The sequence below is a fragment of the Dendrobates tinctorius genome, unplaced genomic scaffold (assembly GCF_039654945.1).
Source record: "Dendrobates tinctorius isolate UK_male_01 unplaced genomic scaffold, ASM3965494v1 ptg000282l, whole genome shotgun sequence".
Taxonomy (NCBI): Eukaryota; Metazoa; Chordata; class Amphibia; order Anura; family Dendrobatidae; genus Dendrobates; species Dendrobates tinctorius.
In genome coordinates, this window is record NW_027361949.1 from 946,666 (window position 1) to 1,018,564 (window position 71,899).

General features: G+C 49.6%; 1 protein-coding gene across 1 annotated transcript; it reads left to right on the forward strand.

Moving 5' to 3' along the window:
* Positions 1–35,058: 35,058 nt before the first annotated feature.
* SMYD5 (SMYD family member 5) lies at positions 35,059–54,786 on the forward strand. The gene is made up of 13 exons (XM_073559911.1): positions 35,059–35,214; positions 37,750–37,858; positions 38,498–38,637; positions 39,092–39,213; positions 39,440–39,509; positions 42,095–42,199; positions 42,560–42,622; positions 51,591–51,661; positions 52,533–52,639; positions 52,720–52,776; positions 52,853–52,947; positions 54,075–54,145; positions 54,379–54,786. The coding sequence occupies exons 1-13, from the start codon at positions 35,122–35,124 to the stop codon at positions 54,503–54,505; spliced, it is 1,230 nt and encodes a 409-aa protein (XP_073416012.1). The 5' UTR covers positions 35,059–35,121; the 3' UTR covers positions 54,506–54,786.
* Positions 54,787–71,899: the final 17,113 nt, after the last annotated feature.

Below are 71,899 nucleotides of genomic sequence, written 5' to 3' on the forward strand. Positions count from 1 at the left end.
GTGCCCCTGAGGCTCAGTCGCCACAGAGGTACTGCACCTTCTCCTAAGGTGTAGTGCCCCACCAACTAGGTAAGTTGGGAACTCCTTTCCACACTCCAACACCTGCACGCACACACAGGATAGTTCAGCAAAGGACCAGATTGCAGCTCCATGCTTAGAGGTTAGCAGAGCACCTTTCGTGGGTCCTTGCTTCGTAAAACGAGATGTGCTGGGAGGTGCGTGGAGTTAGATATAAAAGAGTGGGAAAGTTTAGAATTACAGGACAGTCTGGCGGGAGGTCGGGCGAGAGCAGAGAGCAGGCTGACAGGAGGTCAGCCTGACGGGAGGTCAAGGCGGAGGAAGACAGTCAGTCAGGAGAGGCTGAGGACTGGTCTTAGTGGAACGAACTCCCTAGGAGAGGAGAGAAGAAGGAGTGCTGCAGCTGCCTCAGTGATCTGAGCCAGCTGGCACGGGAAAGGAACAGAAGGAGAAAGACGTAGAACTGCAACCTAAGCTTCCATAAGAGAGAGAAGGAACAGCGCGGAACAAAGGAGTAGGAGAACAGAGAGGAGTTGTGGGTTGGAAGAGGAACCCTGCCTATAGGTTCTTAGCGCAAGGTCGGGGCCCGGTCCTCGAGGTTGTATGGACACTTATGGTTCTGCAGCAGACACCGGTGGAGTAGTTGGCTGTAAATGCATTACTCCCATCCAAGACTTGGGGCACAACAGCATCTGTATAGGGAGCCAGGACTCAGGAGAAAGGGAGTCCCCGAAGTAGGCTACAGCTGTCTGCCGTACAAGGAAGAGTTGTTAGGAACATCTGACAGGAGGAACTTCAGAGCACCACGGTACTGGAGCTCTTCACACCAAAAGCGCAATATAGGAGTCGTTCAGGACAGGTACATGTTGGCGGAGTGTTGGAGAGGAGAAGCCTGACTTGCCCGGGAGGTTGATTGAGTCTCTGCCCCAGAGGACACGGCACGGAGGCAGGCACCTGTGTGTACCACGAACTGTGAGTAAAGCTTTGGAACTACAAGCCCTGGTGTCTTCCAGCCATTGTGCGCCAACACCATCAGCACCGCTACATCTGGGTATCATCCTTTACACTACCTGCACCTACACACTGCCCTGGGGTTACAGCTTCACCTGTGGGGAGCTATACCATCTATGCTGCAACACACCATCAGCCCCAGAGGATCTGCACGCAGCGTTGGCTTATCATCTTGCTTGCCAAACACCACAGGTGGCGTCACAAACTATTCCATTCCATTAACTACATCCCCCATTACTTGGGCGCCCAGGGCCATGGACCGGGTCACTGCTGCTGTGACACATCCCCCTGACACCGGCCCGGTGCCGAGTACCCCACAGCCCTGGGAGGGCGACCCATTTTTATATATATATTTAAAAGAACAATGGTTTCAATGCGGTGGACTCCGGGAAAATGGCTGCTGGACTCCGTGCAAGTCCAGACTGAGATCTCGGCATCAGTCCACTACATTGAATCCATGGAATTGCGGGGCTCTGGGGTTACACAAAATGTCGGTGGAGCCCCCTGTACCACTGAGTACCACCAAGCACCCCCTTCTAGCAGCCTGTAATAGGACTCATGCCTCTGAAAACGTCCTTGGCCCCCTCTCCACCACCCCTGCTGGTAAGCTGAATTCGAACTGTAAGACAGACCCCCGTTTGACGCATTACATATTTGTTCTCTAATTCTCTCCTGAAAATTTGGGGTGTGTCTTATGGTCTGAAAAATGTGGTGATTACAATCTCCTCTGAATCTCGAGAATTAGAGCCAATCAGCAAATTTAAGTATCAGATTCGTTTTTCAGCACAACAAAATTAGTTACGTTCAACTGTTTTCGTTTCTGAACCAATTTGGCCGTAGAAACGGTGAGAATAAGAATTCTATTCTATGTTCTCCAGTGCGACGCAGATTTACAAATTGTGATTTACAATTATTATAAATCTTTTCAGAGATGAAGCTTCTCCTTGGGGAATTACTGTACGAGAAGATGAAATTAAGGAGCCAGGGGAGATCCGAGTAAGAGCAGAGAGAGAAGCAGAGCAAAGGGACCGCTATAATGATCTGATCTTCTGGGGATCGGGAATCAGGAGCTGAAGCTCACAATCTGGGATTTACCTTTAGTGGAAGAAGTTCAAAATTATTTCATGAGCTGAGTTATCGTTGCTAATTGAGCATAAAATCTTTGTATATCGTTTTCCTTTTCTCCTTCCTCCACATTCTAATATTTATTATCATGGTTTTGCAATTACGATTTTAATCGTCATGATTAGAAGCCTATCATGTCTCACCATAATGTGGAGACACGGGTAGTTGGTGGGCGCCCAGGTCCACAAGCCAAAACCTCATGGACCAGGGATCGTACCATCGAACGCCCGCTCTCATAATGTGGGCATAACACTACTCAGACAACACACGGTGAGGGTAAAACAGTGTGGCAATGTTTTATTGAACCACAAAACAAGCAGATAACACATAGAACAGTCCCAGCACAGTACCCAAGATGGTGTCCATGACAGAGTCTCACCCTTCCACTGACTTCCCGGGATAATGGCAGATGTTACATCAGAGCTCCCAGGGTCGGCTACTCCACCTGTGGTATGTAGAGGATTGAGCAGAATATCCCTTTAATGCCACCTCCCCTTTATGGAATTTTAATAGTAATATATACTGTATGATATTGTATTTTTTATATCGTATATTGATGCTTAGATTAGGGTAAGTGTGGCGCCCCTGAGGGTTCAGTCGCCACAGAGGTACTGCACCTCCTCCTGAGGTGTGGTACCCCACCATTCAGGTAAGGCCTCTTTCACACTTCCGTTTTTGACAATCAGTCAAGATCCGCCTCTCTCTCTCTCTCTCTCTCCCCGGCCAACGATTCCTTTAAATTTCCTCATTTTCAGGATCCGTCCAAAAACGGATCCTGTGCCATCCGTTCACATCAGTTGAGAACGGATCCGCTTGTCTGCCTTTTTGGCGGATTATAACTGATGCAAATAACTGAAGTGTGAAAGAGGCCTAAGGTGGAGACCCCTGACCACGCTCCAACACCTGCATCCCACACAACATAGTGTAGCAAAGCACCCTTTGGTGGCTCCCTGCTTGGAACACGAAGCGTGCTGGGAGGCGGGTGGAGTTTAGTCTGCACTAAAGAGCGGGAAGAGGATAGGATAAAGGGAGTTTGTCACAGGAGTCTGACGAGGTCGGACCTGTGTAAGGAGATCCCCTGAGAGCGATGAAGGAGGGAAAGTGCTGCAGCCAACCTCAGTGATCTGGGTCCGCTGGCACAGGAAAGGAACACTGAAAGAAAGCCTGACTCTCCATAAGAAGGAAAGTTTTAGTACGGAACGTGAGGAAAGGAAGAGAACAGAGGATTGAGGGTTAGAGGAGAACCCCACTCAAGTTCTAGGCGCAAGGCCGGGGTCCGGTCCCCGAGGTTGTTTGGATACTTATGGTCCCGCAACAGACACCGGAGGAATAGAAGTTTGTCATCACTTTATTCCCACACAAGACTTGGGGGCACAACAGCAACGAGATAGAGAGCCGGGACTTGGAAGCAGAGATTCCCCGAAGCAGGCTACAGCTGTCTGCCATACAAGTAGAGTTCTTAGGAACATCGGACAGGAGGAACTCCAGTGTACCTCAGTACTAGGAGTACTTCACTTAAAGGCGCTAAGAGGGAGACGTTCAGAAAAGGCACATATGTTGGCGGAGTGTTGGAAAGGAGCACTTCATCTTGCCTGGAAGTTGACTGAGCTCCTGACCCGGAGGACACGGCACCGATGCGGGCTCTGGAGCCACCACAGACTGTGAGTAAAGCTTTGGAACTACATGCCCTGGTGTCCTCCACTTATTCCTGTGTCAAGTTGCCCAGCACTTTTACTTCCCTTGCGCCCGACACTACACCATCTAAATGTCGCTACATTCACTCTGCCCTGGGACTACAGACCTGCCTGTGGAGGGCTATACCATCACTGCTGCACCACACCATCTGTCCCAGAGGAATTGTCTGCAGCGTTGGCTTAACATCTACCTTGCCGAACACCACAGGTGGCGTCACGACTTACACATTGACACTGAACATTTACAATGGGCGCCCAGGGCCACGGGCTGGGTTCCAGCTACTGTGACATCTCCCATTGAGGACCATTGGGCCCGGTACGGAGTACCCCACAGCCCTGGGTGTGAGGGCGTCCCATAAGCCAGTATATCCTTCGGGTTCAATAGTGGAGGGCACTGTTAGTATATAGATCCATAGACTGGGTAAGCATAGTTCTGTTGTGGGCCACTAGATGGTGATATACTAGTGGGCCTTGTTAGGTATAATTGATAGGTAGTTCACATAAGGTTTAACTGTAGGAGAAGCTGCTATGGGTTAAGCAAGCGTACGTTACAGGAATAAGTCAGAAGGACGAGCACGCCCAACAAGTCCACAAGGGCTCTAAGCCCAGGACACAATAGCAGCTACGCAACGTTGTGGAAAAGCAGAAAAGCATGGACACAGTCAGACGGGTGCAGGATAAAAACAGAGCACCCGGGGAAATTACAGTTTATGGCAGCAGCAAGAATGGAAAGGAAGAAGTGGTCCAAGAGTCGTGCAGGGCGCAGAGCATTCACCATGTGACAGATCTTAAATAGGGCTGGTGCCTGTAAGTCTAAGGCGAAGCAGATGAACGGGATCCCCTATGTCTTGAGGTGTCACAGGAGTGATACTGCGGTACCACCAAGGGCACTACTACCCCAGAATGTGTGTGAGGATACAGAAAGTAAGAAAGGGAAAGTGCAGGAGGAAGGCTGTGTGAACTATAATGTAACTGATGCGTTTGGGACCGTTGAAGAATAAAGTAAAATCATTAATTTGGCATCAGACCTGGTATCTGTGTCCGTTATTTCAACCCTGACCACTGGAACCAAGTGTGCAAGAGCTGGGTCGCACTGCAGTGGAATCCCTGTCCATGGACCAGCACCCCAAACAGGTACGCCAGTAGAAGCTGATGGTTTTTCTGCGGGAGGAGGTCAGGACACCAGAGCCCCGGTGTCCTCGGCTGCTACTACCGTCCTGGGCCCCTCTTACAAGTACATACACAGAGAGGAGGTAGTGACAAGTGTAGGAAGATGACAGTCCATAGACAAGGTCCAAGGCCAGATGACACGAGTGTCACAACCTGGCTGCCAGGCGACCAGCAGGATCTGTGTCCTTCCAACCGGAGCCGATAACCCCTAGGTTGTTTCCTGTAGCATGATAGATCCCTGTCCCTTGTGATGGAGCATGATGTAAAATGGCTGCTGTCCTGTCTCTAGTCCTTTAGATGCATAAGTCTTGGCAGAATCTGTAGCTGACTCTCTTCCCCTCTCTCTGTCTCTGAGCCTCTTTACACCAGAGGCATGTAACCTATGTCCTTCAGTCCAGCATCACAGATAAGGGAAACAATGGTGATAAGGTCAAGCAGCATTACTTGATAATTTAATCTATTTGCATAGTTTTTCTCTCTCTGCTTTCAAATTCAAAAAACTGGCTCCATAACACAATGCATACTTAGCGTTTCAACAAACATCACTAGTCACACTATGTTATATGAAATATCAGCTTACAGTCACTATTACAGGCTTACACAAGCAAAAGTATAGATAACAGCCTATTCATCATCTGGGTAATTAAGATATAATCCGGTTTCTTCACATTCCAAATTAAAAGTCATGTTTTAATTTTACATACTAAAGCGGATGCTGGAACCTCCCTCTCCCCTTTTTTGTCATTACTTCTTCATTAATGTTCTGTCGGCAATCGGCAATAGATTTATCTCCAAACTTTTGTTTTTTATCAGCTGTAACAATGATCTTATGTAAACCTAAGGCCAGACAGGAGATTGCCAAAGGTGAATGTAAGGGTATGTGCACACGCTGCGGATTCTGCTGCGTTTCCGCAGCGTTTTTGGCTCTGCAGAAACGCAGCAGATTTTGCTGCGTTGTACAGTACCTTTATTTCCTATGGAAATAAAAAAAAGCTGTGCACATGCTGCGTTTTTTTCCGCGCGGTTTTGCTGTGGTTTACAATCCGCAGCATGTCAATTGTTTGGTGCAGAAACGCTGCGGTTTTACACCTCATCCATTATGAGGTGTAAAACCACAGGGCAAAACCGCAGAAAAAACGCAGGTAATCCGCAGAAAAACCGCAGCACTTTGTCCTGCGGATTTCCTGCGGTTTTCTCTACAAAATCCGCAGAGACTAAAAACTACGTGGGAACATACCCACTATCAATCTTATCTGTATCTCAGGGTCTCACACCATTGTACTCCCACTCCTGGGCCCATTGTGTGGATAGGGATTGTGGCCCAGGGGAGCCATCACTACAGGGGGGTCTCACATGTAGTCTCAGGTGAGGGGCTGCTGGGATATTATTCATTATTTGAGCTAAAAGCAAATGTTTAAGGGGAAAGCCACTTCTGCCCATTCAGCGGCGCTATTCCAGAGAGGAGGGAAGGAGCTACATGTTAGTCAAGGAGGGGAAAGTGAAATTGAAGGGAGAGGATCAAGGGGCACATGGATGAATAGCCTTTGTAGTTTGGAGATCGGTTGTTCACTGGAGGGAATCCATGAGCTATGGTTGTGTTATTCATCGTTTGGAGGAACATAGGCTGTGACTTCACACTATACCGGCTGGAGATACCAAAAGCTGTGGGCCAACCAAAAGTTGGGAGACAGTGAGTATCTTCTGGTACATGGGCAGTGGAACTACCAATCCCAGGTTGAGAACTTGTGGACTGAGGACATTGTATTTTGGCTATCTACCTGGATTTGTTGTACAACCATGGATGTAAGGAATAAAAAATAGTTGCATCAATAACCTGTCTAGGTGATTATTACAACCCACAACCTCAAATCTTCACAAGTGTTGGCAGCAGGTGGGATCACCTATCTCTGGACAGCATACCAGGGACAGTTACTGATAGGTGACTTGGCAGAAGAGATGACAGACTCCATCTACAAGATGCTCAAGACGGAGGAGCTGAGAGCGCTTTACTCTGAGAGAGAGCTAGAGGTGGTTGCTGGAGGACAACTGGGCAACCCAATACAACATTTGGACAACTGGGACCATGAACATCCACAGGAGGAGAGCAGCTCCAGCCCAGGCTCATCATCCAGATGTCAGAGGATTAACCAACTGAACTGAGGCAGATGCTGGACGCGCTAGGAGAGCGAGCCATGGAGATAGAGCAGGCGGCAGTGTTAACCAAATATCTGGGTGTGCATGTGCCAGTACCCCACCAGCCCCAGCGCAGAGGACAATGGATTACAGGAGAGATGGGCCCTCATCTTTAAGGTACCGGGATTTACCACAGTTCACTGAAGACACCTCGAATATTGAGCATCTCCGGTTATTTGAGAACCTCTGCCTGCTACATGAGCTGTCAGTCAGTGACTGGCCCAGATTTTTGAGCATTGGCCTGACTGGAAAAGCAAGAGAAGCTTTTAATAACTTGTCTTCTGGGGATCAGAGATGTTACTCTACCATTCGCGGCGCATTACTAGAGAGGTATGTCGTCACACCTGAAACCTACCAGAGGAAGTTTCGAGAGACTGACAAGCCCGGTGCACTCACACATCGGGAATTTGCTAACACACTATGTACGGCATGCACTTGATGAATAGAAGGACTCGGGGCTCAGGAAGCAGAACATGTCTTGGATATCTTCATGCTGGAACAGTTTATGTCCAAGCTCCCAGGTGACATAAAAGAATGGGTGGCGGATAGAAAACCACTCAACCTGGATGAGGTTCCAAGATTGGTGGATGACTGGTCTGTTAGTCGACCAGGGCTACGTGGAAGTACAGTCCCTGCAAGTCGCAAACAGGAGCTTACAAGTGTAAGAAGATGAGCCAGAACAGAGTCAGCGGTTCTCTATGCACTTTGGGGCCGGAACTATAGGGACTGTCACCACTGTTGCCAGGGGACGATTTATCTGAGTGGGGAGGACCTTTGCACTGGACAGTAGGGGGCTTGGGGGAGATAAAAGGGATGGAGCGTGGGATCAGGAGAGATTTTTGGCGGGAAGGCAACATGAGTACAAGGAGATTGACTCCCTCCCCACTGCTCCGACTGCGAAAGCCGCATACGCTATTTCCCTGCAGACTGACTTACCATCGGAGTCCGTCCTGACTGAGATGCCTCTGGACGTTCACGTACTGGCCCGTTCCTTATTGCTCGCAGTGAAAGATACTTTTATTCGCTCTGATCATAGCGAGCCCGTCAGAGGTTCGCACGTTGCTGTGGCCTGCAAGTCTGTATGCTGCTCGTGTTCTGCGACATCCAAGAGGAACCAACAAAAGAGTCTGTTTCCACCTACCAACGCACCCAAGCCAAGCAAGCCTGGATACATTGGCACGGTCGGGAGACAGTGCATTTCATTCCTTCACAACAGAGCCAGAGACATTGTCCACGATCTACGACGCTGGAGGGAGATATTCCAGCCTCACCCCAACAAGAACTTCAAGCTATAAGTTACCTCTTTCGTACATTCCCTCTTCCCCCAAATATTGTGCTTTTGTGCAAATTCTGTTGCTGTGCATAGCGATTCTGGGCCATTTCGCTGTTGATTTCATCTCCCTGTGCGGAGTATCCCATGTACCTTAATATCCTGTTCAAAGTAAACTTTGTTAACCCCTTCTCTGCCTCCTGCTCTTCACTGCATCCAACGAACTTCACTCCTGGTACCTTTACACATGGAAATCAGCGAGACCAATGGATCGGCGAGAGGAGGAACTGACGGGATTTTGGTCTTCACAAAAAGGGAGGGTTTCCCAAGCCCCCCAGTACAGCCCTTGTCAGGGGGTTATGCTGCCAAAACTGTGGACGCATGGGACACTTTGCCAGGAAATGCCAGGAACTTTCTAGCCCACATCATTCACGTCCTCACTCGGTAAACACTGTGCTACAACAGGGCTGGAATGCTGAACCGACCGAAAAAGGAAGAGGCATATGTGGTACAAGGACAAGTGTCCTGGACTAGATGGGACACTGCAGCGACCATGAATCAGCATCTGCAGCATGGGTAGAGGGCGTGGAGGCTGCGGGGCTCCGTGACTCCAGAGCCTCTGTTACATTGATCAAAGAACATCTAGTACCGGACCAGTGTATTGATCCCGGCAGCCTAATTTTAGTCAACGTAGCCAGAGGAGAATCTCTGAATACTTGGAGGGCCCAACTACATATAGACTGGGGTCACAGTCATTGAGTGGTTGATGTAGGAGTAGTGCGGCACCTATCAGTAGGTGTGTTGCTGGGAAACAGTCTAGGAGCAGGTTTGATGTGCCACTGGGCCAATGTCGTAACCCAAAGCCAAGGAGCGGTTCACACTGCATCAGTAAAGTGGGAATGGAGCTGTCTCAACATGCCGACTACTCCCCTGCCAGTGATGAGTAATGCACAAAATGTAATGACTGTTACCATGAAGGAGTGTGACCTGGGGGAGGTAAATTACATCAGGGAGGGGGCCCAGGGACTTTGGGACACTGGGTCTACCATCACCATGATCAGCCCAAATACTGTCCCCAAGAATTCTATTTACCAGGCCGCCAAGTGACCATCCCCATAGCTGGGAGTCAGCACTCTGGGGCTCAACGCAATGGATGCAAGTTTGGCACTCATTGGGTCTGTGTTTCCCAGGTCAAACCGAGGATCAGGGGGAGGATATGGAGGACCCCCGCAGGAGACCCGTCCCAGCTAACTAAATACAGAATCCTCGTCTCAGGACTTCCCTCATCAGTGAGCTGGCAGGGGATCTGAAAGATCATACAAGACAAGCTGGAGATGTCTAATATGCCGATGCACACCAGGGTGGAATGAGGACTGTGGAGTTTATTCACAAGGACAACATGGAATATTCCTTGAGGAAACAAACTGGATGATACAAAGTCTCATTCTCATGAAGGTGAAACCTCTTACATCTGTGTCCATGCTGAAAAAAGTGGGGGAGGAGTCGGCCATGGACTAAAGACTATTGGACCAATGGACATAGAGCGGAATCTACGGCTCCAAGGGATGCAGACTTTTCCAGTATGAAGCACCAGTTACGTAGATAATGTTGTTGTATTTGCTTGCTCGTCAGTTCATCCTCAGGAATCAATGCTTACATTAAGTGACAGCAAGCAGAGAATCCTAGAATGGTAGAGTTAGAAAGGAACTCCAGGGTCCTCGTGTCCAACCCCCTTCTCAATGAAGGATTCACTAAACCATCTCAGTCAGATATCTCTCCAGCCTCTGTGTGAAGACTTCCATTGAAGGAGAACTCACCACCTCTCGTGGCCGCCTGCTCCATTCATTGATCACCTTAACTGTCAAAAAGTTTTTTCTTATATCTAATCTGTGTCTCCTCCCATTCAGTTTCATCCCATTGCGTCTGATGTTTCCATGTGCAGATGAGAATAATGATGATCCCTCTACACTGTGACAGCCCTCCAGATATTTGTAGACAGCTATTAAGTCTCTTCTTCATCTTCTTTTTTGCAGCGAAACATTCCCGGATCCTTTAACCGTTCCTCGTAGGACATACTTCACAGTCTACTCACCATCCTGGTCGCTATTTGAACTTGCTCCAGTTTTTCAATGTTTTTTTTTTTTAAATGTGGAGCCCAGAACTGGACAAAGTATTCCAGATGAGGCCTAACCAAGGAGGACTAGAGGGGGGTAATAAGAGGAAGACGTGCAGGTTGGATCTTATGTAAACCTAAGGGCAGACAGGAGATTGCCAAAGGTAAATATAAAGCAATCCTTCTATTAATTCCATCTGTATCTCAAGGTCTCAATCCATTATTCTCCCAGCCTAGGCCCATTGTGCGGATTGGGATAATAGACCCAGAGGAGCCATCACTACAGGGGTCTCACATGTAGTCTCAGGTGAGGGGCTGCTGGAATATACTTCATTCTTTGAGCTAAAAGCAAATATTTAAGGAGGATGATGTGTGCACTTCTGCCCATGCAGGGGGCTGATCCCAGGGACTAGGGAAGAAGCTACATGTTTAGTCAGGGAGGGGAGAGTGACTTTGAAGAGAGAAGCTCGAGGATGGCGTCCTGGAGAACATGGATGGCTTATGGAGATCGGTTGTTGGCAGCAGGGGATCCATGAGTTACAGAGGACATAGGCTGAGACTGCACACTATACTGGCTGGAGATAAAGCAATGGACAACCAAAAGAGGGAAAAGAGTGGGTATCACCTGGTATGTGGGCCAGTGGAACTACCGATCCCAGGTTGGGAAATTGTGGACTGAGGACATTGTATTTTAGCCATTTACCTGGATTTGAACACTAAAACGCAAGGCTTTTTAGAAAGGTTAAAATAAAATTTTATTACAATATACAATATTATACAATATTATACAATATTTATAAAACCAAAAAGAAAAAAGGTATAAAAAATATAAGAATAAAAATGGAGAAAACAAGTCCAGGAAAGGAAGGTGGGTATACCTGGAGATCAATAGTGTGTGAGTTCCTGATCCTCGATTAGAATTTCCAGACGACTTGTTCTTTATGTTTGGTGGCTGTTTCTGGGTGCAGCCGCCATGTACAGACTCCTGGCTCCTGACAGAAATTTTGGTCATCAGTCGGGAATTTGGGTTCCTCAATTATCATGGATATACAGTGGGTGCGGAAAGTATTCAGACCCCTTTACCTTTTTCACTCTTTGTTTCATTGCAGCCATTTGGTAAATTCAAAAAAGTTCATTTTTTCCACATTACTGTGCACTCTGCACCCATCTTGGCTGAAAAAAAAAACAGAAATGTAGAAATTTTTACAAATTTATTCAAAAACTGAAATCTCACATGGTCATAAGTATTCAGCCCCTTTGCTCAGTATTGAGTAGAAGCACCTTTTGAGCTAGTACAGCCATGAGTCTTCTTGGGAATGATGCCACAAGTTTATCACCCCTGGATTTGGGGATCCTCTGCCATTCTTCCTTGCAGATCCTCTCCAGTTCCGTCAGGTTGGATGGTGAACGTTGGTGGACAGCCATTTTCTGGTCTCTCCAGAGATGATCCATTGGATTTAGGTCAGGGCGCTGGCTGGGCCGGTCAAGAATGGCCACAGAGTTGTTCTGAAGCCACTCCTTTGTTATTGTAGCTGTGTGCTTAGGGTCATTGTCTTGTTGGAAGGTGAACCTTCGGCCAAGTCTGAGGTCCAGAGCACTCTGGAAGAGGTTTTCATCCAGGATATCTCTGTACTTGGCCACATTCATGTTTCCTTCAATTGCAACCAGTCCTCCTGTCCCTGCAGCTGAAAAACACCCCCACAGCATAATGCTGCCACCACCATGTTTCACTGTTGGGATTGTATTGGGCAGGTGATAAGCAGTGCCTGGTTTTCTCCTCACATACTGCTTAGAATTATCACCAAAAATGTCTATCTTGGTTTCATCAGACTAGAGAATCTTATTTCTCATAGTCTGGGAGTCCTTCATGTGTTTTTTAACAAACTCTATGCTGTCTTTCATATGCCTGGCACTGAGGAGAGGCTTCCGTTGGGCCACTCTGCCATAAAGACCCGACTGGTGGAGGGCTGCAGTGATAGTTGACTTTGTGGAACTTTATCCCATCTCCATACTGCATCTGTGGAGCTCAGCCACAGTGATCTTGGGGCTCTTCTTTACCTCACCAAGACTCTTCTCCCACGATTGCTTAGTTTGGCTGGACGGCCAGGTCTAGGAAGACTTCTGGTGATCCCAAACTTCTTCCATTTAAGGATTATAGAGGCCACTGTGCTCTTAGGAACCTTGAGTAATGCAGAAATTCTTCTGTAACCTTGGCCAGATCTGTGCTTTGCTACAATTCTGTCTCTGAGCTCCTTGGCCAGTTCCTTTGGCCTCATGATTCTCATTTGGTCTGACATGCACTGTGAGCTGTGAGGTCTTATATAGACAGGTGTGCGCCTTTACACATCAAGTCCTATCAGTTTAATTACACACAGCTGGACTCCAATGAAGGAGAAGAACCATCTCAAGGATCACAAGGAAATGGACAGCATGTGACTTACATATGAGTGTCTGAGCAAAGGGGCTGAATACTGATGACCATGGGAGATTTCAGTTTTTCTTTTTAATAAATTTCTACATTTCTGTTTTTTTTCAGTGAAGATGGGGTGCAGAGTGCACATTAATTATCTTGGCACAGCTTGCGAGTAGGTCATTGTTTCTATATTTTACATACAAAAAAGTCTGTGGCGGATCCTAAAAAGAGGATAATTTTTGTAAGGCATGTTGAGATACTATTACTTCTTTTGTATTTAAACTGTAAATGCATTTGTTCTGTCTCCGACACTTAATTCATAATGTTTGTCTATCTGATAATATTACTAGTAGTGAATATTCAAAATGCTCAGTTTCATCCATAGATTTAATGTTTTCATTGTTTCTGGCTCCATCTTGTGGCCAGAGTCATAACCGCAGTGTTATTCTATTTTACTTTAATTTTTGTTTCTATTTTTTCCCTCTGTTCACAAGGTATTCTGGGAAAGTTGCAAGGCACCCTGGTAAGTTTGCAAAGGATCATAGTTAGTCCAGCCCACATTTTTCCCTCCAGTTCGCCATTTTCTCTCAGCCTGCATCCTGGAAGCATTTCATTCCTCTCCTCCCCTTGTGTCAGCATCGCTGGTAAGCAAACATGCTTCCAGTGTCTATTCCTGTCTCAGCTCAGTTAGTTCCCCTGGTTAGCTATTAGTGCAGATAATGTATGTTATGTATATTATGAATTCCTATGTACCCTGAAAGTGTATTTATATGTTTTACTTGTAGTTTCACCGCATCAATATACCACTACGTTCAATAAAGCACAGATTCAACCTACAGTCTCCTTATTGAACCCCCGGTATAGCGGTTTAGCTGCCTGTATAAGCTACATGAATTCTGGTTCATTTAGTGAGGACAGGACAATATTGCTTAACCCAAAACAAGGATAATTTACGGCCAGCTTGTGAAATCACCATCCCTTCATCAATAAACAGAGAATAAAGCTCCCGCTACTCCCCCGATGGATCATTTTTGCACCACGCCTTGGGGACACTTTATAACCAATTTTACAGTTACAAAAGCCAAAACAGCCTGTTTATGTCATGTAATGGTGAACAATCAGTTACCGATGGTTACCATCTGCTTACCCCAGATAAATATGTTGTGGTGCAATACAATATTGAAAGAATTTGGAGGGAAAATTATCAGCAAAGCAGGAAAATTGAAATTTAAGAAGATTTATTAACTCTAGCTGTGGATTACTGGATGTTAACCATTCTTCACTGCAGTGCTGTCACACGAGCTATCAGCACAGATTAGTCAGTGTTTTATAGCTTTCCTTCCATATCTTTATTGCTAATCTGTGAGGTCTGCTCACAGTCTGAAATGGCTGCTACATTTCCTGCTTCTGCTTTTATACAGGCTCCAATAACCCCTCTTGATTATCCGTCCTATACTATGTTATGTGACAGCTATAAGGCAATATGGGATGCCCACCTGGATGGACAGCCCTGCTTTACTAATACCTTTTAACTATTGAGTGAAAACATATTCCTTTTTGAGGATCTGCAACAGGTTTCCTATCTGCAAAATTAATCAATAATTAAAATGGCTTTTTCTCAAGCAATCCAGAAAGAAGGAGATGCAAAAAAGACGAAGAAGCAATGACTCAACAACGAGCTGTGAAAAAAATATCCCAATTTTGGGAGCAGTTTTATGTTTGTGTAGTCTAATACCGGGACGCTACACAGGAGCAGACGGGCAAGAAGAAGCTGCAGCAAATCTATCAATGGCCTCAGCTGTAGGAGAACGGCAGCCGACACTGATACATGATCACTCTCAACAAATAACAAATCAGCAAAAGATAATTTATTGCTTTTTTTATTTGAATTCTAATAAAATAATAAAAACACAAAAGAGGAAGAAGGTTGCTCCGGATTAAATAATTAAAGTAAACATAGTGCATTACCAATATCAAGCACTAGATGGCAGAATGGTACACCGCTCAAAAAAATAGCGGGAACACGTAAAGGGAATCTGTCACCCCATTTTTGGCCTATAAGATGCGGCCACCGCCATCAGGAGCTTATCTCCAGCATTCTGTAATGCATTCTCTAATGCTGTAGATAAGCCCCAGATGTAACCTGAAAGAGAAGAAAAATGAGTTAGATTATACTCACCCGGGGGGTCCGGTCCAGTCCAGTGCCTCCCATCTTCTAGCGATGATGTCCTCCTTCTTACTTCTGTCGCGGCTCCTGCGCAGGCGTACTTTATCTGTCCTGTTGAGTGCAGATCAAAAGAAATACTCATAAACATAATCAAACTAAGAGAACATATTCCCGGCATAATATATTACACCTGGATGTCTCCATTTGTTAAGTGGGACCTAAATATAGATCCATCGCTAAAACACTTATGAAAAGGGGTGGAAAAAACCACTAGTATGCGACTACAGACCCTGCCAGATCAAGAACACGTCATCTATGTACCTCGTCCATAAAAGGACGCAGTCCATAGATGCATGTAGATCTGACTGGAAGAGGTCCCTCTCCCACAGACCCAGGAACAGATTAGCATAGGAGGGCGCATAGGCCGCCCCCATGGCTGTCCCCTGGGTCTGCAGGAAGAAGGACCCCTTAAACACGAAAAAATTGTGCGTGAGTGCAAATTCAAGCATCTCCAGTATAAAACGTTGTAAACCCATTGACACACTAGAAGTATTTAGGAAAAATTCCACAGCTCTCAGACCATCAGCATGTCGTATACTAGTATACAGTGACTCGACGTCAGCCGTTACTAGTATGACATCTTTATCTAGAGAAAGTCCATCTACTCTTTGCAATAACTGGTTTGTATCTTTAAGAAAAGATGGTAATTCTTCCACCAGAGGTTGTAATATTGAATCGATCCAACGGCCCCCAAAGGGGCAGACGCGCGGACCCCTAGGACTCCTCCACCTACCGACTTATTTTGGTAAGATTTTACCGCTATGGATTTCAGGCATTATGCTGCCCTTTTGGGTCAGACATGGTCCCATGTATTGAATGAGCCGTTATTTGAGTAAAGCAGGCTTAGGACTGGCACAATGGCCAGAGTTATACTATGGTTATCTCGGTATGGTAGGATGATGTAGGCACCTATATTTTACATTATTCAAACCTATTCTTGTATGGCATTTATTTGATATGCATGATGTAGCCATACAATTATTTAATACAGTACCCTAGACATATATGTATCTATATTGATCTATAGGCCTATATTGATGTTGTGATATGCCTTTAGGGTTGGTCTTATTATAGACATAGTAAATAAGATTTACATGAAGTATGAAGGAACATAGGTGTCTACAGATGTATTTTCTATATATGTATTTGATCTGATTTGAAATATAACATTGGGAGTTCCTGAGTCGGGTCTGCTAGGCTATCCATGTTGCGTGGGTTGTTCTATATGCACTATCCAACACTGTTTTTGTCCTGTTCTATATACTTGTCTTAATAAAGATATCCTTATTTTTATATTGGATCTGTAGTCGCATACTAGTGGTTTTTTCCACCCCTTTTCATCACTGCTGAGGGCAGAGTAAAGTACTGCAGTGAGCAGACGCCGGACCTCTCTGACCTTTTGCGGCGCCTGTGCACTGCAGTACTTTACCCTGCCCTCAACAGGACAGAGAAAGTACGCCTGCGCAGGAGCCACGACAGAAGTAAGAAGGAGGACATCATCGCTAGAAGATGGGAGGCACCGGACTGGACCGCAACACCCACCGCACCGGCCCGGCCCCGGGGTGAGTATAATCTAACTCTTTTTTCTTATCTTTCAGGTTACATCGGGGGCTTATCTACAGCATTACAGAATGCATTACAGAATGCTGGAGATAAGCCCCTGATGGCGGTGGCCGCATCTCATAGGCCAAAAATGGGGTGACAGATTCCCTTTAAAACAACAGAATATAACTCCAAGTAAATGAAACTTCTGTGAAATCAAACTGTCCACTTAGGAAGCAACACTGATAGACAATCAATTTCACATGCTGTTGTGCGAATGGAATAGACAACAGATGGAAATTATTGGCAATTATCAAGACACCCTCAATACAGGAGTGGTCCTGCAGGTGGGGACCACAGACCACATCTCAGTACCAATGCTTTGTGGCTGATGTTTTGGTCACTTTTGAATGCTGGTTGTGCTTTCACACTCGTGGTAGCATAAGATGGACTCTACAACACACACAAGTGGCTCAGGTAGTGCAGCTCATCCAGGATGGCACATCAATGTGAGCTGTGGCAAGGTTTGCTGTGTCTGTCAGCATAGTGTCCAGAGGCTGGAGGCGCTACCAGGAGACAGGCCAGTACACGAGGAGACGTGGAGGGGGCAGTAGGAGAGCAACAACCCAGCAGCAGGACCGCTACCTCCACCTTTGTGCAAGGAGGAACAGGAGGAGCACTGCCAGAAACCTGCAAAATGACCTCCTGCAGGCCACAAATGTGCATGTGTCTGCACAAACGGTTAGAAACCGACTCCATGAGGATGGTCTGAGGACCCGACGTCCACAGATGGGGGTTGTGCTCACAGCCCAACACCATGCAGGCCGCTTGGCATTTGCCACAGAACACCAGGATTGGCAAATGAGCACATGTGACAGATGTGACAGAGTCTGGAGACACCGTGGAGAGCGATCTGCTGCCTGCTACATCCTTCAGCATGACCAGTTTGGCAGTGGGTCAGTAATGGGGTGGGATGGCATTTCTTTGGAGGGCAGCACAGCCCTCAATGTGCTCGCCAGAGGTAGCCTGAGTGCCATTAGGTACCGAGATGAGATCCTCAGACCCCTTGTGAGATCATATGCTGGTGCGGTTGGCCATGGGTTCCTCTTGATGCAGGACAATGCCAGACCTCATGTGGCTGGAGTGTGTCAGCAGTTCCTGCAAGATGAAGGCATTGAAGTTTTGGACTGGCCCGCCCGTTCCCCAGACCAGAATCCGATTGAGCACATCTGGGACATCATGTCTCGCTCCATCAACCAACATCACTTTGCACCACAGACTGTCCAGAAGTTGGCGGATGCTTTGGTCCAGGTCAGGGAGGAGATCCCTCAGGAGACCATCCACCGCCTCATCAGGAGCATGACCAGGCGTTGTACAGTAGGAAGGTCATACAGGCACGTGGAGGCCACACACCCTACTGAGCATCTTGTCCTGGACATGAGGCATTTCCGCTGAAGTTGGATCAGCCTGTAATTTGATTTTCCACTTTGATTTTGAGTATCATTCCAAATCCAGACCTCCATGGGATATTCATTTTGATTTACATTGATCATTGTTATGGTTTATTGTTCTGAACACATTCCACTATGCAATGAATACAAATTTTCAACTGGAATATTTCATTCAGAGATATTATCTAGGATGTGGTATTAGCGTGTTCCCTTTATTTTTTTGAGCAGTGTATATCAATGTGTATGTGAGAAGGCAAATTACACAGCAGCGTAAAGTAACACACTGTACAAATATATAGAGTGCCTCGAAAAAGTCTTCACACCCCGAGAACTTTTGATTTACCAACAAAAAGTAACAAATATTTGTGAAGTGTAAAGGAAATGATATGAGATTTACTAAATACTTCAAAAGCACAAATCTGAGAACTATTCTGTGCAATTGTGTTCAGCCCCCTGAGTCAGCACTTTATAGGACCACCTTCTCTGCAGTCTTTTGGGGTCTGTCTCTCCACCTTATCTGCAGTCTTTTGGGGTCTGTCTCTCCCACCTTTCTCTGCAGTCTTTTGGAGTGTGTCTCTCCCACCTTTCTCTGCAGTCTTTTGGGGTCTGTCTCTCCCACCTTTCTCTGCAGTCTTTTGGGGGTCTGTCTCTCCCACCTTCTCTGCAGTCTTTTGGGGTCTGTCTCTCCCACCTTTCTCTGCAGTCTTTTGGAGTCTGTCTCTCCCACCTTTCTCTGCAGTCTTTTGGGGTCTGTCTCTCCCACCTTTCTCTGTAGTCTTTTGGGGTCTGTCTCTCTTCTACAGTCTTTGGGGTCTGTCTCTCCACCTTTCTCTGCAGTCTTTTGGGGTCTGTCTCTCTTCTACAGTCTTTTGGGGTCTGTCTCTCCACCTTTCTCTGCAGTCTTTTGGGGTCTGTCTCTCCAGCTTTGCACATCTAGAGGTGACATTTTGCCCCTTCCTCTTTGCCCCCTCGCTCTCGCTCAGTGACATTGGATGGAGACATCTGTAATCAGTAATTTTCATGTCTTGTCACAGATTCTCTGGGATGTCTCTTTATGGTGACTGCATCCGTTCACACACAGGAATACGCTCTGATCGAAAGCCTGCATTGTAGCTCTGCCAGGATGTTGAGGGTTGTTCTTCTGCTGGAAGATGAAGCTACGTCCCAGTCTCAGGTCTTCTTCAGCCTCTAACAGGTTTTCCTCCAGGATTACCCTGTATTTTGCTCCGTCCATCTTCCCATCACCTCCCAACTTCCCTGCCCCTGCTGAAGAAAAGCCTCGACACACCATGATTCTGCCTCCACCATGTGTGATGGTGGGGGTTGTGTTTTCAGGGTGATGTGCTGTGTTAGCATTTTGCCATTAGCCCAAAAAGTTCTCCTTTGGTCTCCTCTGACCAGAGCTCCTTCTTCCACATGCTAGCTGTGTCTCCTACATAGGACTTCTTGTGTCTTTCTCCTTGCTGCTCCTCCATAAAGGTCAGATTTGTGGAGTATACAACTAACAGTTGTCCAATGAGCAGATTCTCCTACAGTGACCATGAGCCTCTCAGCTTCTTCTTTCATTAGTGCTCTCTTTGCTGGCAATGTCTGGTTAGGTGGAAGGCCATGTCTTGGTAGGTTTGCAGTTGGGCCATACCCCTTACATTTTTTGATGATGCATTACACAGTGCTCCATGAGATGTTCAGAGCTTGGGTTATTTTTATAACCTAACCCTGCTTTCCTCTCCTCCACACCTTTATCCCTGACCTGTCTGGTGGGATCCTTGGTTTCCATGATGCTGTTTGATCCCTAATGTTCTCACACAAACCTCTGAGGCCTTCACAGAGCATCTGTCGTTATACTGAGAAGGAATCACACTCAGGACGCAATGTACTGATTGTGTGACTTCTGGGGGCGATCGGTCACTCAGGATTTTATTTAGGGGATCAGACTACAGGGGGTAACTACTAATCCACCTCACAATTTTCAGCTTTATATTTGTAAAATAATTAGAAAACCTTGTATAATTTCCTTTATATGTCACAAATACTTAGCTAGTTTACATGAATTTACATCTCCTGATCCAGATGAATTACATCCTAGGGTACTGAAAGAGTTAGCAGATGAAATTGCAGAACCACTAGCCAGAATCTTTGAAAAATCCTGGAGAACAGGAGAAGTCCCAGAAGATTGGAGAAGGGCAAATATTGTTCCTATCTTCATAAAAGGAAAGATGATTGAGCCAGGAGATTACAGGCCAGTGAGCCTTACTTCTATACCAGGAAAGATCTGTGAACTAATTATTAACCAACATGTACATACTTGGATAAGAAGGCAGTAATTAACCAGAGCCAGCAAGAGTTTGAACCAAACAAGTCATGCCAGACTAATCTAATTTCCTAACCAGGGATTGAAGCTTGAAGAGGACAGTTTGCATATTCCAGGTGCCTTCTGGGAAAAGCGAAGTCTTCCTCAGCAAGAAGATCATTGGGTACAGCTGGGACCAGCTGCTTGGAAAGGATCACGAAAAGGCGCGCCTTATGGTGCACAAATTTTTGCTTCTAGGACATTATTGCAAGAAAGCTTGACTGAGTAGATAACACAAGATGGAAAAAACACAGCAAGTCAGCAGGATCTAGGAGCAACATGGCAGATGTGACAACCTACATGGTGAGCTGCAACATGTGCTACATGTTCACAGATAGACCAGAAGAAGTATCCAACTTCACCTGCCAGAAGTGTACACTACTGGTGCTTTTAGAAGAAAAGGTGCAGGGTCTGGAAGAAAGAATTGCAACTTTGAAACTCATCAAGGAATATGAAAGACTTCCTAGATAGAACAGAAGCATCTCTACTGGTCAAAGAAGGTGAAGAAAGTGTCGGAGAACCTCCAAAAGCAGACGAGTGGAAGCATGTGACTAAAAGAAGCAAGAAGACCATAGAGACATCACCAACCACACAACTGAGAAACCGATACCAAGATCTTGTGGAGGACAAAGATGGCAAACCTAAGGATGAGGCACTACCAGCAAGCAAAGAAGAAAAGGTCACACAGCAACACCCAGAAGTGACAACAAAAAGTACAGCCAAGAAGCGAAGAAGCGTGGTAGTGGTGGGAGACTCACTATGGAGAGGGACAGAAGCAGCCATCTGCAGACTGGATATAACCGCAAGAGAAGTATGCTGACTCCCAGGTGTGAAGATCAAGGATGTGACCGATAGGATACCAAAGCTTATCAGTTCCAAGGACGTCCACCCATTTCTTCTGATACATGTTGGCACCAATGACACGGCAAGGAAGGACCTACCGACAATCTGCAAGGACTTTTATAGAGTTGGAGAAGAAAGTAAAGGATCTGGATGCACAGGTAGTTTTTTCTTCTATCCTTCCAGTAGACGGGCATGGAACCAGGAGATGGAACAGGATCCTTGATGCGAGCAACTGGCTAAAACGATGGTGCAGACAACAAGGATTCGGATTCCTGGACGACGGTGTGAATTACCTGTACGACGGACTCCTCACCAGAGACGGACTACACCTCAACAAACCTGGGAAACACACATTCGCCAGAAGACTCGCTAAACTCATCAGGAGGGCGTTAAACTAGAAGAGGGGACGGGAAGAAAAACGTTAGACGCGAACATGAAACCAGATATTATACTGATGAATGATATGAGGTGCGGCAAAGAAGATCCAAGACAACATACTCGGAAGGGAGGTAAGAAAATGTCTAAAACAATCAACAGGGAGGAGATTGGAACAAAGCAAAATTCTCTAACCTGCATGATCACAACCGCCAGAAGCCTGACAAACAAGATGGAAGAACTAGAAGCAGAAATATCTACAAGTAACTATGACATAGTGGGAATAACCGAGACATGGTGAGATGAAAGCTGTCACCGGGCAGTTACCTTACAGGGTTTCAGTCTGTTTAGAAAGGATCGTAAAAATCGGAGAGGAGGAGGGGTTTGTCTTTATGTAAAGTCTTGTCTAAAGTCCACTTTAAGGGAAGATATTAGCGATGGGAATGAGAATGTCGAGTCCATATGGGTCGAAATACATGGAGGGAAAAATAGTAACAAAAGTCTCTTTGGGGTCTGTTACACCCCCCCAAATATAACAGAAATCATGGAGAGTCTACTACTAAGGCAGATAGATGAAGCTGCAGCCCATAATGAGGTCCTTGTTATGGGGGACTTTAACTACCCGGATATTAACTGGGAAACAGAGACCTGCGAAACCCATAAAGGCGACAGGTTTCTGCTAATAGCCAAGAATAATTATCTCTCACAATTGGTGCAGAATCCGACCAGAGGAGCAGCAGTTTACACCTAATACTACAGTATCTAACAGACCTGACAGAATAACAAATGTGCATCTAGGAAATAGCGACCACAATATTGTACAGTGTCACTTGTCTTTCACTAGGGGGACTTGTCAGGGAGTCACAAAAACACTGAACTTTAGGAAGGCAAAGTCTGACCAGCCTAGAGATGCCCCTAATCTGGTGACTGGGACAATGTCCTCAGAAATAAGAATACAGAAAATAAATGGGAAATGTGTAAGAACATCCTAAATAGGCGCTGTAAGCGGTTTATACATTGTGGGAATAAAAGGACAAGAAATAGGAAAAACCCAATGTGGCTAAACAAAAAAGTAAGAGGGGCAATTACCAGTAACAAGAAAGCATCTACACTACTAAAGCAGGACGGCCCCGCTGAAGATCTAAGAACTATAGGGAGAAAAATACTTTATCTAAAAAACTAATTACAGCTGCCAAAAAGGAGACAGAGAAGCACAAAGGAGAGTAACACTAATCCCAAACTGTTCTCCACCTATATCAATAGTAAAAGAATCATAAGTGACAGTGTAGGAGCCTTATAAAACTGTGAGGAAAGAATGGTTGTAGATGACGAGGAAAAAGCGAATATATTACACACCTTCTTCTCCACGGTATTCACGGTGGAAAATGAAATGCCGAGAGACAAAGAAAACCCGATATTAATCACTTCCCGACCTGTGACACAGCGTATGCGTCATGAAAGTCGGTGCCAATCCGACCCATGACGCATACCCTGTGTCATGACTTCAAAGCTCCCCCTGCAGATACAGGGGGCTTTGTAATTCGCCACAGGGGGCGTGGCTTCGGGGTTAGGGTGGAATTAGGGTTAGGGTTGCAATTAGGGTTAGAGTGTAATTAGGGTTAGGGTTGCAATTAGGGTTAGGGTTGCAATTAGGGTTAGGGTTGGAATTAGGGTTAAGATTAGGGTTAGAGCTGTGTTAGGGTTAGGGTTGGAATTAGGGTTAGGGGTGTGTTGGATTAGGGTTTTGGCTAGGGTTGGGATTAGGGTTAGGGGTGTGTTGGATTAGGGTTATGGCTAGGGTTGGGATTAGGGTTAGGGGTGTGTTAGGGTTAGGTGTTGTGAGTTCATTTTCCCCTTCACCGTTGATGTCTGATGAACTCCCTCTGCTGGTGAAGAGAGGTAGTGAGGTTGATTGCGTTGGGAAGAACCTGTCATCTCAACAGGTGGAGCCTGATTGGACACCCGGAATCACTGAGTGAATATAAGGCAGCCGACGCCCTACAGGGGTGCTGGTGATCCTTTCTGCTATGAGCTCTTGCAAACCAGTTCAGTACTTGTCTTCTGAAAGCTAAGTATTTGCTCTCTTATTTTTCCATGAGATATTGTCTGTTTTCTTAGTGTTTGTGTTCTGCCTGCCCTTGTTGGTACAGGCTGAGCTCCATTTTTGTCTCTGGTCAAGTTGATCTTTTGCTCAGTCTTCAGAATATACCTGAGTGCTGATATAGTGTTTTTGAAGTCTAGTGACTTCAGGGCCTTTTTTCTATCAGACGTGTTGGACATTATTTTGGCAGAATTTTTGCGGATTGCAGCCAGCATCTTTTCTGTCCTTTCCTATTTAGTTAGTTGGGCCCCATCGTTTGCTCAACCTGTCTTTCTGTCTGTGTTTGTGTTTTCATCAGCTTTTCACCGACAATACATGTTGGGGGCTGTCTATTGCTTTGGGGTCTGCTCTGGGGCAGTTTAGATTTCCCCTTTCTTTCTTTAGGCTTATTTAGTTCTCCGGCTGTGAACGAGGGGTCTAGGGCACCGTAGGAACCCCCCACGGCTACTGTTAGTTGTGTGAATAGGATCAGGGGTCTGCAATCCAATAGCTACCAACCTCTCCGGTTTTCTGGAATTAGCTTGCATTTTTGTTTTTTCCTCCTTTGGTGACTCAGTCATAACAGTTAGGGTTGGAATTAGGGTTAGAGATGTGTTGGGGTGTGTTGGGGTTAGGGTTGGAGATAGAATTGAGCGGTTTCCACTGTTTAGGCACATCAGGGGGTCTCCAAACACGACATGGTGCCACCATTGAGTCCAGCCAATTTTGCATTCAAAAAGTCAAACGGTGCTCCCTCCCTTCCAAGCCCAGACATGTGCCCAAACAGTGGTTTACCCCAACATATGGGGTATCAGCGCACTCAGGAAAATTTGCACAACAACTTTTGGGGACTAATTTCTCCTGTTACCCTTGGGAAAATAAAAAATTGGGGGCTAAAAAATTATTTTTGTGGAAAAAAAATGATTTTTTCATTTTCACGTCTCTGCATTATAAACTTCTGTGAAGCACTTGGGTGTTCAAAGTGCTCACAACATATCTAGATAAGTTCCTTGGAAAGTCTAGCTTCCAAAATGGGGTCACTTGTGGGGGGTTTCCACTGTTTAGGCACATCAGGGGCTCTGCAAACGCAACGACGACCGCAGACTATTCCATCAAAGTCTGCATTTCAAAACGTCACTACTTCCATTCCGAGCCCTGACGTGTGCCCAAACAATGGTTCCTCCCCACATATGGGGTACCAGCGTACTCAGGACAAACTGGACGACTTTTGGGGTCCAATTTCTCCTGTTACCCTTGTGAAAATAAAAAATTGCGAGCTAAAAAATAATTTTGTGAGGAAAAAAATGATTTTTTATTTTAATGGCTCTGCATTATAATCTTCTGTGAAGCACTTGGGGGTTCAAGGTGCTCACCATACATCTAGGCAAGTTCCTTATGGGGTCTAGTTTCCAAAATGGGGTCACTTGTGGGGGGGTTCCACAGTTTAGGTACATCAAGGGCTCTGCAAATGTAACATGACGCCCGCAGACCATGCCATCAAAGTCAGCATTTCAAAATGTCACTACTTCCCTTCTGAGCCCTGACATGTGCCCAGTGGTTCCCCCCCACATATGGGGTACCAGCGTACTCAGGACAAACTGTACAACAACTTTTGGGGTCCAATTTCTCCTGTTACCCTTGTGAAAATAAAAAATTGCGGACTAAAAAATATTTTTTAAGGAAAAAAAATGTTTTTTATTTTCACGGCTCTGCGTTGTAAACTTCTGTGAAGCACTTGGGGGTTGAAAGTGCTCACTATGTATCTAGATAAGTTCCTTAGGGGGTCTAGTTTCCAAAATGGCGTCATTTGTGGGGGGGTTTCCACAGTTTAGGCACAAAGAGGTCTCCCCAAACACGACATGGTGTCCGCTAACGATTGGAGCTAATTTTTATTTCAAAAAGTCAAATGGCGCTCCTTCCCTTCTGAGCCCTGCCGTGTGCCCAAACAGTGGTTCCCCCTCACATATGGGGTACCAGCGTACTCAGGACACATTGAACAACAACTTTTGTGGTCCAATTTCTCCTGTTAGCCTTGTGAAAATAAAAAATAGCGGGCTAAAAAGTCATTTTTGAGGAAAAAAAATGATTTTTTTTATTTTCACTGCTTTACGTTATAAACTTTTGTGAAGCACTTGGGGGTTCAAAGTGCTCACTACACATCTAGATAAGTTCCTTAAGGGGTCTAGTTTCCAAAATGGTGTCACTTGTAGGGGGTATTCACTGTTTAGGCACACAGGGGCTCTCCAAACACGACATGTGTCCGATGATTGGAGTTAATTTTTCATTCAAAAAGTCAAATGGCGCTCCTTCCCTTCTGAGCCCTGCCGTGCGCCCAAAAAGTGGTTTATGACCACATATGAGGTATCGGTGTACTCAGGAGAAATTGCCCAACAAATTTTAGGATCCATTTTATCCTGTTGCCCATGTGAAAATTAAAAAAATGATGCTAAAAGAAAATTTGTGTTGGAAAAATTAAAATGTCCATTTTTTCCTTCCACGTTGCTTTAGTTCTTGTGAAGCACCTGAAGGGTTAATAATCTTCTAGAATGTAGTTTTGAGTAGCTTGAGGGGTGCAGTTTTTAGAATCGTGTCACTTTTGGGTATTTTCTGCCATATAGACCCCTCAAAGTGACTTCAAATGTGAGGTGGTCCCTAAAAAAAATGGTTTTGTAAATTTTGTTGTAAAAATGAGAAATCGCTGGTCAACTTTTAACCCTTATAACTTCCTAACAAAAAAAAAATTGTTTCCAAAATTGTGCTGATGTAAAGTAGACATGTGGGAAATGTTATTTAGTAACTATTTTGTGTCACATTACTCTCTGGTTTAACAGAATAAAAATTAAAAATTTGAAAATTGCAAAATTTTCAAAATTTTCGCCAAATTTCTGATTTTTTCACAAATAAACGCAAAAATTATCGCCCTAAATTTACCACTAACCTGAAGCCCAATATGTCACGAAAAAACAGTCTCAGAATCGCTAGGATGCGTTGAAGCGTTCCAGAGTTATTACCTCATAAAGGGACACTGGTCAGAATTGCAAAAAATGGCCAGGTCATTAAGGTCAAAATAGGCTGGGTCATGAAGGGGTTAAGGGTCACCAATCTAACCCAAGAAGAGGTGCGAAACCTGGCTAAATAAGATTACAATAGATAAATCTCCGGGTCCGGATGGCATACACCCACGAGTACTAAGAGAACTAAGTAATGTAATAGACAAGCCATTATTTCTTATATTTAGGGACTCTATAGCGACGGGGTCTGTTCCACAGGACTGGCGCACAGCAGATGTGGTACCAATATTCAAAAAGGCTCTAAAAGTGAACCTGGAAATTATAGGCCAGTGAGTCTAACCTCTCTTGTTGGTGAGATATGTGAAGGGTTTCTGAGGGACGTTATTCTGGATGATCTCACTGAGAATAACTGTGTAACGCCATATCAGCATGGGTTTATGAGGAATCGCTCCGGTCACACCAATCTAATCAGCTTTATGAAGAGGTAAGCTATAGACTGGACCAAGGTGAGTCATTGGACGTGGTAGATCTTGATTTTTCCAAAGCGTTTGATACCGTGCCACACAAGAGGTTGGTACACAAAATGAGAATGCCGGGTCTGGGGGAAATGTGTGTAAATGGGTAAAGGTACTGTCACACTTAGCGATGCACCAGCGATCCCGACAACGATATGATGCGGTCAGGATCGTTGGTGCATCGCTAAATGGTCGCTAGTGAGCTGCCAAACAGGCAGATCTCACCAGCGACATAGCAGCGGTCGGGGGTCGCTACTTACCTGTCAGACGCGGCGATGAAGACGTCCTCCCGCCCGCGTCCACGCGTCGCTCGTCACCACAGCAGGAAGCTGACGACGAGAAACGGCCCAGGCCGTTCTCGCGCGATCAGCGATAACCAGCGGGGGAGCCGGTCGCAGGTAAGTATCACACATAGCGATATCGCTAGCAATATCACTGCTACGTCACAAAACCGATATCGCTTAGAGTGATGGGCCCTTAAGTAACTGGATGAGTGATAGAAAGCATAGGGTGGTTATAAATGGTATTTTCTCTAACTGGGTCGCTGTGACCAGTGGGGACCGCAGGGGTCGGTGTTGGGACCTCTTCTCTTCAACATATTTATTAACGATCTGGTAGAAGGTTTACACAGTAAAATATCGATATTTGCAGATGATACAAAACTATGTAAAGCAGTCAATACAAGAGTAGATAGTATTCTGCTACTGATGGATCTGGATAAGTTGGAAACTTGGGCTGAAAGGTGGCAGATGCAGTTTAACACTGATAAATGTAAGGTTATACACATGGGAAGAAGGAATCAATATCACCATTACACACTGAACGGGAAACCACTGGGTAAATCTGACATGGAAAAGGACTTGGGGATCCTAGTTAATGATAAACTTACCTGGAGCAGCCAGTGCCAGACAGCGGCTGCCAAGGCAAACAGGATCATGGGGTGCATTAAAAGAGGTCTGGATACACATGATGAGAGCATTATACTGCCTCTGTACAAATCCCTGGTTAGACCGCACATGGAGTACTGTGTACAGTTTTGGGCACCGATGCTCAGGAAGGATATAATGGAACTACAGCGAGTACAAAGTAGGGCAACAAAATTAATAAAGGAGATGGGGGAACTACAATACCAAGAGAGATTAGCAAAATTAGGATTATTTAGTCTAGAAAAAAGACAAGAGAGGGGCGATCTAATAACCATGTATAAGTATATAGGGGGACAATACAAATATCTCTCCGACGATCTGTTTATACCAAGGAAGGCAACGGTCACAAGGGGGCATTCTCTGCGTCTGGAGGAGAGAAGGTTTCTAAACCAACATAGAAGAGGATTCTTTACTGTTAGGGCAGTGAAAATCTGGAATTCCCTGCCTGAGAAGGTGGTGATGGCGAACTCAGTCAAGGGGTTCAAGAGAGACCTGGATGTCTTCCTGGAGCATAACAATATTGTATCTTACAGTGATTAGGTTCTTTAGAAGGACATAGATCTGGGGATTTATCCTGACGGAACACAGGCTGAACTGGATGGACACATGGCTTTTTTTGGCCTTGCTAACTATGTTACTATGTTAATTTCCTTCTATGATGGAATCACTGACTGGGTGGATCAGGAAAATGCGGTAGATTTTGTTTTTCTCAACTTCAGCAATGCATTTGATAAAGTATATCACACAATCCTTATTGAAAAAATGACCAATCATGGGATTGACAAGGCTAGGGTTAAGTGGATTTATAACTGGCTCAGTCATCATACTCAAAGGTTGGTAGTAAATGGCTGCATGTCCAATTGGAAGTGTTTCAAATGGACTATCACAAGTCTCTGTCCTGGCCCCAACATTGTTATAAATGATCTAGATAAGGGAACTGAAGGTAAACTAATCTAATTTGAACATGATGCAAAGCTAGGAGGGATAGTTAACCCTATAGAAGACATGGAAAGAATTCAGAAGGATCTAGATAAGCTTGAACAATGGGCAGCGACTAATAGAATGTTATTTAGCAGGGAGAAATGCAAGATTCTTCATCTGGGCAAGAAAAACAAAAATTACATCTACAGAATGGGAGGAAGAGAACTAAGCAACAGCACATGTGAAAAAGACTTGGGTATACTAATAGATCACAGACTGCACATGAGTCAACAGTGTGATGCAGCAGCAAAAAAAGCAAACACAGCTCTAAGGCTAGTTTCAGACTAGCGTTTCTGGGCGCAGCACAGGGCCTCCGCTAAGCCCTGCCCCCTCCTGTCATCTCCTCCTCCAATCGCATGACTGTGCATGCGATCAGCATACCCTGTACTTAGCGTTGGGTGCGCCGATCGTGCGCCGCTCTGATTTAGTTGGCGCTGCGCCCAGCGCACGAAAATTCAACACAGCGCGTTTTTTTAGCGGCGGCCTGCGCTGCGCCCAGAAACGCTAGTCTGAAATTAGCCTAAGACATATTAACAGAAGCACAGAGTCTAGATCACATGAAGTCATTATCCCCCTCTACTCCTCCTTGGTCAGGCCTCATCTGGAATACTGTGTCCAGTTCTGGGAACCACATTTTAAAAAAGACGAATGGCTACCAGGATGCTGAGCGGACTGCAAAGTATGCCCTACGAGGAACGATTAAAGGATCTGGGAATGTTTAACTTGCAAAAAAGAAGGCTAAGAGGCGAGTTAACAGCGTTCTACAAATATTTGAAGGGCTGTCACAGTGTAGAGGGATCACCATTATTCTCATTTCACATGGAAGCAATGGGATGAATCTGAATGGGAGAAGACACAGATTAGATATTTAAAAAAAACTATTTGAAAGTGAGGGTGATCAATGAGTGGAACAAGCTGCCACGAGAGGTGGTGAGTTCTCCTTCAATGGAAGTCTTCAAACAGAGGCTGGACAGACATCTGTCTGGGATTATTCAGTGAATCCTGCTTTGAGCAGGGGGTTGGACCAGATGGCCCAGGAGGTCCCTTCCAACTCTACGATTCTATGATTCTATGATACTATTTGTTACTTAAAATCTCAAGAAAATCAGGGGGCTCATGAGCTGCTGGTGTCGGGGGGCACATGAGCTGCTGGTGTCGGGGGGGCACATGAGCTGCTGGTGTCGGGGGGGCACATGAGCTGCTGGTGTCGGGGGGCACATGAGCTGCTGGTGTCGGGGGGGAACATGAGCTGCTGGTGTCGGGGGCACATGAGCTGCTGGTGTCGGGGGGCACATGAGCTGCTGGTGTCGGGGGGCACATGAGCTGCTGGTGTCGGGGGGCACATGAGCTGCTGGTGTCGGGGGGCACATGAGCTGCTGGTGTCGGGGGGGCACATGAGCTGCTGGTGTCGGGGGGGCACATGAGCTGCTGGTGTCGGGGGGCACATGAGCTGCTGGTGTCGGGGGGGAACATGAGCTGCTGGTGTCGGGGGGGAACATGAGCTGCTGGTGTCGGGGGCACATGAGCTGCTGGTGTCGGGGGCACATGAGCTGCTGGTGTCGGGGGGCACATGAGCTGCTGGTGTCGGGGGGGCACATGAGCTGCTGGTGTCGGGGGGGCACATGAGCTGCTGGTGTCGGGGGGCACATGAGCTGCTGGTGTCGGGGGGGAACATGAGCTGCTGGTGTCGGGGGCACATGAGCTGCTGGTGTCGGGGGGCACATGAGCTGCTGGTGTCGGGGGGGAACATGAGCTGCTGGTGTCGGGGGCACATGAGCTGCTGGTGTCGGGGGGCACATGAGCTGCTGGTGTCGGGGGGCACATGAGCTGCTGGTGTCGGGGGGGAACATGAGCTGCTGGTGTCGGGGGCACATGAGCTGCTGGTGTCGGGGGGGGCACATGAGCTGCTGGTGTCGGGGGGGCAGATGAGCTGCTGGTGTCGGGGGGGGGGAACATGAGCTGCTGGTGTCGGGGGCACATGAGCTGCTGGTGTCGGGGGGCACATGAGCTGCTGGTGTCGGGGGGGCACATGAGCTGCTGGTGTCGGGGGGACACATGATCTGCTGGTGTCGGGGGGCACATGAGCTGCTGGTGTCGGGGGGGAACATGAGCTGCTGGTGTCGGGGGGGAACATGAGCTGCTGGTGTCGGGGGCACATGAGCTGCTGGTGTCGGGGGGCACATGAGCTGCTGGTGTCGGGGGGGCACATGAGCTGCTGGTGTGGGGGGGGGCACATGAGCCGCTGGTGTCGGGGGCACATGAGCTGCCGGTGTCTGGGGGGGGCACATGAGCTGCTGGTGTCGGGGGCACATGAGCTGCTGGTGTCGGGGGGCACATGAGCTGCTGGTGCCGGGGGGGAACATGAGCTGCTGGTGTCGGGGGCACATGAGCTGCTGGTGTCGGGGGGCACATGAGCTGCTGGTGTCGGGGGGCACATGAGCTGCTGGTGTCGGGGGGGAACATGAGCTGCTGGTGTCGGGGGCACATGAGCTGCTGGTGTCGGGGGGGTGCACATGAGCTGCTGGTGTCGGGGGGGGGGGGGGAACATGAGCTGCTGGTGTCTGGGGCACATGAGCTGCTGGTGTCGGGGGGCACATGAGCTGCTGGTGTCGGGGGGGCACATGAGCTGCTGGTGTCGGGTGGGCACATGAGCTGCTGGTGTCGGGGGGCACATGAGCTGCTGGTGTCGGGGGGGAACATGAGCTGCTGGTGTCGGGGGCACATGAGCTGCTGGTGTCGGGGGGCACATGAGCTGCTGGTGTCGGGGGGGAACATGAGCTGCTGGTGTCGGGGGGCACATGAGCTGCTGGTGTCGGGGGGCACATGAGCTGCTGGTGTCGGGGGGGCACATGAGCTGCTGGTGTGGGGGAGGGGCACATGAGCTGCCGGTGTCGGGGGGGGGCACATGAGCTGCTGGTGTCGGGGGGGCACATGAGCCGCTGGTGTCGGGGGCACATGAGCTGCCGGTGTCGGGGGGGGGCACATGAGCTGCTGGATTCGGGGGGGCACATGAGCTGCTGGTGTCGGGGGGGGCACATGAGCTGCCGGTGTGGGGGGGGGCACATGAGCTGCCGGTGTCGGGGGGGGGCACATGAGCTGCTGGTGTCGGGGGGGCACATGAGCCGCTGGTGTCGGGGGGCACATGAGCTGCTGGTGTCGGGGGGGCACATGAGCCGCTGGTGTCGGGGGGCACATGAGCTGCTGGTGTCGGGGGGGAACATGAGCTGCTGGTGTCGGGGGGGAACATGAGCTGCTGGTGTCGGGGGCACATGAGCTGCTGGTGTCGGGGGGCACATGAGCTGCTGGTGTCGGGGGGGCACATGAGCTGCTGGTGTCGGGGGGCACATGAGCTGCTGGTGTCGGGGGGCACATGAGCTGCTGGTGTCGGGGGGGAACATGAGCTGCTGGTGTCGGGGGCACATGAGCTGCTGGTGTCGGGGGGCACATGAGCTGCTGGTGTCGGGGGGGCACATGAGCCGCTGGTGTCGGGGGGCACATGAGCTGCTGGTGTCGGGGGGGAACATGAGCTGCTGGTGTCGGGGGGGAACATGAGCTGCTGGTGTCGGGGGCACATGAGCTGCTGGTGTCGGGGGGCACATGAGCTGCTGGTGTCGGGGGGGAACATGAGCTGCTGGTGTCGGGGGCACATGAGCTGCTGGTGTCGGGGGGCACATGAGCTGCTGGTGTCGGGGGGGAACATGAGCTGCTGGTGTCGGGGGCACATGAGCTGCTGGTGTCGGGGGGCACATGAGCTGCTGGTGTCGGGGGGCACATGAGCTGCTGGTGTCGGGGGGGAACATGAGCTGCTGGTGTCAAGGGGGGCACATGAGCTGCTGGTGTCGGGGGGGGCACATGAGCTGCTGGTGTCGGGGGGGCAGATGAGCTGCTGGTGTCGGGGGGGGGGGAACATGAGCTGCTGGTGTCGGGGGCACATGAGCTGCTGGTGTCGGGGGGCACATGAGCTGCTGGTGTCGGGGGGGCACATGAGCTGCTGGTGTCGGGGGGACACATGATCTGCTGGTGTCGGGGGGCACATGAGCTGCTGGTGTCGGGGGGGAACATGAGCTGCTGGTGTCGGGGGGCACATGAGCTGCTGGTGTCGGGGGGCACATGAGCTGCTGGTGTCGGGGGGCACATGAGCTGCTGGTGTCGGGGGGGCACATGAGCTGCTGGTGTGGGGGGGGGGCACATGAGCTGCCGGTGTCGGGGAGGGGCACATGAGCTGCCGGTGTCGGGGGGGCACATGAGCCGCTGGTGTCGGGGGCACATGAGCTGCTGGTGTCGGGGGGGCACATGAGCTGCTGGTGTCGGGGGGGGCACATGAGCTGCTGGTGTGGGGGGGGGGCACATGAGCTGCCGGTGTCGGGGGGGGGCACATGAGCTGCTGGTGTCGGGGGGGCACATGAGCTGCTGGTGTCGGGGGGGCACATGAGCTGCTGGTGTCGGGGGGCACATGAGCTGCTGGTGTCGGGGGGGAACATGAGCTGCTGGTGTCGGGGGCACATGAGCTGCTGGTGTCGGGGGGCACATGAGCTGCTGGTGTCGGGGGGGAACATGAGCTGCTGGTGTCGGGGGGCACATGAGCTGCTGGTGTCGGGGGGGCACATGAGCTGCTGGTGTCGGGGGGGCACATGAGCTGCTGGTGTCGGGGGGCACATGAGCTGCTGGTGTCGGGGGGGAACATGAGCTGCTGGTGTCGGGGGCACATGAGCTGCTGGTGTCGGGGGGCACATGAGCTGCTGGTGTCGGGGGGGAACATGAGCTGCTGGTGTCGGGGGGCACATGAGCTGCTGGTGTCGGGGGGCACATGAGCTGCTGGTGTCGGGGGGCACATGAGCTGCTGGTGTCGGGGGGCACATGAGCTGCTGGTGTCGGGGGGGCACATGAGCTGCTGGTGTGGGGGGGGGGGGGCACATGAGCTGCCGGTGTCGGGGGGGGGCACATGAGCTGCTGGTGTCGGGGGGGCACATGAGCCGCTGGTGTCGGGGGGGCACATGAGCTGCTGGTGTCGGGGGGGCACATGAGCTGCTGGTGTCGGGGGGGGCACATGAGCTGCTGGTGTCGGGGGGGCACATGAGCTGCTGGTGTCGGGGGGGCACATGAGCTGCTGGTGTCGGGGGGGCACATGAGCTGCTGGTGTCGGGGGGCACATGAGCTGCTGGTGTCGGGGGGCACATGAGCTGCTGGTGTCGGGGGGGAACATGAGCTGCTGGTGTCGGGGGGGAACATGAGCTGCTGGTGTCGGGGGGCACATGAGCTGCTGGTGTCGGGGGGGGCACATGAGCTGCTGGTGTCGGGGGGGGGCACATGAGCTGCTGGTGTCGGGGGGGGGCACATGAGCTGCCGGTGTCGGGGGGGGGGGCACAGGTCATTGATGGGATCATGGAGTCACAGATGTGCTGCTCTATGGTGACAGAGGCGATGCTGCCATCTCTCCGGCCCTCAGTATTCGCCGCTGTTCACACTGATATAACGCTCCCATCTGCTGCATCCTCCTCAGTGGTTGTTGGGGGGTGTACTCATTTTGGGTGATCACACCTGCTCTCCGGCACTGAGCGGTGGTGGGCTGTATGTGGTGTTATCTGCCGGGCTATGGGGGGCGCCTCCTGTCTGGCCTCTGTGCTGCCCGCAGTGATGGTGTGGAGGGGCTGCACCTGACATTCCGGGGGTCTCTCCTGCGGGGGGGGGGGGTCTCTCCTGCGGGGGGGGTGCAGCAGCTGCGGACGGTCACTGTGTTTATCGCTAGGACTCTGTCACGTGACCTGTCGCCTCATCAGCTGTTTCCGGGTCACAGGTCACTTCCTTTTCCCATCATGGCCGCCTCCATGTGCGACGTGTTCTCCTTTTGTGTGGAGCCGGAGCCGGTGCGGCGGACGGTGGAGATCCGCTACATCAACAGCGGCAAGGTACCGGGGACCGGAGGAGGGAGCAGACAGGAGGAGACGGTGTGCGGGGCTGATGTATAGAGTGTATATAGTGCGAGGTCTGTACATGGTGTATATATATATATATATATATATAGTGCCTGTGGCGCTGTGTGCACACAATGTGATCGCTGATTTCCTTTCTTTCTCACTCTGAAGGCTGCTGTGTGCACCTTGTGGATTCCTGGGCGGATTTTTCCTGCTGATTTTGTGCGGATTCCTAGAATGGAAGAGGTGTAAGGCTGTGTGCACACGGTGCGGATTCCGCACAAAGAATTGACATGCTGCAGAAAATAAACCGCTGCGTTTCCACATGGATTTTTCCGCAGCGTGTGCACAGCGGGTTTTTTTGTCCATAGATTAACATTGTACTGTAAATCACTAGCTGATCTGCAGCGGATCTGCAACGTGTGCACAGACCCTTAATGTTTCAGAACAAACAAATGTAAGGCTGTGTTCACACACAGAGTTTTTTTTAGCAGTTTTTACCGCAGTTTTCACTATAAAACCGCTAAAAATAAGCTTCCCAGTCATTTCTATGCATTTTGCACTTTTTGTGCAGCATGCTAATTAATTTTGCGGATTTTTCCACGGTTTTGGCTTCTTCCATGCGGTTTGAAACCATTGCGGAAAAAAATGCATAAAAACCGCCGCGGAAAAATAGGCGCAGTTTCTGGGAAGGGATTCAGGTTTTTGAGCAGAAATTTTCTGCAACGTGTGCACTTAGCCTCAATCTCAGACAACAATGACACAATGATACCAGAATTCAGTTTATAAATGAGAATCGTTATTAAGGGAAAAAAGAAATCCAAACCTGCAGAGTCCTGCACAGCGACTTGAACATAGTATTCGAGCACACCGAAATGCTTGATTAGCACTCGAGCATGCTGAGATAACGCCTCATCCGAGCACGCCTGCTCATTGTTAGTTATAAAGCCATTTCTAAATCTTCTGGACTCCAGCGAACCAAAGTGTGAGCCATTTTCTACATATGGCAAAAACATTGCACAGCGATGAACCTTCCCAGGAGTGGCCGGCCGACCAAAATTGCCCCAATAGCGCAGCAACGACTCATCCAAAAGGTCTCCAAAAGACCCCACAACAACATCCACAGAACTGCATGGTGTTCATTACTCCACCATAAGGTAGAGACTGGGCAAAGATGGCCGGCATGGCAGAGTCTCAAGACAAGAACCACTGCTGAGCAATGAGAACAGAGGGGGAAACTCGCTACAAAGACTACAGCCAGGAACACTCTAGAGGACAGCTGCCAGGACACCATGGCTTTATCAAGAGGGACCTAGATTTGACATTCTACAGGATGCCAGCTTAGGGGACCACGACTCCAGCTGGAAGAATTCAGATCTGCTACATTGGCTATCACAAAACCAACGTAGCCATCCGGAGAAGACAGGTTGGGACCCACCGGTCACCTGACTCCATGGAGACGTTCAGATAAGCTAGATTGGGACCCACTGGTCACTTGAGCCCCACGGTGATGTTCAGAGAGGTCAGATTGGGACCCACCAGTCACTTTCAATCAATCATTCTGTTACTCATTAGTGTCTCAGGGGGTCTCACTCCATTGTTCTCCCAGCCACTAGTCCCATTTTGTGGATGGGGATAGTAGAGGCAGTTACCACGGGGGGTGGGGGGGTCTCATGCAATCCCAGGTGATGGGTTCATCCTGAGAAAAATACCTCCACCAATCCACACTTAGCTTGTGGGGGAAGGGGTGGCAATACTTCTGCTCATTCAGGGTCTGATCCCACAGATGGAAAAGAATAAGCCACATGTTTAGTGAGTGACTTGGTGTAGTGACGTTGAAGGGTCAGGATCTATTGCTGAGGTCCTGGTTCCCATGTATGGGTGGCCTATGGCGTTTGGGTGCCGGCTGAGCTGGACACACGTGCTATGGTCATGGTATCTGATGTCTGGAGGAGTATAGACTGTGACCTTAATCCGATTGAGATGCTGTGCATGACTTTCAAAAGGCGGTTCATGCTTGGAAACCCTGTGGCTGAATTGCAATAAATCAGCAAAGATGAGCTGCTAAAATTCCTCCCGAGCATTGTATGAGACTCATTGCCAGTTATCGCATGCGGCCCAACCAGTTATTAGGTTTAGGGGGCAATCACTTTCTCACACAGGACCCTGTAGGTTTGGATTTCTTTTTCCATTAATAATAAAGACCTTCATTTATAAACTGCATCTTGTGGTTACTTCTTTCTCTAATATTTACATTTGTTTGTTCGGAAACATTTTAAGTGCGAGAAACATCCAAAAGAATAGGAAATCTGGAAGGAGATGAACACTTGTTCACCACACTGTGTATAGTGTGCGTGCATGGCGCATCCAGTGTGCGCAGCCAGGAGCTCAGTGTGATGTATAGCGGGGGTGTATATGTATTGTATATTATGTCCCCTCCTGTGCTGTGCCCCACTCACTATATCCCCCACTCCGCCATAGTCCCACCATTCCTGTCTCTGATGGTTTCTCTGCCTCCTTGTGGTTCAGGGTCGGGGGCTCTTTGCTGCTCGGAGCATCCGCAGAGGAGACCCCATATTTCAGGAGAAGCCGCTGGTGTCGTCCCAGTTCCAGTGGAACGCGCTGTACAGATACAGAGGTGAGGACTGGGCTGCATGTGGTGGGATCGGGGGGTGGGGGGCTGTATGCAGGTGCTCATGGTGGGATCTGGCGGGAAGGGGGCGCTGATGTGCATGGCGGGATCAGGCTATCAGGGGTGCACTTGAGTGGGAGGAGGGTGCCGCTGCATGTGTTGGGATCTGGCGGGGGTCTGGTTGTACTGCTCGTGTGGATATGGCGGGGGGTGGGCTGCTCGTGTGGATATGGCGGGGGGTGGGCCGCACATGGTAGGATGTGGCGGGGGGTGGGCCGCACATGGTAGGATGTGGCAGGGGGTGGGCCGCACATGGTAGGTTGTGGCAGGGGGTGGGCCGCACATGGTAGGTTGTGGCAGGGGGTGGGCCGCACATGGTAGGATGTGGCAGGGGGTGGGCCGCACATGGTAGGATGTGGCAGGGGGTGGGCCGCACATGGTAGGATGTGGCAGGGGGTGGGCCGCACATGGTAGGATGTGGCAGGGGGTGGGCCGCACATGGTAGGATCAAGCTGGGGCAGCGGCAATCTAGCTGTGGCGGGCAGTGTGACCTTGCGGGACTTTCTTGTCTCTGGGTTCCTCGGCGGTCATCTTGGTTCTGATCAGTTGGTGATTGGTGCTTTCGGCTTCTCCCCTCTTCTCCAGCCTGTGACCACTGCCTGCGATCCCTGGAGACGGCGGAGGAGAACGCCCAGCGCCTGTCGGCCAATGTCCACGTCACCCTCCCCTACCCAGAACTCTGCACAGTCCAGAATGGTCTCCACCAGCAGTGTCCGCAGTGCCAGGTGAGGAGGAAGGGGCGGTGAGGACCCCACTCATGGTCGACACACTGTGCTGCCTCATGACTCGCTTATCGGAGCAGCACTGCAGTGTAAAGCATGGGCCAACGAAGACTTACCTTTTAGATGCAGTGGTGGATTTCAGTCAACAGCTGTGGAGCGTAGCTGCAGTGTAAAGTAGGGCTGTGGAGTTGGAGTCTGTGGTTTGGCTTTCTGACCCACAGCCCTGCTTTACACTGCAGCTACACTCCACAGCTTTAAAGTGTAGCTGCAGTTTAAAGCATCAGGAATAGACACAATAGTATCCTGAGGCCGTGAACCCGAGTAACTTATAATAATGCAGCTGAGCTGCAGTGTAAAGCATGGACTGGACCGGACGCAGTTGGCCTTGTCATGTGAACAGGGTATTCCTTGCCGCTGTGGTGGGAGCTGTGACGTCTGCTCCTCTGTCTCCCTGCAGGTGTCGTACTGCAGCGCTGACTGTCTCCGGGCCGCCAGAGAACAATACCACCAGGTCCTGTGTCTGGGCTCCTCCCGGGATAACCCCCAGCATCCGCTCAATAAACTGGAGGAAGCCTGGAGGTAGGAGCCGCATGTGACCAGGACAGCGTGAGTCCTCACCTGGAGGGGGCGCTATCCTCTGTGATGTGTAACCCTCAGCTTGCTCTCACAGCCGCTCTGATGGGAGTTAGTTTCTTTACTGCTGAGGAGACGGACTGCAGAAAAGTGATGTATGAAGCTGTGGTCCGTCAGGAGTTGTACTACCGGACGCTGCACTAATGTCTCCCTTTATGTAACCCCCATCCAGGAACATCCATTACCCCCCGGAGACGGCCAGCATCATGCTCATGGCCAGGATGGCCGCCTCTGTGAAGCAGGTGGGTGGGCTCCTTCCCTGCCTGTCTGGGTTCTATACCGGGATGGAGGTGCACGCCCTGAGCCCTGCCTCTCTGGGGCCTATACCCAGAGGGGGGTGCACGCCCGGAGCCCTGCCTGTCTGGGGTCTATACCGGGAGAGGGGTGAACGTCAGAAGCCCTGCCTGTCTGGGGTCTATACCGGGAGGGGGGTGCACGCCCAGAGCCCTGCCTGTCTGGGGTCTATAGCGGGAGGGGGTGCACACCCAGAGCCCTGCCTGTCTGGGGTCTATACCGGGAGGGGGGTGCACGCCCAGAGCCCTGCCTGTCTGGGGTCTATACCAGGAGGGGGGTGCACGCCCAGAGCCCTGCCTGTCTGGGGTCTATACCAGGAGGGAGGTGCACGCCCTGAGCCCTGCCTCTCTGGGGTCTATAGCGGGAGGGGGGTGCACGCCTGGAGCCCTGCCTGTCTGGGGCCTATACCCAGAGGGGGGTACAGGCCCGGAGCCCTGCCTGTCTGGGGTCTATACCGGGAGAGGGGTGAACGTCAGGAGCCCTGCCTGTCTTGGGTCTATAGAGGGAGGGGGGTGCATGCCTGGAGCCCTGCCTGTCTGGGGGGTCTATAGCGGGAGAGGGGTGCACGCCTGGAGCCCTGCCTGTCTGGGGTCTATAGTGGGAGTGGGGTGCACGCCCGGAGCTCTGCCTGTCTGGGGTCTATACCAGGAGGGAGGTGCACGCCCTGAGCCCTGCCTCTCTGGGGTCTATAGCGGGAGGGGGGTGCACGCCTGGAGCCCTGCCTGTCTGGGGCCTATACCAAGAGGGGGGTACAGGCCCGGAGCCCTGCCTGTCTGGGGTCTATACCGGGAGAGGGGTGAACGTCAGGAGCCCTGCCTGTCTTGGGTCTATAGAGGGAGGGGGGTGCATGCCTGGAGCCCTGCCTGTCTGGGGGGTCTATAGCGGGAGAGGGGTGCACGCCTGGAGCCCTGCCTGTCTGGGGTCTATAGTGGGAGTGGGGTGCACGCCCGGAGCTCTGCCTGTCTGGGGTCCCAAGCGGGAGGGAGGTGCACGCCCGGAGCCCTGCCTTTCTGGGGTCTATACCGGGAGGGGGGTGCACGCCTGGAGCCCTGCCTGTCTGGGGTCTATAGTGGGAGTGGGGTGCACGCCTGGAGCTCTGCCTGTCTGGGGGGGGTCTATAGCGGGAGGGAGGTGCATGCCCGGAGCCCTGCCTTTCTGGGGTCTATACTGGGAGGGGGATGCACGCCCTGAGCCCTGCCTCTCTGGGGTCTATAGCGGGAGGGGGGTGCACGCCTGGAGCCCTGCCTGTCTGGGGTCCATACCCAGAGGGGGGTACACGCCCGGAGCCCTGCCTGTCTGGGGTCTATACCGGGAGGGGGGGTACAGGCCCGGAGCCCTGCCTGTCTGGAGTCAATACCGGGAGGGGGGGTACAGGCCCTGAGCCCTGCCTGTCTGGGGTCTATACCGGGAGGGGGGGTACAGGCCCTGAGCCCTGCCTGTCTGGGGTCTATTCCAGGAGGGGGGTGAACGTCAGGAGCCCTGCCTGTCTGGGGTCTATTCCGGGAGGGGGGTGAACGTCAGGAGCCCTGCCTGTCTGGGGTCTATTCCGGGAGGGGGGTGAACGTCAGGAGCCCTGCCTGTCTGGGGTCTATTCCGGGAGGGGGGTGAACGTCAGGAGCCCTGCCTGTCTGGGGTCTATTCCGGGAGGGGGGTGAACGTCAGGAGCCCTGCCTGTCTGGGGTCTATACCGGGAGGGGGGTGCACGCCCGGAGCCCTGCCTGTCTGGGGTCTATACCGGGAGTGGGGTGCACGCCCGGAGCCCTGCCTGTCTGGGGTCTATTCCGGGAGGGGGGTGCACGCCCGGAGCCCTGCCTGTCTGGGGTCTATACCGGGTGGGGGGGTGCACGCCCGGAGCCCTGCCTGTCAGGGGTCTATACCGGGAGGGGGGTGCACGCCCGGAGACCTGCCTGTCTGGGGTCTATACCGGGAGGGGGGTGCACGCCCGGAGACCTGCCTGTCTGGGATCTATACCGGGAGGGGGGTGCACGCCCGGAGACCTGCCTGTCTGGGGTCTATACCGGGAGGGGGGTGCACGCCCGGAGACCTGCCTGTCTGGGGTCTATACCGGGAGGGGGGTGCACGCCCGGAGACCTGCCTGTCTGGGGTCTATACCGGGAGGGGGGTGCACGCCCGGAGACCTGCCTGTCTGGGGTCTATACCGGGAGGGGGGTGCACGCCCGGAGCCCTGCCTGTCTGGGGTCTATCCCGGGAGGGGGGTGCACGCCCGGAGCCCTGCCTGTCTGGGGTCTATACCGGGAGGGGGTGCACGCCCGGAGCCCTGCCTCTCTAGGGTCTACAGCAGGAGAACGGCTCCCTCTGTGGAGCCCGTATCATCTGCCTCTGATGGATTTGACAGGATGTCTAGCATGGGTCGCTGGCTCAGAGGTGGACGCTCATCTCCAGAATTGTTTCTGACCATCGCTGTCTGGGCGGCTGTGCTGTGGATGTTCTGGGTGATGTGGGAGGAACGAGGGGTCACAGGACATCCAGTGCGGACTTTACGGTGATGTGTCCTCTCTTCTGCTGTCCGCAGGCCAAAGACAAGGACTGGTGGCCGCAGCTCTTCTCTCAGTTCTGCAATAAGACAGCCAACGAGGAGGAGGAGATCGTCCATAAACTGCTGGGAGACAAGTTCAAGGTGAGCAAGACGCGACTGCCGGGGTCTTGTCCTCCAGAGCTACATCCATTTGGCCAAACTCGATGCTGCCCTGCTGCCCTCTTGCCCTGCTGCCCTCCATTGTGGGAGACCTCAGTGGTGCTGGTTTTCACACTGCAGAAGAGTTCTACTCTCGCTGATGCCCGTGCGCCCTCCTCTCGCTGATGCCCGTGCGCCCTCCTCTCGCTGATGCCCGTGCGCCCTCCTCTCGCTGATGCCCGTGCGCCCTCCTCTCGCTGATGCCCGTGCGCCCTCCTCTCGCTGATGCCCGTGCGCCCTCCTCTCGCTGATGCCCGTGCGCCCTCCTCTCGCTGATGCCCGTGCTCTCTCTCCCTGCTGCAGGGACAACTGGATCAGCTGCGCCGTCTCTTCTTGGAGGCTTCATACGAGGAGCGAGTCAGCCGGGTAAGACGCCTGCGCCGTGCGGATACAGGAGGGAACGTCTCCAGGTTTGGTGCTGTTTACACCTCCAGTGCGGCACTTGTAATTCTCCTGTCTCATCATGTACTGCAGAAGTCTCCAGAGCTGCAGTCACAATCTTGTAGTTTAATTGTGTTAGGGTGGTTTCACATTAGCGTTTCAGGGCGCAGCGACGGCCTGCGCACGGCTGCCGCTAAGCCCCGCCCCCTGTCGCGCCTCCTCCGGTAGCTCCGCCTACGGGCGCATGAGGCTGCATGCGTCCTGTGTCCCCTATCTTTATCACTGGGGACGCAGGCCGTGTGCAGTATGTGTTGCAATTTGGTTGCGCTCGGTGCACCGTCAAAAGGACGCATGCGCCGCCAAATGCATACTGCGCACGGCCTGCGTCCCCAGTGATAAAGATAGGGGACGCATGCAGCGTCATGCGCCCTTAGGCGGAGCTACCGGAGGAGGCGGGGCGGGGCTTAGCTAATGTGAAACCACCCTTATGTGCACACTGCACAGACTGAGCCAGCAGGGGGCGCCATTAACCCATCCCTGCAACAATGACGTAACTGTGCAGCAAGATCCCAGATGATATCCTGCAGTCGGGCACACAGTTACGTCAGAGAGTAGGCACCTGGGTGGGGGCTGCTGCCAGGGTGGAGACCAGATATGGTGCCGATGTTGGCACCTAAACCTCTCATATGCCGCTGACATTAGTGATCGCAGCATGTGGGGGATCGCTTCCTTTACGTGCCCATCGGCACCTCTGCAGCGCCCTCTAGGGTGCCGATAGTTGCTACGGCAACAGGAAGATCTGACAAAGGCTTCATTTTCTGTCATATCCCTAAGCCAATCAGTTACCATTGGGGGCGATGCCTCAATCACACAGTGGAATAATGCAGTGCACTACACAAGTCACACGTGTATTATCAGTGCCGTCACAGAATGCTGGAGTTGGCAGGGACCTCGGGGGTCATCTGGTTCAACCCCTCTGCTAAATGCAGGAGTCACTAAACCATCTCAGGCTGTTTCACACCTGCGTTTTTTTGCGCTGTTTTTTAGCGCAAAAAAACGCATGCTGTTGAGAGCTCATTTTCGGGTTTGCTTCTGGTGAGGGTTATGGAGCTGGCTGTGCTGACAGAGGAGTAGTGAGTTCTCTATCTGGACTCCCTCTGTTAGTGAAGGGAGGTAATGAAGCTGATCTAAATGGCAGAGACCGGCCACCTGAGGAAGAGGACTGCGATTGGACATCAGGAGTTTCTGATTGGATTTAAGGCAGCCGACTCCCTATTTTCTTGCTGGTGATTTTTCCTGACTCTGGCTCCTGGTTTCCAGTTTGGTTCCTGCCTTCCTAAAGCTAAGTTTTCTCTGCTATTGTTCATATGAGTTTTCGTCTGGTTTTCTTAGTTTTTGTGTTCAGCCAGCCCTGGCTGGGACTGGGCTGAATCCCCATTTTGTCTCTGATCAGTTGATCTCTTTTGCTCTGTCTTCAAAATATACCTGAGTGCTGATATAGTGATTTGAAGTCTAGCGACTTTAGGGCCTTTTTCTATCAGACGTGTTGGACATTCTTTTTGGCAGGGTTTTTTGCGTGATTGCAGACAGTTGCTTTTCTTTCCTGTCCTTTCTAGTTAGCGAGGGCCCCATCGTTTGCTCAGCCTGTCTTTCTACCTGTGTCTGTGTTTTCATCTTGTTTCACCAACAATACATGTTGGGGGCTGTTTATTGCTTTGGGGTCTGCTCTGGGGCAGTTTAGATTTTCCCTTTCTTTCTTTAGGCTTATTTAGTTCTCCGGCCGTGACGAGGCATCTAGGACCACCGTAGGCACGCTCCACGGCTACTGCTAGTTGTGTGGATAGGATCAGGGGTCTGCAATCCGCTAGTTACCAACCTCTCCGGTTTTCTGGGCTTAGCTTGCTTTTTGTTTTTTCCTCCTCGGTAACTCATTAATAACAGAATCACCAGCCATACCGCAGATTCTAGGGTACTCAAAACAGGAGAGAATTATAAAAAAAAAAGTATTTTTTTTTTAATGTATATTTTCTCTTTTTCTCTGGGGCCGTAGGAGGATTCTTTTTTTTCTTTTTTTTTTTTTTTTTTTTCTTTTTCTCCTTGATGGAGATTAAGCAATTGTCTGATCGTGTGGAGCAGCTCGCTGCTGAAGTGCGGGGAATTTCCGCCTATCTCACTCATTCACACGCTGCTGAACCAAAAATCCCTACTCCGGATGTGTTTTCTGGGGATCGGTCTAAATTTTTGAATTTTAAGAATAATTGTAAATTATTTCTTGCCTTGAAGCCTAACTCATCGGGGAGCTCTGCGCAGCAGGTTAAAATTGTCATGTCTTTGCTGTGCAGCGATCCCCAGGATTGGTTGTTTTCTTTGACACCTGAAGATCCTGTTTTGACTAATGTGGATGCATTTTTTCAAGCCTTGGGGTTGTTGTATGATGAACCTAATGTTATTGATCAAGCTGAGAAAGCCCTATTGGCATTGAACCAGGGTCAGGATCCTGCAGAGTTATACTGTCAAAAATTCCGAAAGTGGGCGGTCCTTACTACCTGGAATGATGGTGCCTTGGCAGCTCTCTTTCGGAAGGGTTTGTCTGAGACTTTAAAAGATGTTATGGTGGGATTTCCTGTTCCCTCTGATCTGGATGGCTCTATGTCATTAGCCATTCAAGTTGATCGGCGTTTACGTGAACGTAAAACTACACGGGAGGCGCTGCCACCTTTTGAACAAATGTCTGAACCCAGAGGTCGCGCTACATATTTTTCAGAGGAGTATTTTTCACCACGGAGGAGTACGCAATTTGTATGAATTAAAATTGGCCATACAGGGGTATACATTGCCGTGCTATTAAAAAAAAATTAGGAAATGTTATTAGAACTCCTACTGTAGGAGTGTTTGACATTAACCCCCAGACCACTGGGCATCTTAATAGTAAAGTGCCACCCCCTTAGACCACCACAGGGCTTAGCTGTTAACCTCAATTTGTTAATTTTACCTCAAGAAACCAGCTCCATTGATGGAAAAATAAAAGTTTCGGGTCTCCGAAAATCGTGGAAACAAAAGAAATTAAAAAAAAAAAAAACTTTAAGAACAAGTTTTACATGGCTGTAATGGTAGCACTGACGTCAGTCGCGTGGGTCACGTGTCCGTACGGCCGCTGCTGCACGCTACCACCCGCTGAGACAAGCACAGAGGAGGGCGTGCCGCGATGACGTGAGTCGCTCCGCAACATCTGATACTTTCCTTTACCCAGCTCCGTCCAACTCGCTGCCACTGTAGCTTAGAACGATGCGTCCCGTGGACGTATCGTACTAATCTGAAGGCGTTTTTTCGCCTGCCTCTGCGTCATAGACGCCCAGACAGGCGTTAATGCGACCTCTTTCTGAACCTATGCAATGTGATGGAGTTTTGTCTATGGCGCAACATCAGGAGTTTACAAGGTGTAATAAGCTGTGTTTTTTCTGTGGAGACGCCTCTCATGTTATTTCTGTCTGCCCTAAACGAGAGAAACGTTTTGCACACACATTTGCTGTGGGTGGTGTACAACCTAAGTTTCTTTTGGCAATTACTCTGATCTGCTCCTTGTCCACATTTTCCGCGAAGGCTTTTGTGGATTCAGGAGCGGCCTTGAATCTGATGGACTTGGATTTTGCTAAACGTTGTGGTTTTCCTATGACACCTCTGCGGACGCCTATTCCTTTGAGGGGTATTGATGCCACTCCTTTGGCGAAGAATAAACCTCAGTTTTGGACCCAGGTGGTAATGCGGGTTGCCCCAGACCACCAAGAAAATTGCAGATTTTTGGTGCTGCATAATTTACATGATACCATTGTTCTGGGTTTTCCCTGGTTGCAAATCCATAATCCGGTTTTGGATTGGAAATCTGGGTTGGTGGTGAGTTGGGGTTGTCGGTGTGCTCTTAGTGACGCTCCTGTTTTCTCCACCTCTCCCCAGTCGCATGATGTTCCTGACTAATTGGCTGACTTTTATGATGTATTTAGTGAGAATGAGTCTGCGTCTTTGCCTCCTCATAGGAGTTATGACTGTGCAATTGAGTTGAGACCTGGGTGTAATTTTCCCAAGGGTCGACTGTTCAATTTATCTGTACCCGAGCACGAGGCTATGCGATCCTATATTAAGGAGGGGTTGGAGAAGGGTCATATTAGACCATCCTCTTCACCCTTAGGTGCTGGGTTTTTTTCGTGGCTAAAAAGGATGGATCATTAAGACCTTGTATTGATTATCGGTCCCTCAACAAAATTACGGTTAAATATCAGTATCCGTTACCCCTGATTTCTGATTTAGTCTCCAGAGCTGAGTGCCTGCTGGTTTACTAAGCTTGACCTCAGGGGGGCGTATAATCTTATTCGCATTAAGCATGGGGATGAATGGAAGACGGCGTTTAATACTCCGGAGGGACATTTTGAGTACCTGGTGATGCCTTTTGGGCTCACTAATGCCCCTTCTGTCTTCCAGTGCTTCATGAACGATATTTTCCAGGACTTTGTGGATAAATTTTTGATTATCTATCTGGATGATAGTCTGATCTTTTCCAGTGATTGGGATTCTCATGTGGAACATGTTCGGACTGTGTTCTGGATTTTGAGGGAGAATTCCTTGTATGTTAAGGGATTAAAATGCCTTTTTGGGGTACAGAGGATTTCATTTTTGGGATTTATTTGGTCTCCGTCAACTATTGAAATGGACCCGGCCAAGGTACAGGCCATTTATGATTGGGTTCAGCCCACTTCTTTGAAGGCTCTCCAGAAGTTTTTGGGTTTTGCTAATTTTTATCGGAAATGTATAGCTAATTTTTCTGGTATTGCTAAACCTCTGACTGATTTAACTAAGAAGGGCGCTGATGTGCTGATTTGGTCTTCAGAGGCTGTTTCGGCCTTTCAGGAGCTGAAGCGGAGGTTTACTTCTGCTCCGGTTTTGCGGCAACCTGATGTCTCACTCCCGTTTCAGGTGGAGGTAGACACTTCAGAGATTGGTGCAGGAGCTGTTTTGTCCCAAAAAGATCCGGTGACGTCTAAAATGAATCCCTGTGCTTTCTTTTCCCGAAAGTTCTCCCCATCTGAACGCAACTATGATGTGGGGAATTGGGAATTGTTAGCCATGAAATGGGCATTTGAGGAGTGGAGACATTGGTTGGAGGGAGCTAGACATCAAGTTGTGGTCCTCACTGACCACAAGAATTTGATTTACCTTGAGTCGGCCACACGCTTGAATCCTAGACAGGCTAGGTGGGCCTTGTTTTTTACGCGTTTTGATTTTGTGGTCTCCTTTCTTCCAAGCACTAAGAATGTTAAGGCAGAGGCCCTTTCTAGGAGTTTCTTTGCTGATTCTCCTATTGTGACTGAGCCTACTACCATCCTAGGTGAGGGGGTAGTTCTTTCTGCCATCTCGCCCGATTTGAGACGTGCTCTGGAAGAATTCCAGGAGGACAAACCTGAGCGTTGTCCTATGGGAAAATTGTATGTTCCTGACCAGTGGAGGAAGAGAGTGATGTCTGAAGTTCATTGCTCCGTATTGGCTGGTCATCCAGGTATTTTTGGTACTAGAGATTTGGTCTTTTTGGTGGCCCGCCTTATCTCGTGATGTCAGGAATTTTGTGCAGTCCTGTGGGACTTGTTCCCGGTCTAAACCATGTTCTCGTTCTAGTGGGTTGTTGATGACCTTGCCGGTGCCTAAGAGGCCATGGACCCATATTTCAATGAATTTTATTTCTGATCTTCCTGTCTCTCAGAGAATGACTGTTATCTGGGTGATTTGTGATAGATTCTCTAAGATGGTCCATCTTGTACCACTCCCTAAGTTGCCATCTTCCTCAGAGTTGGTGCCCTTGTTTTTATAACAGGTGGTTCGGTCACAAGGGATTCCTGAGAACATTGTATCGGACAGAGGAGTTCAGTTTGTTTCCAGATTCTGGAAAGCCTTTTGTTCCAAGCTGGGAATTCAGTTGTTCTTCTCCTCTGCGTTTCACCCTCAGACCAATGGGCAGACGGAGAGAACAAACCAGACTTTGGAGTCCTATTTGAGATGTTTTATATCTGCTGATCAGGATGATTGGGTTTCATTTTTGCCCTTGGCCGAATTCGCTTTAAATAATAGAGCTAGTTCTGCCACCTTAATGTCCCCCTTTTTCTGTAACTTTGGGTTTCATCCTCGATTTTCTTCAGGGCAAGTGGAATCTTCAGCCTGCCCAGGTGTTGACACTGTGGTAGAGAAAATGCAGCAGATTTGGGACCAAGTAGTGGATAAGTTGTCTCTCTCCCAGGAAAAAGCCCAGCAGTTTTCTAACCAGCGTAGGACCATTGGTCCCCGGTTTAAGGTGGGTGATATGGTTTGGTTGTCATCAAAGAATATCTCTATGAAGGTGGCTTCTCCAAAGTTCAAGCCAAGATTTATTGGACCTTACAAGATTTTGGAGATTCTTAATCCGGTTTCTTTTCGATTGGCTCTTCCTGTTACGTTTAAGATCCATAACGTGTTTCATAAGTCGCTGTTGAAGAGATATGTTGAGCCAGTAGTTCCTATTGCGGCACCTCCTGACCCTGTATTGGTTGAAGGTAATGTGGAATATGAGGTAGAGAAAATACTGGATTCTCATCTGGCTAGACGGAGACTCCAGTATTTGGTCAAGTGGAAGGGCTATGGCCAGGAGGACAATTCTTGGGTCTCTGCCTCTGATATTCATGCCGATAGATTGGTTTGTGCTTTTCATCGGGCCCATCCTGATCGGCCCGGTGGCGTGGATGAGGGTTCGGTGACCCCTCCTCAAGGCGGGGGGTACTGTTGAGCTCATTTTCGGGTTTGCCTCTGGCTGTGCTGACAGAGGAGTAGTGAGTTCTCTATCTGGACTCCCTCTGTTGGTGAAGGGAGGTAATGAATCTGATCTAAATGGCAGAGACCGGCCACCTGAGGAAGAGGACTGCGATTGGATATCAGGAGTTTCTGATTGGATTTAAGGCAGCCGACTCCCTAGTTTCTTGCTGGTGATTTTTCCTGACTGTGGCTTCTGGTTTCCAGTTTGGTTCCTGCCTTCCTAAAGCTAAGTTTTCTCTGCTATTGTTCATATGAGTTTTCGTCTGGTTTACTTAGTTTTTGTGTTCAGCTAGCCCTGGCTGGGACTAGGCTGAATCCCCATTTTGTCTCTGATCAGTTGATCTCTTTTGCTCTGTCTTCAAAATATACCTGAGTGCTGATATAGTGATTTGAAGTCTAGCGACTTCAGGGCCTTTTTCTATCAGACGTGTTGGACATTTTTTTTGGCAGGGTTTTTTGTGTGATTGCAGACAGCAGCTTTTCTTTCCTGTCCTTTCTAGTTAGCGAGGGCCCCATCGTTTGCTCAGCCTATCTTTCTATCTGTGGCTGTGTTTTCATCTTGTTTCACCGACCTTTCTTTCTTTAGACTTATTTAGTTCTCCAGCCGTGACGAGGCGTCAAGGACCACCGTAGGCACGCTCCACGGCTACTGCTAGTTGTTGTGGATAGGATCAGGGGTCTGCAATCCGCTAGTTACCAACCTCTCCGATTTTCTGGGCTTAGCTTGCTTTTTGTTTTTTCCTCCTCGGTGACTCATTCATAACAGCATGCGTTTTTTTCCCTATACTAACATGGGTGCGCATACACATGCGTTTGTATGCGCATGCGTTTTTTTGTAGTGTGTGCTCGGGCGCACAAATGCATCTTGATGCATTTTTTGTGCGTCCGACTTGCCCCCAAAAAACGCATGCGCAGGCAATGCGTTTTTTTACGGCAAAACACCCATTAAAGTCTATGGGTGCGCATACGTGCGCATTGTAATGCGCACGTATGCGCAAAAAACGCACCAAAACCCGCAAAAATGCACACAAACGCATGATGCGTTTTTTCATGCGTTTGTGTGCGCAAAAAACGTGCAACAAAAATACGTAAGTGTGAAAGTAGCCTCAGACAGATGTGAAGACTTCCATTGAAGGAGAACTCACCACCTCTTGTGGCAGCCTGTTCCACCCATTGATCACCCTCACTGTCCAAAAGATTTTTCTATTATCTAATCTGTATCTTCTCCCATTCAGTTTCATCCCATTGCTTCTCTTGTTTCCATGTGTAAGTGAAAATAATGATGACCCCTCTACAATGTGACAGCCCTTCAGATATTTGTAGACAGCTATTAAGTCTCCTCTGTCTTCTTTTTTGCAGCTAAACATTCCGAGATCCTTTAATTGTTCCTCGTAGGACATAATTTGCTGTCCGCTCTCTATCCTGGTCGCTCTTATCTGAACTTGCTCCAGTTTCTCAATGCATTTTTAAAAATATGGTGGCCAGAACTGAACACAATATTCCAGATGAGGTCTGACCAAAGAGGAGTAGAGGGAAATAATGACTTCACGTGATCTAGACTGTATGCTTCTGTTAATACATCCTAGAATTGCGTTTGCCTTTTTTGCTGCTGCATCACACTGTTGACTCATATTCAGTCTGTGATCTATTAGTATACCCAAGTCTTATTCACACGTGCTGTTGCTTAGCCCTATTCCTCCCATTCTGTAGATGTTTTTTTTTTTTCTTCTGACCCGGTGGTGGCTGTACACGGGGAGCTCCCTCTAGTGATGACTGTCTATGTATCTGTTAAATGCTATTCTGTTAGTCACTGCCCATTGTTCAATCTTCTCAAGATCCTTCTGAATCCTTTGTCTTCTCTACTGTTAGCTATCCCTCCTAGCTTTGCATGGGCAAGTCTCCTTGTCAGACCAGTAAGTAATAGAACAAAATGAAAAATCCTAGTTGTAAAAAATAAAAAGGTTTAAATGTTAAAGAAAATACCCCCCCCCCCTGCCAAAAGAAAAAAAAAATATTTGTGTACTGTGAATGATGTAAAAAATACATGGTAAACCTTTTCCAGTTTCCTTTTTTCTGTTACTTTTGTTTAAAAATAAGGAGTCACAATACGGCTGTGCTGTCTCCACAGTGGTTCACCCCGGAAGGCTTCCGATCACTATTTGCTCTTGTTGGAACCAATGGGCAAGGGATTGGCACCAGGTGAGTGGTGAGAGCCAGGGAGCGAGCAGGGGAGATGGGCACCGCTGGGTGAGAGCGGAGGAGCTGGCTGGGGAGATGGGCGACTGGTGAGAGCCGGGGATCGGGCTGGGGAAATGGGTGACTGGTGAAAGCCGGGGAGCGAGCAGGGGAGCTGGGCACCGCCTGGTGAGAGCCAGGGAGCGAGCAGGGGAGATGGGCACTGCCGGGTGAGAGCTGGGGAGTGGGCAGGGGAGATGGGCGGCTGGTGAGAGCTGGTGAGAGCAGGGGAGATGGGCACTGCCGGGTGAGAGCCAGGGGGCGAGCAGGGGAGATGGGTGACTGGTGAGAGCCGGGGATCGGGCTGGGGAGATGGGCACTGCCGGGTGAGAGCTGGGGAGATGGGCACTGCCGGGTGAGAGCCAGGGGGCGAGCAGGGGAGATGGGCAGCTGGTGAGAGCCGGTGATCGGGCTGGGGAGATGGGTGACTGGTGAGAGCAGGGGAGATGGGCACTGCCGGGTGAGAGCCAGGGATCCGGCTGGGGAGATGGGCGACTGGTGAGAGCCGGGGATCCGGCTGGGGAGATGGGTGACTGGTGAGAGCCGGGGATCGGGCTGGTGAGATGAGCGACAGGTGAAAGCCGGGGAGCGAGCAGGGGAGCTGGGCACCGCCGCGTGAGAGCCAGGAAGCGAGCAGGGGAGATGGGCACTGCCGGGTGAGGGCTGGGGAATGGGCAGGGTAGATGGGCGACCAGTGAGATCCAGGGAGTGAGCAGGGGAAATGGGCGACTGATGAGAGCCGGGGAGCGAGCAGGGGAGATGGGCACCGGGGGATATAGGTGGCCAGTACTTGCTGTGACACCATCAGATTGCTAGCCCTGTCTTCTTGTTGCAGCTCGCTGAGTCAGTGGGTCCATGCTTGTGACGCCCTGGAGCTGCCGGCGGAGGAGAGGGAGCGGCTGGACGCCCTGATAGACCAGCTGTACAAGGACATAGAGAAAGGTGCGGAGCGGGGGAAGTTGGACTATAATGGCCGCCTGTACATGACAGAGGGTCCAATCTGTCACCTCTATCCTCTGCAGAGACCGGGGAGTTCCTGAACTGTGAGGGCTCCGGCCTGTACCTTCTCCAGAGCTGCTGTGAGTCCTCGCTAACACAATTACACCCCCAGTGATTATTCACCGGACCCCCTATAACCAGTGATATCCCTGACAGGTAATCACAGCTGTGTCCCCAACGCCGAGGCTTCATTCCCCGACAACAACTATCTGCTCCACATGATTGCTCTGGAGGACATCGAGCCAGGGGAGGTGAGTTCTGACCGGACCCCTACATACTGATCCTTACTGACATGGCACACAATACTCCAGAGCTGCACTCACTATTCTGCTGGTGCAGTCACTGTGTACATACATTACTGATCCTGAGTTACATCCTGTATTATACCCCAGAGCTGCACTCACTATTCTGCTGGTGCAGTCACTGTGTACATACATTACTGATCCTGAGTTACATCCTGTATTATACTCCAGAGCTGCGCTCACTATTCTGCTGGTGCTGTCACTGTGTACATACATTACTGATCCTGAGTTACCTCCTGTATTATACTCCAGAGCTGCACTCACTATTCTGCTGGTGCAGTCACTGTGTACATACATTACATTACTGATCCTGAGTTACATCCTGTATTATACTCCAGAGCTGCGCTCACTATTCTGCTGGTGCAGTCACTGTGTACATACATTACTGATCCTGAGTTACCTCCTGTATTATACTCCAGAGCTGCACTCACTATTCTGCTGGTGCAGTCACTGTGTACATACATTACATTACTGATCCTGAGTTACATCCTGTATTATACTCTAGAGCTGCGCTCACTATTCTGCTGGTGCAGTCACTGTGCACATACATTACATTACTGATCCTGAGTTACATCCTGTATTATACTCCAGAGCTGCGCTCAATATTCTGCTGGTGCAGTCACTGTGTGCATACATTACATTACTGATCCTGAGTTACCTCCTGTATTATACTCCAGAGCTGCACTCACTATTCTGCTGGTGCAGTCACTGTGTACATACATTACTGATCCTGAGTTACATCCTGTATTATACTCCAGAGCTGCACTCACTATTCTGCTGGTGCAGTCACTATGTACATACATTACTGATCCTGAGTTACATCCTGTATTATACCCCAGCGCTGCGCTCAATATTCTGCTGGTGCAGTCACTATGTACATACATTACATTACTGATCCTGAGTTACATCCTGTATTATACTCCAGAGCTGCGCTCAATATTCTGCTGGTGCAGTCACTATGTACATACATTACTGATCCTATGTACACAGTGACTGCACCAGCAGAATAGTGAGTGCAGCTCTGGAGCATCTTGTGAATACTGTGCCGGTTACACTGTCCGTCTGGTCTTTCTCAGGAGATCTGCATCAGTTATCTGGATTGTTGTCAGAGGGAGCGGAGCCGTCATACCCGACACAAGATCCTCAGGTAGGTGAATAATCGGTGACTCCCATCAGATATATTCGGAGACCCCTCTGTCCACGGCGTCTTCTCCTCGCGTATAAGATATTTTTACACCTCCCATCAGGCCGTGTAGCTTCAGAGCTCATCCATCATAGCGCTAGATCCCCAGTGAGGGCATGCTGGGCATTGTAGTCCAGTGCGGAGGATTTCCACCCCTCCCCGGTCCTGAGTTCTCATGGCGCCTCCTCTGCTTCCAGGGAGAATTACCTTTTTGTCTGCTCCTGCCCGAAGTGCCTGTCGCAGTGTGAGGAGCCAGACGTGACCTCGGAGGAGGAGGAGGAAGAGGACGACGCGGAGCTGGAGGATGAGATGACGGACGTGTGATGGCAGCAGCCCCCGCCGCCGGCCCCCCACAATCCAGCACTTGAATTGGCTTTGCCTGTTGCCGCCGTTCACATCTGACCACTTTTATACATAAACTCTTCCCTTCCCCTCGTACAGACCCTGGTGGTACAGCCCGGACCTCCGCGGACGAGGGGGGATGGGCACTGCATGGACCCCTCCCCCGAGAAACATGGCGACTCATTCATATCGGTTCCTTGTGATAAGCGTTTTATAGGATTGGCGATAAAATAGTAAATTATTTATATACAGCTCTCCGGCAATGGCGGCCTCTGTGCGTCTTCATTCTGGTCACCTCAATTCTGACCCCACTAGAGGCGGGGGGATGATGGGGGGCTGTGGTTATCTGCAGGAGGGCGCTAACTCCATACATGTATTCATTACTGTGGGAGCTCCCTCCGGTGGTGGCTGTACACGGGGAGCTCCCCCCGGTGGCGGCTGTACATGGGGAGCTCCCCTCTGGTGATGGCTGTATATGTATCTGTGGACAGCTGTATACAGGTCTATATGCTCTGAAATTCCCCTAGTGGTGGCTGTATACACTGAGATCCCCCTGGAGGCAGCTGTATACACGTCTATATGTACTGAGATCCCCCTAATGATGGCTGTATACACAGATCCCCCTGGAGGCTGCTGTATACACGTCTACGTGCACTGAGCTCCCCCTTGTGGTGGCTGTATACACTGAGATCCCCCTGGAGGCAGCTGTATACATGTCTATATGCTCTGAGCTCCCCCTAGTGGTGGCTGCTGTATACACGTCTATATGCTCTGAGCTCCCCCTAGTGGTGGCTGTATACACTGTGATCCCCCGGAGGCTGCTGTATACACGTCTATATGTTCTGAGCTCACCCTAGTGGTGGCTGTATACTCTGATTCCCCTTGAGATGGCAGTATACACGTCTGTACACACTGAGCTCACCCTAGTGGTGGCTGTAAACACTGTGATCCCCCTGGAGGCAGCTGTATACACGTCTATATGCTCTGAGCTCCCCCTAGTGGTGGCTGTATACACTGAGATCCCCCTGGAGGCTGCTGTATACACGTCTATATGCTTGAGCTCCCCCTAGTGGTGGCTGTATACACTGAGATCCCCCTGGAGGCAGCTGTATACACGTCTATATGCTCTGAGCTCCCCCTAGTGGTGGCTGTATACACTGCGATCCCCCTGGAGGCAGCTGTATACACGTCTATATGCTCTGAGCACCCGCTCCCCTAATGGTGGCTGTATACTCTGATTCCCCTGGAGGCTGCTGTATACACGTCTATATGCTCTGAACTCCCCCTAGTGGTGGCTGTATACACTGATTCCCCTGGAGATGGCAGTATACATGTCTGTACACACTGAGCTCCCTCCAGTGGTGGCTATATATACAGAGCTCCTCTTGCAGGTAGCTGTATACAGGTGTACCTCCCTCTAGTGGTGGATGGTATACACAGTGTTCTCTTTGGAAAGTCAGGGCTGTGGAGTCGATAAGCCAAACCTCCGACTCCCTCATACCTGGCTCATGTTTAAGTGATAAATTTCCTGTAGTAAAATGGTGACATGAGGCTTTTAATCATTATGATGATACAATAATCAAGACCTTTAGATAGAACACAAAATATATTTATTGGAATACAACTTTAGAGCAAAAACCTTTTGTATATTTACAATTTATGATACACTGTGCAGTAAGTCGGAAAAACAGTTTTCAACAAAATCGTACTGACTATCATGTGTGCAGTCTATGAATGTGTTCTGAGGAATAGCATCGCCTCCATCAGATCCTCCTTCATAGATGACCTCACATCTGACCTCAGTATTCTAAAGCTAGAGAACAACCTCTCTACAGTAACTTGTGCTGGCGGTAACGCAGTAACCACATGGGAACATCTCTAACAATGTCGGGGTGTGGAGGAATTGCCTCGTGCACAGTCAGTTTTGATGAACGGTTGATCTCTTCTACTTCTTTAAGAGCAAGTGAAACATTTTGCTGAGATACGGTCAATCTGTTTTTTATGGGAGTGGAATCTTTTTCCCTGCGGCAACGCTTTGCCTGCTCCATGTGGTCCAAAAACTTTTAGAAATCAAACTCCTCATCTGATGAGGATGGGAGGAATGGCAGCAGCAGCGCTGGCAGGACCCGAGTCCTCTTGCACCTGGCAGTCCTCCTGTAGGCCACTCATCCTAACCGCTACCTCAGTCAGAGCTTCTTTTCTTTTAGTAAGCTGTTGATCATCCAGCAGTATACGATGACTCGGGTCCACATAAACAGCTGCCAGAAAAATGTTATCTTCCAATAGCTGTGTCTCTCTACGTTTCATTGAAGCAGAAATGCCATCTGCAATTAAACAGCAAATAGGAAGTTCTTCCACTCCCTTATAAAAATGCCAGAAGTTAAATCCTCAGCTTGTAACTTTATAGTCCCTGTAAATGGGTGATGAAGCAATTCCTTCAATTCAGCCACCTGTGTCCATTGACCTTCATTTAGGGTTACCGGAGGGTTCGTCATATCTATAAGAAACGGTTTTAGTTCAAGCAATCGCTCAATCATTAAATAGGTGCTGCCCCACCGAGTGGCTTGATCGACAATTGCCCCTTTCCCAGCACGTCTCTTCAAGATGGAATCAATTTTAAGGGTTCTGGCGGCAATAACCAATTTCCTCACTTTGATAGTCAGAGTTCCAGCATGTCCCTCTTGCAGACTGTCTCTTATTGCCAGCTGCAGCGTGTGCACAACACAGCGCATGTGATGAGTAGGAAAGAGGCGTGAAGCAGCTTTAACAAGATCATCTAATTGTAAAGACGCATTTTGCTTTTCTTCTGTAGTAATATCTGTTTGTTCCTCCGTTATGGGAACAGGACTGTGGCCTTCATCTCCAACATACTGAATGGGAAATGTTCTTCTAGCTGCTGTTCATTACTCTCATTCATCAGTGTAATTGTACTTATGTCTGAAGCATTGTCAGTTACCATACCAAGAACCCGGTCTTTTGTGAGTTCATAATCTTGCAGAGCTTTTTCCACTAAGGTCTGGAGAAACTGGCTGCTGTGAGGAGCTTTAGTATCTTTTACTGCCAGCGTGTTGGTAACAATTTTTATTGTCACAAACATATGTAACGTTAATAGTAAAATAGTTCACTCTGTGACGTATACAGGCATCCATTTTAAGGTACACAAAAAGACTCTCAAGAGACGCGTTAAGATCTTCCTTTTGGTTAAGGGCTTCTTCAATCACTAATTTTTTAATACTTTCTCTTTCCAGAGAAACACCAAGTTTGCGGGTCATTTCTCCATTAAGAGCTGTAAAAGCCGGTCGTGCAAATAATAATGGTATACCGTCCTTCACAACAAGCTTGATGAGCTGTCAAACACATCTGTCATTGTTACAGTAACTTTGTCTCTTACATAATATCTTGCAACTGATGTTTTTTTGGTGCTGCTGTGACGTTTTTCAATCGCAGCTTTGTAAACTTCTGGGTGGCAGCTCTATAAATGTCTTTTTGGATTGGAAGCTCTTGAAGGAGCATTTTTATCACTGCCTGAGTATGCACTGACTTTGGCATCACAGCATTTGTTTTCATCTGGGTCACTTATACACTGACACACAATATGTTTTTATCTTGAGTCACTGTGAAATGCTCAAATACAGCTGACTTCATAAGATGCTTCTAAGGCTAGTTTCACACTAGCGCACTTTAGAGGCAGCGCGCGGCGCCGCTAAGCCCCGCCCGGTCATTTCCTCCTATCGCACACGGCTGCATGCGGTCTGCGCACCCTATCTTTAGCACAGGGTGCGCTGGCCATGCGCTATTAGGTTTTTTGCGTGCGCTGCACACTTCTGAAGGTGCGCCGAGCGCACCAAAATGCAACATGGTGCGTTCAGCGCACCTTCAAAAGTGCGCAGCGCACGCAAATATCCTACTAGCGCACGGTCTGCGCACCCTATGCAGCGGTGTGCGATAGGAGGAAATGACCGGACGGGGCGGGGCTTAGCGGTGCCGTGCTCTGCCTGTAAAATGCGCTAGTGTGAAACTAGCCTTAGACATTTTGTAATTATGTAAATTTGCTCTCAAAATAATTTTGTCCTGTAAAAAAATAAGGTATATTGTAATTCTTGCAAGAATAGGGAATCATGCACTGTATAATTTGGCATAGAAATAAAACAATCTTTGCATAAATCAATAGGACAGATAAGTATAAAGTTTGTAAAATATGTTGTTCGATAGCTTTACTCTGAACTTTCAATGTCAGGCTTGTCTCAGGGTACAGCTCACTAAATGCTTCACATCATATTTCTTCACAGTCTGTGAAGAAGGGAGGGAGCATGTTTGTTCTGGAATATGATTCCGCACACACACACACACACGTCCTCACCGATCCTGTTACTGTAGTTCTGAAATTTGAGATGTTAGAAAACAGGTTTTTCCCCTTATGTTCTATGTATAGTGTATATATATCATCAGAGCAGCAATTTCTCCAAACAGGAGCCAAGAGGAAAACCAAACTAAAACATCAAGCCTACAGAGACAACATGTACTGGACTATTGATTTAGGCGCAGTTTATTGGAAGTTTAGATATGTTCTCAGAAGTACTTGCCTTAATCATGTTTTCATGTTCACTCCAGGAGTTCTGAGATGAATGCAGGCATTCCTTGTGTGTGTGTGTGTGTGTGTGTGTGTGTGTGTGTGTGTGTGTGTGTTATTTTTCCCCTTATCTGTAGAGGAGGAGCTTCACTACTTATCATGAACATAAACTGCAGCACAGGTTCATCTCAGCTAAAAGGCCAGACCTTATATCAGGAATAGGACAGACATTTATAGGACATTTCATAACTTTCCCAAATTGTTATGAAAAAAAATATTCCCCACAAACTGTATTGAATTTATTATATATTTTAGGAGTCTGTCCATTTTATACCGACTCTGACTCCACAGCCCTGTTGGAGACAGCTGTATACACTTGTCTAAGTACTGAGCTCCCTCTAGTGGTGGCTGTACGTGGGAGCTCCCTCTAGTGGTGGCTGTATGTGGGGAGCTCCCTCTAGTGGTGGCTGTATGTGGGGAGCTCCCTCTAGTGGTGGCTGTACGTGGGGAGCTCCCTCTAGTGGTGGCTGTACGTGGGGAGCTCCCTCTAGTGGTGGCTGTACGTGGGGAGCTCCCTCTAGTGGTGGCTGTACGTGGGGAGCTCCCTCTAGTGGTGGCTGTGTAGGGAAGGTGACCTGACGGATGGACGGACTTGTCAGTTATGATAGAAGGGAAACAGCTGAAGTGTAGATGAAGTGCAGTACCCTGAATGACCACAAGATGGCAGGGGGGAGTGTGAGTTCAGGATTTGACAGCAGACTAGGGCTTTAGAAACTGTTGGTCATGGGGGGCGGAGTTACATTGAACCAGGAAAGATGTAAATTTGACAGGAGGGTTCCAGAAAGTTCCAGTCCCTGGGAGGAGCTCAAGAGACGAGAAGTCTGTGACAAATTGTGTGGTGTGAGGAGAGCTAAACCAGGGGACTTAGGAGGAAAGAAGTCAGGGGGGTGGTCCTGACACGAAGTACTGCGGTACAGACGAGGTCCCGAGGGAAAGCATACCGAATTTGACGACGGCGGACCAGTAAAATTGCTGTTGGTGCACAGGCCTAAGGCGGCCACAGTGACCAAACTGGCAGGAACGTCACTAAGCTGAACAAGGGACGGTGTGTGTATCTACGTCCCAAGTGAAAGTACGGTGTGTGTGCACCGGGGCCTGGAAACGGAGGGCCGTGAAGGAATTGCGGTGTATTGCTGGGGCCGTCAGACGGACGGCTGGAAATAAACTTGGACCTGTTGTACCCGAAATCGGCCTCCATCTGGTGTCTGTAACGTCTGTGCGCGGTATAAAGAGGGACCACCCCCCAGTCCGGCCCACCACCCTACAGCTGTACGTGGGGAGCTCCCTCTAGTGGTGGCTGTAAGTGGGGAGTGCCCTCTATTGGTGGCTGTACGTGGGGAGCGCCCTCTATTGGTGGCTGTACGTGGGGAGCGCCCTCTATTGGTGGCTGTACGTGGGGAGCGCCCTCTAGTGGTGGCTGTACGTGGGGAGCGCCCTCTAGTGGTGGCTGTACGTGGGGAGCGCCCTCTAGTGGTGGCTGTATGTGGGGAGCGCCCTCTAGTGGTGGCTGTATGTGGGGAGCGCCCTCTAGTGGTGGCTGTACGTGGGGAGCGCCCTCTAGTGGTGGTTGCTTCAGGTTTAGAGAATGTTACTCTATAACAGGATGCAGAAGGTCTGGAGCTCTGGGTCAAGTAAAAATTGGGATTGATCTGATACATTGTAACCTGATGCTGCATTTTACATCTTCCCTGACCACTGGAGCTGCTGCTTTTTTAATGCTGAGAATATCTGGGCCAGAGCTAGCACGTGACCCCAGGCCCGCCTGATGCTGGCACGTGACCCCAGGCCCGCCTGATGCTGGCACGTGACCCCAGGGCCCACCCGGTGCAGGCACGTGACTCTAGAGTCGGTCTGTTTTTTTTCGGGTCCAGTTCCCTCTGAGCTCTGATCACCAGTTTCTACAATGATTTGTCTGCAGCAGAGGTGCAGCCTGCAGCACCAACAAGGGCCAGACGGGGGCAGCACGCCCATCCCTTCACTGAGCCGCCATCATGCTTCCTGCACTGATACAATGTCATTTCTCTCCTGTCCTGGTTGTTACAATGTAACAACCCTCAGTGCTGGACGAAGCCTCTAGCTATCAGCTCTAATGTTCCCACTCACTGAGTGACGCCGAGATCTCAGATACTGTGAGTGGACGAGTCGTGGTGGGGGCTCCGGTGCCGGATTTCCCCCAGTGTTCCCACAGTCAGAGAATCGAGGTTCACCGAGATGTCCACTATTAGTGTCGCCTCTGCAGCTGCTATGCCCCCCACTATTATGCTCCCTCATATAGCGCGGTCATATTCCGCAGCACTGTACAGACATCATCACTGTCCCCATTGGGGCTCACCATTTCCGGTCTTTAGAGGGTGGGAAGAACTCAGAGGAAACTACAGACTCCTAACAAAGACCATCATACTGTGGGGGGCCGTCGGCGTCCCGCACGGGGCTTATGGGGCCGCTGTCGTCCTGTGCGGGGCTTGTGGGGGCCGTCGTCGTCCCGCGCGGGGCTTGTGGGGGCTGTCATTCTGTGTTGGGGCATTTTTGGGAACATGGTAGGGATATCACAGTGGGTGGGCACAGTGAGGGGCTTCAGTAGGGGAGTTATATCTGTGTAAGTGCCACAATACAAATCTCTTCCTAAGTCTTGTGATTTTGGGAGGTTTGTGCTCCTGTGACTGCACGTCTGATGGGATTAGACCCTGGGGCCCCGAGATCTCTGTGTGCCCCGCACAGGGCATTACTATACACTGAGGCACAATGGAGGGTCAATATAGGGGAAGCACAGGAGGCACTGGGATTGTCGGGGCACAGAGGGGGGACTATTACTGTGGGGGGCACAGAGGGGCATTATCGCTGACTGGAGCATCGGTTGTCGCACTATATGGTGTGTTTGGTGCTGGGAATGTGAGGAGGGGGCCGGAGAAGCCAAAGACTTTGTTACGTCTTGCAACGACGAGTTAAGGATGGAAGAAGAGGTCATGGCGGTCCGGGCCGAATGGAAAACAAAAGGGAAAATGAACAACAATGAGCGAGATGTCACTGGTGAGAATCTGCACAACATACACATAAAGGGTCCGCAAAGCCGCGCTACAGCTGATATCGCCATTATACGGACACTGTATGGCGGTGATATCGGTGCTAGCACAGAGGTTTAGTATAGCAGGATTATCATCCTGTATGTGCTGGGGATGTTTTGGTTCTGCTCAGGCTGTCTGTTATATGGCGGTATTATTATTATATTAATACTATTATTGTTCTTGTAGTAATTCTTGTTTCCCACAGATTTTAGCCTGTTGCCCCCTGTCTGGGCGGCATTATGTGCTATGGGGGCCCCCTGTCTGGGCGGCACTGTGTACTATGGGGGCCCCCTGTCTGGGCGGCACTGTGTACTATGGGGGCCCCCTGTCTGGGCGACGCTGTATATTATTATTTCTATAGCGCCATTGATTCCATGGTGCTGTACATGAGAAGGGGTTACATACAGATTACAGATATCACAGTAAACAAACTAACAATCACAGACTGATACAGAGGAGAGAGGACCCTGCCCTTTCGGGCTTACATGCTACAGGATGGTGGGGAAGGAGACAGTAGGTTGGTGGGTTGCAGCAGTTCCGGTGTTGGTTAAGATGATATCACCGGTAGTGGTGAGAGAGAAGGAGGTAGCGGGGTCATTGCAGGCTGTAGGCTTTCTTGAAGAGGTGGGTTTTCAGGTTCCGTCTGAAGGATCCAAATGTAGTTGATAGCTGGATGTGTTGGGGCAGGGAATTCCAGAGGATGGGGGCTATTCGGGAGAAGTCTTGGAGGCGGTTGGGTGAGGAGCGAATAAGTGTGGAGTAGAGGAGGTGGTCTTGGGAGGACTGGAGATTACGTGAGGGAAGGTAGCAGGAGATTAGATCAGAGACATATGGGGGAGACAGGTTGTAGATGGCCTTGTAGGTAAGTATTAGTAATCTGAACTGGATACGCTGAGGGAATGGGAGCCAGTGAGGAGATTTGCAGAGGGGAGAAGCGGAGGAGGAGCGAGGAGAGAGATGAATTAGTCGGGCAGCAGAATTAAGGATGGACTGGCGAGGTGCGAGAGTGTTAGCGAGGCCACAGAGGAAGATGTTGCAGTAGTCGAGGCGGGAGATGATGAGAGCATGCATATGCATTTTAGTAGATTGATGGTTGAGGAAAGGACGGATTCTGGAAATATTGACAGGAGGTGGAGAGAGCTTGGATATGCTGTTTGAAGGACAGGGCAGAGTCAAGGGTTACTCAGAGGCAGCGGGAACAGGGGAAAGTGTGATGTCATTTATTGTGATAGATGGATCAGGTGAGGAAAATCTGTGAGATGGAGGAAACATAATTAGATCAGATTTATCCACATTGAGCTTGAGGAAGCGAGAGGAGAAGGAGGATATGGCTTATAGACACTCCGGAATTCTGGACAGCAGAAAGGTGAGGTCTGGGCGAGAGCAGTAGATCTGAGTGTCGTCAGCATAAAGTTTGTACTGGAAGCCATGGGACTTTGAGTTGCCCCAGACCAAGTGTATATATGGAGAAGAGTATTGGTCCTAGGACAGAGCCTTGGCGGACTCCAACAGAAGAGGGTGGGATGCGGAGGTGGTGTGGGAGTGGGGACGCTGAATGTGCGGTTGGAAAGGTATGAGGAGATCCAGGATAGGGCGAGGTCTTTGATGCCAAAGGAGGAGAGGATCTGTAGTAGGAGGCAGTGGTCAACTGTCGAAAGCAGAGGACAGGTCTAGAAGGAGGAGGATGGAGAACTGTCTGTTAGCGTCTTCTGTGAGTAAGTCATTAGTAAGTTTGGTCAGGGCAGTTTCAGTGGAATGATGGGGGCGGAAACCAGATTGCAGGTTGTCGAAGATCGAGCTAGATGCAATGTAAGAGGAAAGTTGAGCATGGACATGCTGCTCAAGGACTTTGGAAGAAAATGGGTGCAACGATATGCAGCAATAGCTGGATATAGCGCTCGGGTCAAGGGATGGCTTTTTGAGGATAGGTGCGATTGTGGCATGTTTGAAAGCAGAGGGGAGGTACCAGGAGTTAGTGATAGATTGAAGAGATGGGTTAGGACTGGGATAAGTGTTGGTGAGGAGGTGGGATGGAATGGGGTCAAGTGCACAAGTGGTGAGGTGTGATTTGGAGAGAAGATGAGCAAGCTCCCCTTCAGTGATGTTGGAGAGGGAGGTTATGGGGTTTGGGCATTGGTCTGGTATACAAAGGGGTTGTGGTGGTCGGACAACAAAGATTTGCCTTGTTTGGTCGACCTAATTTTTGAAGAAATTAGGGAAGTCGGAGGGAGCAGTGGTGGACGGAGGAGGAAGTTAAGTGTTCAATAACTGGGGTTTTAGGATAAGAAGGATGCAAGGGATGTGAAGTAGGCCTGTTTAGCAGAGGTGAGGGCAGATTTGAATGCGAGTGTTGCCTGTTTAAATGTAGTGAAGTCCTGGTGCGAATGCATTTTCTTCCAGTGCCGCTCTGCAATTTTGTACACTTGCCGAAGCTTTATAGTGATATTATTGTGCCAGGGTTGTCTACAGATTCGTCACACTCTGCTATGCACGACAGCGGCGACCGAGTCGATGGCTGATGCAGGAGTGGCATTGTAGAAAGCAGTGGCACCGTCTGTGTCATGGAGCGAGGATATGGAGGACAGTGGTAGGATAGAGTCAGAGAGCGCGTGGGTGTTTAGATGTGTGTGGTTTCTGCGGGGGTGCGGGTGCTGTTGGACATGAGTGACAGGAGAGGAGGACAGGGATGAGAAAGTGAGTAGATGGTGGTCAGATAGAGGGAGAGGGGAGGTGGTGAAGTTAGAAAGAGAGCAGAGGTGGGTGAAGACCAGGTCTAATGTACAGGTGCTTCTCACAATATTAGAATATCATCAAAAAGTGAGTTTATTTCAGTTCTTCAATACAAAAAGTGACTCTCCTCTATTCTATAGAGTCATTACACACGGAGTGATCTATTTCACGGGTTTATTTCTGGTAATGTTGAGGATTATGGCTTACAGCCAATGAAAACCCAAAAGTCATTGTCTCAGGAAATTAGGATAATTAACAATAAACACCCGTAAAGGCTCCTAAGAGTTTATAAAGGTCCCCTAGTCTGTTTCAGTTGCTCCGCAATCATGGGGAAGACTGCTGACCTGACAGATGTCCAGAAGGCCGTCACTGACACACTCCACAAGGAGGGGAAGCCACAAAAGGTCATTGCTAAAGAAGATGGCTGTTCACACAGTGCTGTATCCAAGCAGATTAATGGAAAGTGGAGTGGAAGGAAAAAGTGTGGTAGAAAAAGGTGCACAAGCAACCGGGATAACCGCAGCCTGGAAAAGATTAAGAAAAGGCCATTCAGTAATGTGGGGGAGATTCACAAGGAGGGGACTGCTGCTGGAGTCATTACTTCACACCGATTATATATAACAAAAATGGGGCGCACCAACTGTACCAATCACAAATATATAAATGAAGGTTTAGGTGCAGCAACAGTGGAATAATAAACATGAGAAGAGAAGAAAAAGAACCACTGCAAATAGCGCACACTGAACCAGTACAAAAACAATGTTTTATTGATGCAGCAATACAATTAAAACATAATAAAAACATATGAAGCATCCCACAATATATAACAGTGAAGTATGGCATATCACAATTATAGATTATGCTGTAATAACCTGTATATCAACCATGTGGTCCAACCTCACTGCAATAAATCACAACAAGCACCCCATAAACCTGCTCATGGAGACCAAGGGCCCTAATATTGCACAATCACTGCATGAAATAATTCCATGCATGTGTCCCTAAATATTCACTGGTTAGGGCACACAGGCCATAATAAGCCAACAGCAATATGGCCAATGCCCACAATCCAATATTCAATTGTACCACACAAAAATTACTCCAGAGCAACCAATAATAAGGTCGCAGTGAAAATACAGCTATAACCAAGTGGGTGCTACACCCAGGACCATACCCCATGCGTATCGCCGCAACCCATGCGGCTTCATCAGGGGAGGTACACAGATCATGATCCAACACCCTTATATACCTTACTAAGACTCAAATGACCCGCACATGCACCACAGGTGAACTGCCCCCGTCCAAAAGTTCCAATCACTACAAAAAGACCGGCGCCCCGGTCAATGAAGGAACATGGCCGCCGCGCATGCGCAATGAGCTGTGTGAGGAGTGTTGATAAAACAGGGGAGGAAAAAAAAAAAATTCTGGAAAAAATTTTTTGGGGGATTTTTTTTTTTTTTTTTTCCTCCCCTGTTTTATCAACACTCCTCACACAGCTCATTGCACATGCGCGGCGGCCATGTTCCTTCATTGACCGGGACGCCGGTCTTTTTGTAGTGATTGGAACTTTTGGACGGGGGCAGTTCACCTGTGGTGCATGTGCGGGTCATTTGAGTCTTAGTAAGGTATATAAGGCTGTTGGATCATGATTAGTGTACCTCCCCTGATGAAGCCGCATGGGTTGCGGCGATACGCGTGGGGTATGGTCCTGGGTGTAGCACCCACTTGGTTATAGCTGTATTTTCACTGCGACCTTATTATTGGTTGCTCTGGAGTAATTTTTGTGTGGTACAATTGAATATTGGATTGTGGGCATTGGCCATATTGCTGTTGGCTTATTATGGCCTGTGTGCCCTAACCAGTGAATATTTAGGGACACATGCATGGAATTATTTCATGCAGTGATTGTGCAATATTAGGGCCCTTGGTCTCCATGAGCAGGTTTATGGGGTGGTTGTTGTGATTTATTGCAGTGAGGTTGGACCACATGGTTGATATACAGGTTAGTACAGCATAATCTATAATTGTGATATGCCATACTTCACTGTTATATATTGTGGGATGCTTCATATGTTTTTATTATGTTTTAATTGTATTGCTGCATCAATAAAACATTGTTTTTGTACTGGTTCAGTGTGCGCTATTTGCAGTGGTTCTTTTTCTTCTCTCCTCTATTACTTCACACCACACACAGACATATCCAGGACATGGGCTACCAGTGTCACATTCCTTGTGTCAGCCACTCTTGACCAATAGACAACGCCAGAAGCGTCTTACCTGGGCCAAGGAGAAGAACTGGACTGTTGTCAGTGATCCAAGGTGTTGTGTTCAGATGAAAGTAAATTTTGCATTTCATGTGGAAATCGCGGTCCCAGAGTCTGGAGGAAGAGTGGAGAGGCCACAATCCAAGCTGCTGGAGGTCTGGTGTGAAGTCTCCACAATCAGTGATGGTTTGGGGAGCCATGTCACCTGCTGGTGTAGGTCCACTGTGTTTTATCAAGACCAAAGTCAGCGCAGCCATCTACCAGGACATGTTAGAGCACTTCATACTTCCCTCTGCAGACAAGCTTTATGGAGATGGAAATGTCATTCTCCAGCAGGACTTGGCCCCTGTCCACACTGCCAAAAGTACCAATACCTGGAGTACACACAACAGTATCACTGTTGTTACGTGTTACAGAACCACTCAGCACCCAGAATATGTTGTGCAGTTATATATATGTATAATAGGTTCTATGTGAGATGCATGTCCCTAATGCATCAGCCCACAGGCTGCGCCCCTCGGCAGAGGGGACACGATATTCTCCTTTTGTCCGCCCTCCCCCACCTTTTTAATTCCCACAGTAAACATCGTCAGACTCCGGCCACCTGCGGCTTTTGTAATGCATGTCTGGCCTGCCGCTTTTCTATTGGCCTGCCCTCTGTATCTGTGTGATATATTCTGTGTCCTGTGAGTAAAGTGTTGTCAGACTGGAAATACATGGAGAAGCAGTGATCTTTTATATGCGCCCATGTAACCAAGGAATTCCAGCCAGCGTCATTCATTCAGACTCCAGCCAACGCAGAGCGGACCTCCGAAAACACGGGGTGGTACTGAAAGAGGTACCCCAGCTTGGTAGACCCCGTTACACTGGTGGCAGCGGCGGGATATGATACCCCTTCTACAGAAGGAAAGGAATGAATGGAAAACAACTACCAGAAGTTAAAGAGGACTACATTATGGAACACAACAGTGCAGCGCCCCCCAATGTGAACGTGGAGGAGACCGAATTCCAGAGGGAGGTAAAGAACAGATTGGCGTTCTATGGCCCAAACCCTACGGTAGAGATCATACGAGAGGTGATGGCTGATGTGCGTACTGATCTGAAGGAAAAGATGGCCGAGCGGACCAGGATAGAGCTAGCCAAGATGGAGATGGCAGAGCGGACCAAAGTGGAGCTGGCCAAGATGGAGATGCAGAGCGGAGAGAGGAGAGTCAGCGAGCAGGGGGAGCTCTGGCCTTCGACCAGGTACCTTCAACAGTAAGCCACAAAAAGATCCAGTACAATGCCTTCCGACAGTTGGGGGAGGCAGAGGAAGACATTGATGGCTTTCTGCAGGACTTTGAGCGGCAGTGTGCCCTTCATCAAGTGAAGCCGGAGGAACGGGTTCAGATTCTGACCAGCAAGCTGACAGGCCGGGCAGCGGACGCCTATCGCACGGTACCTGATGAGGACTGTATGGACTATGAGCGGATCAAAGAAGTGATCCTGGCCCGGTATGCGCTGACAACAGAGGCATACCGCCAAAAGTTCCGCGGACTTATAAAACGCGCAACCGATACCCACGCTGAATGGGCCTGTAAATTACGGCGGTCACTGCTACAGTGGGTACAAGGGAGCCAAGCAACCACTAAGGAGGACGTCCTCCAGCTCTTCTTGTTAGAACGATTCTTTAGTGGACTAATCCCCGAGACACAGGAATGGCTTCGGGACAGGTGGCCAATGACTCTTGAGGAAGCCGCTCGTCTGGCCGATGAACATCATGATGCCAGGGGGCCGCACTTGTCCGGATCAAAGATAGTCAGTAGGGGCCCGCCCATGGACCTGGAGGGCCCCAAACCACCGAAGATTGTAGGGGGACCAGCTAGAAACCCGGCCTACCACAGTCCCCCTGGCAAAGACAATGTCCCAACCGGACTCAGCATATCCAGTGGCCAAAGGCGGGAACAGCTACCTTCAGCCGGGCTGCTGTACACTGCTACCAAGGCGAAGCTGACCCGGCATTGGGGGCTACAACTTACCAAAGGGTGGAAGAGATGTAGGAAGTGCTGCATGAAGTAGACCCCGTGCAGGCAGCCCGGGCAGATAATCGACAACAGCATCGACAGGTCGTGTGGGTTAATGGGAAACGTATGCAGGGACTTGAGGATCCTTCATTAGAGGGATATCGTGGGAAGGTACTGGAAGGGGAACAGTTTGTATGGAAGCAGGGACTCCTCTACCGGATCACAGAGCAGCACCACACAGGGACGAGCCCCACTATAAAACGACAGCTGGTAGTTCCCAAGAAGTATAGGCAGGAGTTACTGCGAATCTCTCATGACATACCCTCAGCCGGGCACTTCGGCGTCAGTCGCACCAGGCATCGTCTGACACAAAACTTCTTTTGGCCGGGGGTAACCTATGATGTTCGTCAGCACTGCCAGACCTGTGACAGTTGTCAGCGCATTGGCAAGAGGGGGGATCGATGCAAGGCCAAATTACGCCCCCTCCCCATTGTGGAGGAACCATTTAGCTGAGTAGCGGTCGATCAGGGCCGTTAGCCAAACCCAGTCCGTCAGGGAAAAAGTATATATTGACAGTAGTAGATTATGCCACACGGTATACAGAGGCGGTTGCGTTACCTAACATACTGGCAGAGACGGTGGCGGCCGCCCTGCTCCAGGTTTTCTCACGGGTTGGATTTCCCAGGGAGATTATCTCGGACCAGGGACCCAGTTTACAGCAGAGGTGACCAACCAACTGTGGAAGCTGTGCGGCGTAAAGTCCATTAGAAGCGCCCCGTACCACCCGCAAACCAATGGGTTGTGTGAACGCTTTAACGGGACATTAAAACAGCTCATTGGGACTTTTACCAGGACCTACAGGGACTGGGAGAAATTCTTGCCACACCTCCTGTTTGCCTATCGGGAGGTGCCCCAACAATCCACGGGGTTCTCCCCGTTCGAGCTGGTATACGGGAGACGGGTAAGGGGACCCCTAGACATAGTGCTGGAACACTGGGAAGGGGAGGGCCTCATAGAAGGGGTACCTATTGTACCCTATGTGCTGGAATTCCGGGACCGCCTACAGGAGCTGACTCAGGCTGTACATGAGAACATGCAGGCGACCCAGCGGCGCCAGCGCGTAAGGTACAATCGGAGGGCCAGAGAGCGCACTTTGGAAATAGGACAGAAGGTCCTGGTGTTAGAGCCCACTAAGCAGAATAAGTTTCAAGCTGCATGGCAGGGGCCCTACCAGGTAGTGGGGAAAATAGCCGACACAACCTATAATGTCGCCGATTGTGACGACCCCAGGGTTATCCGCATGTTCCACGTGAATATGCTGAAGCCCTACCGGGAGCGCCCTGAAGAGGTAGTGGCCATCTGTGCACCTGAAGCAGAGGATTTAGCCAGACTTCCCTTGCCGGATGTCTTAGGGGAAAAGACTCAGTCTAAAACATGGGACCAGGTACACTTGGGTGAAGACCTAGGCCCCCGGGAGAGACAGCAGGCGGAGGCGTTGTTGAGGCAGCGACAGAAGATGTTTTCGGGGAGACCAGGGTACACTCGCCTGGCACAACACAAGGTTGAGACCCAGGATCAGACCCCCCTGCGACAAAACCCCTTCCGCATCCCTGAGTCTGTAAGAGAGGGGAAGCGACGAGATGCTGCGTTTAGGGGTCATTGAAGAGTCAGTCCCTGGGAGTCCCCCGTAGTGTTAGTGCCCAAGAAGGATGGGACTACACGGTTTTGTGTAGACTATCGTAGGCTCAATGAGAAAACAGTGACGGATGCACACCACGTGCCGCGTGTGGATGAGTTGTTAGACCGGCTGGCGGGGGCAAAGTGTTTGACCACCATCGATCTATGCAAAGGCTACTGGCAGATTCCCCTTAGTCCTGACGCTATTCCCAAGTCGGCATTTGTCACCCCGTTCGGCTTATTCCAGTTTCGAGTTATGCCATTCGGGATGAAGAATGCCCCGGCGACCTTCCAAAGGCTGGCTGACCGGCTTCTGGATGGTCTCCAGGACTATGCTTGTGCCTACCTGGACGACATCGCCATCTACAGTGTGACATGGGCAGAGCATCTAAATCACCTAGAGACAGTATTGGACAGGATCCACCAGGCCGGAATCACCCTGAACCCAAACAAGTGTCACGTGGGCAAAGCAGAGGTTCAGTATTTAGGGCATTGGGTGGGAAGTGGGAAACAGCGACCAGAACCAGCCAAGATTGAGGCCATAGCCAAGTGGCCCATCCCACGCACTAAAACCCAGGTCATGGCGTTTCTAGGGACAGCGGGGTATTACAGGAAATTCGTTCCCAATTACAGCAGCGTAGCCAAGCCCCTCACTGATCTGACCCGTAAGAATCAACCCCGCCAGGTAACCTGGACCTCAGAGTGTGAGGAAGCCTTCCGCCAACTAAAGGATGCCCTCACCAATACCCCTGTATTGGCCGCACCCGATCCAACTAAACGTTTCCTTGTTCACACAGACACTTCTATGATTGGATTGGGGGCAGTACTGAGCCAAGTCGGGCCGGACGGCCAATAACACCCAGTAGCTTACCTGATTCGGAAACTACTGCCCCGTGAAGTAAGCTATGCGGCCATCGAGAAGGAGTGCCTGGCGGTAGTATGGGCACTCAAAAAGTTGCAACCATATTTGTATGGACGACAGTTTTCCCTCCTAACGGACCATAATCCCC

What these genes read in the sequence shown, in the direction of transcription:
- SMYD5 (XM_073559911.1), top strand. Translation starts at nt 35,122, where the DNA reads ATGGCCGCCTCCATGTGCGACGTGTTCTCCTTTTGTGTGGAGCCGGAG. An exon ending in AGCAGTGTCCGCAGTGCCAG is followed by an intron (nt 38,638 to 39,091) that starts GTGAGGAGGAAG and finishes GTCTCCCTGCAG; the next exon opens with GTGTCGTACTGCAGCGCTGA. An exon ending in GGGCAAGGGATTGGCACCAG is followed by an intron (nt 51,662 to 52,532) that starts GTGAGTGGTGAG and finishes TTCTTGTTGCAG; the next exon opens with CTCGCTGAGTCAGTGGGTCC.